General features: G+C 38.5%; 3 protein-coding genes across 4 annotated transcripts; 1 reads left to right on the forward strand and 2 right to left on the reverse strand.

Annotated features, from left to right (window-relative positions):
- The first annotated feature begins 29,843 nt into the window (after window positions 1–29,843).
- On the forward strand, window positions 29,844–46,539 carry LOC122036816 (L-arabinokinase-like). 2 transcript variants are annotated; one of them, XM_042596239.1, is made up of 30 exons: window positions 29,844–29,995; window positions 30,095–30,229; window positions 31,216–31,323; window positions 31,425–31,493; window positions 31,634–31,717; window positions 31,900–31,976; window positions 32,855–32,921; window positions 34,330–34,387; window positions 34,469–34,536; window positions 34,612–34,674; window positions 36,502–36,555; window positions 36,653–36,755; window positions 36,851–36,960; window positions 37,046–37,165; window positions 37,715–37,771; window positions 38,240–38,412; window positions 38,490–38,655; window positions 40,437–40,520; window positions 41,083–41,208; window positions 41,892–42,022; window positions 42,096–42,177; window positions 43,431–43,518; window positions 43,898–43,941; window positions 44,018–44,113; window positions 44,196–44,272; window positions 44,456–44,674; window positions 44,801–44,966; window positions 45,352–45,423; window positions 45,955–46,158; window positions 46,307–46,539. In XM_042596239.1, the coding sequence occupies exons 2-30, from the start codon at window positions 30,113–30,115 to the stop codon at window positions 46,430–46,432; spliced, it is 3,009 nt and encodes a 1,002-aa protein (XP_042452173.1). In that variant the 5' UTR covers window positions 29,844–29,995; window positions 30,095–30,112; the 3' UTR covers window positions 46,433–46,539. The 2 variants fall into 2 exon arrangements, with proteins under 2 accessions (XP_042452173.1, XP_042452174.1); XM_042596240.1 differs by lacking the exons at window positions 29,844–29,995; window positions 30,095–30,229 and adding an exon at window positions 30,317–30,713.
- A 1,662-nt stretch (window positions 46,540–48,201) lies between these two features.
- Window positions 48,202–56,698, reverse strand: LOC122036822 (far upstream element-binding protein 1-like). Its single transcript, XM_042596244.1, has 7 exons — window positions 56,280–56,698; window positions 54,091–54,209; window positions 53,791–53,976; window positions 53,601–53,696; window positions 53,451–53,522; window positions 52,366–52,482; window positions 48,202–49,295 (listed from the first exon to the last, which is right to left on the reverse strand). Exons 1-7 carry the CDS (start codon window positions 56,617–56,619, stop codon window positions 48,348–48,350), a joined length of 1,878 nt encoding a protein of 625 aa, XP_042452178.1. The 5' UTR covers window positions 56,620–56,698; the 3' UTR covers window positions 48,202–48,347.
- Window positions 56,699–57,106: 408 nt separating this feature from the next.
- LOC122036818 (abscisic acid receptor PYL2-like) lies at window positions 57,107–57,868 on the reverse strand. Its single transcript, XM_042596242.1, has one exon. It carries the CDS (start codon window positions 57,817–57,819, stop codon window positions 57,199–57,201), a length of 621 nt encoding a protein of 206 aa, XP_042452176.1. The 5' UTR covers window positions 57,820–57,868; the 3' UTR covers window positions 57,107–57,198.
- Window positions 57,869–62,345: the final 4,477 nt, after the last annotated feature.

Genomic DNA, 62,345 nt, shown 5'->3' on the forward strand with positions numbered 1-62,345 from the left:
ACTAGCTTAGCCTCCGATATTCCTTCATGAAGCTCCAAAAACTTCTCCTAGAATTCTTTGACCAAGTTGTAGCTACTGATGCGGTTGACTTCTTGAGGTGGTAACACGGTTTGCAAATGAAATTCTACTTTTTCGTTGACCACAAAATCAGTTTGCTCCTTTTTACTCCAAAGATGTTCTTATTTTTTCTCTCTGTGTTGATCTCTAGGTGCTACAAAGCCATATTTAATGGTTAACAAAATTTTGAAATCAGTTTTAAATAATACCTCCATTCTCTTTTTCCATATTGTGAAATCTCCCTTAAACTTCGGTGGGTGAATGTTCGATCCGGCCATCTTTCTTTTGCTTTAGTTGGTGGTTAGTCATTCTAAAGTGAACTTAGCTCTAATATCACTTATAGCTAGGATCGATGTAGTTTGCTAGAGGGGGTGAATAGCCTGCAATAAAAATTTAACACTTCTCTTGCTTCTAAACTTAGTAAGGACAAACACATATTAGTTAATTAAAATAAATATAAAAGAAAGTAGGGACTCAAGAGGTTACTTGGTTACAACCTGGGTGGCTGTTAATCCAAGGTCGTGAAATATAGCACTACCAAAGCTCCTTAGGATAAGTGTTGGAGGCGGAGAAGCCCCTTACAGCATTGAGAGTACAAAAGCTTAAAACAGAAAAGAATACAGTGTGCTGTATCAAACTTCGAGCACCAGAGCTCTATTTATAGCCCACTAGTCGAAGTTAGCCATTGGTTGATGTGTCACCTCTCGGGCGCTTGGACTTGGTTAACTCTATTCACTCTGCAATGACTTCTTCCAATCTGATCTTTGCTTCTCGGGAGCCTAGACCCGTCCAGGCACCTGGAGTCAGCTGGCGTAGACTCCAGTGTTGATAGTCTTCATAATGGCTTGCTAACGTGGCCAAAATGATCCGAGTGCCTGGACCTGGTCCGGGCGCTTGGATTCTAGGCACCTAGACCTGGTCCAGACGCTTGGATATGATCAACTCTGAAGTTGACCATTTTCTTGTCTGGTCGCTTGGGTGATTCTCCGGCTGTCCAAAGTTGTGCTCATCCAAACTAACTCTGGTCTTCTTCTCGAGCAGTCTGTTAGGGTCGATTTATGCTAGAGGGGGGTTGAATAGCTCGTCGCACTTCATTGTCTTGCTTCGTGATGATGATTTGTAGCAGAATGAACTCGAAGCAACACTTACAACGCTAACACAAGAATTTACTTGATACCCACTTCAAGAAGAGGTGACTAATTCAAGAATCCACACATGACACTTACTCCATGTAACGCTCGAAAATTCTCAAACTGGCATTAGAATTATCCTTTGATTTTTCTGGAATTTTTAGATATTTTTCCGGAATTTTTCGAGTAGCGAGGGTAGCAAAAATAATTAGAAGAATAAAAAGGCTTAAGCGGGAATCGAACCCGGGACCTCTCGGGTCCGCTAAACCTTTAGTTAGCCTTGGTAACCGGTGAACCCAGCAGGGCCGTGCTGAAAGAAAGAGGAACCAATTATATTTATATTAGAGTTGGGTTCAATAATCCATTTAATATAAATTAAGAACTTAAGTTGGGTTTGGTTTAATTTGGTTCGGCAGCCCTCTCCTCACGAAAACTCACGCCACTTCCTCCTCTCAAACCCTCACGCCGGCGCCCCTCTTTTCCTCCTCCTTCTCACGGCACACCAAGCCCAAGGGCCAAGGGAACTTCTTCCGGCGAGATCTTCGATACGAGGACGTTCCCTTTCGCGAGAAGAACCCGTAGACGCGAGCGGATCGTCGAGAAGATCATCTCCACCGGAGTTCTAGCGAATAGAATCGTAAGAAATTACGAATAGGAGGTAAGAAACCCCTCACCTGCAGTATAATAGCTTTCGTTTGATTGCATACTTTTAGATTTAGCTATATGCAGGTTTCTCGGCACATAGGGTGTGTTTTAACCCTCCTCGAGGATTAGGGATCTAGTTGAGCATCTCTAGACGGGCCGGACACGTTGTTCCCCTTTAGTTGGAGATTTTAGACGTTGTCGGGTGCCTAGAGGTGATCTCCCTATTAGAGGAGAGAGTTTGAGCCCACTAAGTGTTCGGTAAAATGTTAGTGTAGCTAAATGCCACCTCAGTTGTGTTTAATAGCTCAGTTAAATGCATTAGGAGCATTTAAAACAGCACATTAGTTTAGTCCAATTTTATGGGACTACGGTCCAATGGGTGGGCTCCCACAGTCGCCTCTAGGTTCAGATAACCTAGCTCTAGGTTCAGATAACCTAAAAACAGCAAGTTAAACAGTTAGCTATATTCAGTATTTTATTTTCTGTACTGGATCAGATATCCATTGGGTTGGACTCCCACAGTCGTCCCTAGGTTTAGATAACCTAGTTAACCCTACTAAATTCGGGACTTGCAAACCCGGGTCTAGATAGGGATGCGCGCACAGCAAGTACAGTTGTCGGACCCAAACAGCATGATTATGTATTTTCACTTATTATGAACTAGTTTTCAAAACTCAAAATTTGTTATGTTAGTTGAGTTTGAATTCAGTATCAGTTTAGCTTCAGTTTAGCTCATTATATGTTCAGCCAGTTTCTTTCTATGATCGGGTATGATAGCTCTATGTTCAGTTCATGTACACATGCTTTAGATGATAGTATGCCATGACTAGCTTTGATTGTTATGTATTGTATGATGGTACGCCATGTTTTAGTTCAATCAGTACATATTTCAACCAGCATGTTTTAAAAGCATATTGCATCGAATGCATGTTTTTGTGAGGTAGATGGTTTCTTACTAAGCTTTAAGCTTACAGATTCTACTTTTCCTTATACTGCAGATAAAGGTAAAGGAAAGATGGACTAACAGAGGAAGCTGGAGGGCAATGCAAAGATGGTGTGTGTGGTAGGAACTGGAATCAAAGATCTTTAGGGGACTTAAACATTCTAGCTTAGAATTATGAACTTTTAGTATTTTGCTTTTTATGCATTTTAAGTTGTTCAATGTTAGAAATTAAAGAACCATGCACTATAACAAGTTAGATTGCTAGTCATATGTTATTAGAGTGTTTATTATGCATTAGATAGTTGTAGTGTGAGGTTTTGGCACGAACCAGTGCTGAAATCAGAGTTTCAGTGCGAAATCAGACACCCCAATCGATCGGTGGATCGATTGGGGGTCCCAATCGATCAGCTGATCGATCGGGCAACTTGCTCCGCGAACAGTAGGTTTCTAGATCGATCATCCGATCGATCCAGCAATTTCTGTCGCCAACAGAAGGTTCGGGGATCGATCCCTGGATCGATTGGTCAGTCTGGATCGATCAGCCGATTAATCCAGAATATCGTCCCGAGCACAGTAGCGTGCTGGATCGATCACTGGATCGATCCAACTTATGTCCCGCGTATAGTAGCCGGCTGAATCGATCCCTGGATCGATCCGACGTTCCAATCGATCAACGGATCGATTGGGAGGTCTGATAACAGTCGGAGAACGTTTATTTCAGCTCCTTGACTATAGGGGATGTAGTATATGTTAGGTATACTTTAGATTACATACTTCAGTACATGTAGAACCAGGAACAGTTATCAGTTAGCAACTAAAATTTAAATTAGATCAGTTTTCCGCACAGTTAGCTCAGCATAACTGTAGCGATCGGCCTTACAGCTTAGTACCTAGAAGGCGGGTCGTTACACTCCACTAATGAAAACACTCATTCTCGGTAACTACCGGAGGTGGAGAAACCTCATACAATACTCACACAACAAATACAACACACGCAAGAAAGAAAAATACAAGAATGCAAATAAAAACATTCTTCTTGTTCACTTGTTGATATCTCTTGAACCTTGGAAGTGCACCTGCACTTGTCTCCAAGAGCTTCCAAGAACTGGTGGTGAATGTCATGGAAGAACGCGTGAAGATCGGGAAGAAGGATTGCAGCATTTGAACGCTTTGTCACTTTTATATCTGCGCTTCTAGGGCTTTCAATCGATTGGGGCTCCTCCCAATCCATTGCCATGTCTGATCCCAGCAATCTCGACCGTCTAAAACCTACATTTTGCACAACGGTCGTATCCCAATCGATTGGGGAGGTATGAATCAATCGCCTGATCAATTCAGAACGCCTCTGTACTCTCGCTGGAAACGCCTGAATCGATCGACCGATCGATTCAGTGTTTATCGCGACGCGCGTGATTTCCACCACCCCAATCGATCGGCCGATTGATTGGCGGTGCCTAATTAATCGGCTGATCGATTGGGAACCATTTTGTTTGCGCGATACAAGTGATCAATCGATCGACTGATTGATTGGGCCGCTGTTTGTTGCATCACTGTGCCCAATCGATCAGCTGATCGATTGGGCTTGATCCAATTTGATCACTTGATCAAATTGACCAACCCTAGCTCGCCCAAGTCAAGTCTAGGGTGCCCTAACGCAACATCGAGTCAACCATGACATGTTGGAACTCCTCATGCATAGCATCCGGTTAACCTTGACATGCCGGGACTTCTTCGTCAAGTGTCCGGTCAACTCTTTGACTCACTTGGACTTTTCTCCTCGTGTCAAGTGTCCGGTCAATCTTGACCCACTTGTACTTACCGTCTCGTCCCAAGCGTTCGGTCCTCCATGACCCACTTGGACTTCCACCAGATGTCCGGTCAACCTTGATCCATCTGAATTTCCTTGTGCCAAGTATCCGGTCAATCTTTTGACCTACTTGGGCTTCCCAACACCAAGTGTCCGGTCAACCTTGACCCATCTGGATCTTCATGTTCCTGGCTTCACTTACCAAGTCTTTCCTTCTGTCTAGCTTCACTCACTAGGGCTTCCATATGCTTGGTTTCACTCACCAGGACTTTCACCTAGCTTCACTAACTGGGGTTTTCACCTGGCTTCACTCACCAGGATTTTCCCACTGCCCGGCTTCACTCACTCAGGTTTTCACCTGGCTTCACTCATCAGGATTTTTCCACTGCCCGACTTCACTCACCGGGACTTTCCATCTTCCTAGCTTTAATCACTAGGTCTTTCACCTGACTTCACTCACCAGGATTTTTCCACTGCCCGATTTCACTCACCGGGACTTTCCATCTGCCTAGCTTTACTCACTAGGTCTTTCACCTGACTTCACTCACCAGGATTTTCCACTGCCCGGCTTCACTCACCGGGACTTTCCATCTGCCTAGCTTCACTCACTAGGTCTTTCACCTGACTTCACTCATCATGATTTTCCAACTGCCTAGCTTCACTCACTAGGTCTTTCACATGACTTCTCTCACCAGGATTTCCAACTGTCTGGCTTCACTCACCGGGATTTTCACCTGGCTTCACTCACTAGGACTTTCCAGTCATGTATCAGGTCAACCTTGACATACTTGACTCTTCTTCACATCAAACTGGGCATCCCTTGACTGGAGGAGAATTGCTCCAACAATCTCCCCAATCGGACAATTGCACCTGCAATCTCCGTGTATTGTAAAACATCGAAACCCAAAAGACTTAAGTTTGAGTCAACTCAAACTTAGTCAACTTGGTCAACTTGACCTAGGGGATATTGCAGCAACACAATCTTCCTTCTTTGCTTCTCGTTCCTCGGAAGTATCGCACATTTTTTTCTCGTCCGTCGATGTACTCTTTCATGCATATCCTTCTTATCCGCCGATGTACTCTTCCACAACTCCTTATTCTTCAGATGCATCAAGTCAATCAATTTACTTCTCATACTATCATTCTCGCTCACTACAACTTTCACTCAATTTTTATATTCCTAAAGCTGCATACTTAGATAAAAATGGTAAAGTCTAATTTAACTTGATTAATTATATCAAAATACTTGCATCCCCCGACGGATAGTAGAGTGGTAAAATATTTAGAAAAATAAATATAAAGATGAATATTAAAGAAGTCAGCTTTGTATATTATTTATACGATAAATGAATCAAAAAGAAGTTCGTCTAGTTTAATGGAGCAAAGTTTGACATGAATTATCAATTTATTAAGAAATAAATTCACTTTGCTTGTTATTTTTTTTTTTGTTATGTAATACCGGATAAAATAACAATTATTCTATAAGTTAGTTTTAACAGATAAATTCTAAGGAGGACGTCAAAAATTATCAAACTCAAAGAACTCTTCTTTTGATTTAACTGAATAAAATTGATTTAAAATAACGGTAATATGTTAACATCATCTAAATAAATATTTAAATAGTCTTAAAAATCTAACGATGCAAAATAACAAAAATAATCTTAATAAAAAAGATTAAATTATTTATAATATCCAAAAATACTTTAAATGATATTTTTTAGATTTAACACTCAGCTACTATATATTTTTTAGATTTAATATATTGAAAGTCTCGCAAGTCAATCCAAATAAAACATCATGAGCTCTTAAGAATATGACTCCCCTTCGTCATTATGGTAGGAAATGTAATAAATGGCTCAATATCATGGAACTATAAATGTCTGTTTAAACATCGTGAGTTATTTTAAATTTAACTAAAATACCTCTTGAACTAGTTTTATTAAAATAATAAAAAAAAGGAAATCAGAGGTGTCGACAACTTATAATGGAAAAAGGAGGTGATGTTGTTCATCGAAGGATGACATGAGAATATTCGATGGTAAAAGGTGAAATTAAACAGTGAAGTGAAATAGGACATGACAACGTCAAAAAAAAAAAAAAAAAAAAAAAAAAAAAAAAATGAAGTGCATTTAATAAAATACCAAAATAGAATGAAGTGCACGTAGGGACCAACCTTGTTCTTTTATAAAGTCATAAAGATTGAAAGATGATATCTTAAAATGCTATGTATTATTTCTCTAAAAAAACAAATTTTTTCTAAAATGTTCAAGTTTTTTTTTTTATGTCTTTTAAATAATTAGTCGAATACTTAAAAAATGATAGAAAATCATACCCTAGCAGTGGTCCAACAATATGTCAATAAATTTGATATCACAATGCACTTCAAGTGGAATAGCCAGCATACCCAAAAATAATGTAAGATTTATATATAAAAGGAAGAATAATAATTTTCTATATGACTATATTTCAATTATATTTTTGTTTTACTTTAATCTTTCACCATCGCAAAGATACTCCAAGTCTCTCGTAACATCTAGAGCTATATTTACTCCGAAATTCCAGTTTAGCGGCTTGTACTTTTCCTTGAGTCATTATGATTATAAGATTTTGTATATATATATTTTTTTTATTTTTTTATTTATATTATATGATTACATATATGGAACCAAGATCCTAACTCGGCAGAAAGAATAGCTTTTGAATTAAACATGACCATCCAAATATTTTGACAACAAAATTAGTTACTTTAGTCAAAATTTGTAATTTTTTAATATATTAAATAAATAATTGACTTCACTTGCAACACTTTTAAATTTAGAGAATGCAAACGTTGAAGAGTTTTAATTGAAAAGTTTAATTTAGAATTAAAAAACATCATTAGAATATTTTAGTAAAATATCTTAAATATTTTTATGTTACTTCTAATTCTCACGAATTCTCTTGAAAAACAAAACAAAATTAATTTCTCGGACAAAAGAAAGCATTTGAAAAAAATCACGGGAATTGGGACAAAACTAAATTATAAGCCTTTGACTTTGAAGAAGAAAGGAAAATCTAAATTCATCCTTTAGAAAATTCATTTTTTCATAATTATGTATGTATAAAAATATATAATTGATGGTTTAGTTATTAGCTTATACATGATAGGAATTCATTTTAGAAAGTGACTTGTGCTGTGGTGAGCCATCAGGATTTTAATTCTTATTCAATTCTGTAAATTTATCATATATTCAATTCTATAAATTTATCATATATACTAGTATGATCGTGCACATGCGTTGCGTGTGTAATATAATAATATATAAATTATTTGTAACACGCTTCCTTATGAAAAAAATTATTTTAATTTAATATTATACTTGTCTTAGTAAAAAAAAACTAAGAAAAGTATATTTTTTAACATCGTCGGCCTAAAATATTTATAGAAGTTTCTTTGATTATAGTGTTGTCAATTCTAAGATATGGGACTAAAGAGAACTATATTTTTTCATATAAAACAACCAGAGAAAATTAATGATGATAAAAATTCATAATAATACGCTGTAGCTGAGTCTTGAACTCTAGATCACTTATTGTTTCGCTTATGGAATTACTAATAAATTTTGAAATTATTTTTAGTGTGAATAGAAAAAAGGACATTAACGTAAATGTATTTTAGGCTTCACCAAAATTAGTTAGTAAACGAGGAAGATTTTTAATAAAATAGTAAGATAGTAAGATATAGCAGATATAACGACTATAACTGGTATAATGTTTAACAATTATAAGGTAGTTATTAATTATAATGTGAAAAAATAAATTAATTATAGTTGCTATAACATAAATAATAATTATTAATTTAATTAAAAATATTTAAACTTATTAAAATCATTTCAACGCATTAAATTCATCATTAAATGACTACTCTAATAATACAATAATCGAGATTAATGACTGCTATAAGAATATAATAATCAACATAGTAGTGTAGTAATTAACTAATTGGCTGTTATCATTGTAACAACGACAAATTAATGAATCACATGGTTTTAATTTGTATTACCCAAATCATATAAGTAACTTTGAAAAAACCTAAATCACATATCCTTTATCCATTTTTTATCCGCTAGTGAGATTTCGCTCGCTGAATTGATTGTTACAATGTAATAATCAATTCAGTATATTTTTGTGAAAAAAAAAGATTTTAATTGATGATTACAGTATAGCAATAGATTAAAATTTAAAAATAAATAAATAAAAGTCTTCTATGATAAAAAAAAAAAATGATATTATGATGTATTGAATTGATGTTTGAGAGTATAGATATAATCAGGAAAACTAAATGAACATATAAAATTTGATTCTAAATCATTCTGAACGATCTAGGTCCCTAAGTCAATTTCAGTTAACTGAAATCGACTAATGGACTTAAAGAATTTGGAATGACATGAAACAAAATCATATATACTTATCTAGTTCTCTTAATTATATTCGTGCTTCAAACATCAATCTGATACACCAAATTGAGAGCAATGAATTTTTGAATACGAATTAATTTTTTCAAGCACATTCATGTTTAAAAAACTATTGCTTTTAATATAATATATGGAAATGATATTTGAGAGTATGAATATAATCAGTAGAATTTGATGAATACATATAACCTAGTTCCATATCATTTCGAAATCTTAGTTCCATCAACCAGTTTCGGTCAAAATCGGTTAATGAACCTAGAGAGCTCAGAATGATATAAAATCAGGTCCTGTGTTTGTCTAGTTTTTCTGATTACATCCATACTCAAACATTGATTAAAGGTACCATTCATGGTCACATTGTTATTGATCCGGCGGTAAGAATGGGGGATCCACTTCCTGAAGGGTCCCAGCTTGGGGACAGATGGAGGGCTGACTAAGCGGTTAATGGCCGCGCCGAGCAGCTGAGTAGGTCCGAGCGGAATCAAAGATAACTCAGTCATGGGCTGGGGTTTCCGACGCCAAGGCGGGAGGACCGAATGGCCGAGCGGGGCGTTTGCCCGGCTGGGACCGAAGGGCCGAGCGGGTGCTCCGTTCGGCCAGGATAAGGGCGAGGGTACGAAGGTTATCCGAGCGGCCTATTCGTTTGGCTCAGGATATGGGATGTCAACAAAGGCATGTCTGATGATTACGCCGTACACAAGAGTGCACGAGGGAGGATCTCGCCGTCACATCATGGAGAGGTTGATACAGTAGCGGTATGGCCTTATGGACGCCTTTCTGACAGACCCATACCTGGGCATGGTCGAAAGCAGGTGATTGCTTTGATTGGCGCGCCCAGGCTTCTTCGAGAGGTCTATATAAGGTCTTCATTTCTTCACCAGAGGTATGCGAGTCTTCATCCTAAGGCCACCTCTTTGTTATTCTTCGCCTGACTTGAGCGTCGGAGGGCCGTCGCTGGGACACCCCTCCCGGCTTGGTTTTGCTGCAGGTTCGCCGGAGCACTCGAGGATCCAGTAGGGAGCGCCACGTGCCCAGTGTCCGTTGACTCCTGGTTCGGACAGGATCAAATTGGCGCCGTCTGTGGGGCTCCGGTCGGGGAAGCGATGGGCGAGGCTGGGCGACAACACACGGTGGCGCTTTCAGCAGAAGAACTCGACGCTCCGGTCGAGATGAGGGCCGCCAAACTTGTGGAGCAAAAGCGAGCGGCCGGAGCAACAAGCAACATCTGCGTCGGGTGGCCGAGCGGAAGCACCTCAAGCCACCGTCGCATTCCATCGGGCCTTATTTCGCACCCCTGAAGCCGCACCAGCTCGAAGAGATAGAGGATCTTCTTCAGACGAAATGCCAAGGCGGGATGACAGAAAAGGGAAAGCTCCTCGGGCGGACTCATCTCCCGAGCGGATCAATCGCCAATTCTCGGAGGCTATTCTACGCCCCCCTCTACCCAAGCACTACGTGCCTCCGACGATCGGCGAGTACAACGGAACAACGGACCCGGATGATCATCTGGGTAAGTTTGATAACACAGCTACACTCCATCAATATACAGATGGAGTAAAATGCCGCGTCTTCCTTACAACTCTGTCGGGATCGGCTCAACGGTGGTTTCGGATGCTGCCGGACGGATCCATCACTAGCTTCAAGGACTTCCGAACGGCCTTCCTCCACCACTTCGCCAGCAGTCGACGTTATCAGAAGACAAGTGTCAGCTTGTTTGCCATCAAGCAAGAGCCGAGAGAGTCACTGCGAGTCTTCATCCTAAGGCCACCTCTTTGTTATTCTTCGCCTGACTTGAACGTCGGAGGGCCGTCGCCGGGACACCCCTCCCGGCTCGGTTTTGCTGCAGGTTCGCCGGAGCACTCGAGGATCCAGCAGGGAGCGCCACGTGCCCAGTGTCCGTTGACTCCTGGTTCGGACAGGATCAGTTATAATGTAGCAATTGATTAAAAATTTTGATTTATGTTTAAAAAATTATTGCTCTTAATATGATAAATGAAAATGATAGTTGAGAATATAGATATTGATGCGGCGATAAAGGGAGGGTCCACCTGTCACAGGTCAGTTGATAAGGTGTCGGTCAAAGTCAAGACGGTCAAACACCGGAATCATTGGTTGTCTGGTTATCCCGATCGGCGAAGGATTAGGCTGAGCGGATCACTCAGCCAGTCAGGCGAGCAGATCACCCATCCAGTCTGGCGAATAAACAAAACTCGTAGCTGGTCATTGCAGGTAATGGGAAAGAGAGCCGCTCGGACCACCCGACGTAAGGAATGACGTCACAGGAAGGGACGACAAAATAAAAGAGAACTCCATCTATCATTAAATGTGAAGAAGCCAAGACAAAGAAGAACACTCTATCAATCATTAATGTATGAAAGTCCAGACAAAGAAGCCTTCCTCTGGCAATGAATGTCATTAAATAAGGGCAGATGAACAATCAATAGGAAAGGTATAAAAGGAGGCACCAGTTATGAGGAAAGATAAGATTTTCTATTTTCTTGATTACTTCATTCCATCTTCTTGATTTTGACTTGAGCGTCAGAGGGCCAACGCTAGGGACCTCTTCCCTGGTTTTGGTTTTATTTGCAGGATCGAAGTCTTCAGCCCGTCAGCTGTCATCCCATTCCCGGCTTTCCAACTTCCTTCATTCGGGCAGGATCAATTTGGCGCTGTCTGTGGGAATGTTACCTATATCTGAAGAAGAATATGGAAGACGTTGGACGACTCACAACGATGACACTGATGCAAGAAGAACTCGATGCACTCATACAAGCTCTAGCGATGAAAATACTGGAGCAACAACAACAGGTGTTTGACGATCGACCAATACATGAGTCAGCTGCCTCTGTAGCAGGTCGGCAGAGTGAAAGAGAAAGAGAAGATCGAGCATATCAACTTTACGTTGGGGAGCCAAATAGGAAACTGATCGTCTCCTATGGGGATGCTCGTAATGCGTTAATCCCCTTTAACCACGCACTATCATGGGCTCCCGCAATAGAAAGAGACCGAGCGGATAGAGACCGAGGATCTTCCTCAGATGAGGCACCCGTTCGGGATGCACGAAAAGGAAAAGCGCCGAGGGAAGAAGACTCGCCCAAGCGAGTCAATCAATAATTTTCGGAGGGGATCCTAAATGACCCTCTGCCAAAGCATTATATCCCGTTAACGATCGGAGAGTATAATGAAACAACCGATCCCGATAACCATTTGACCAAATTTGACAATGCGGCCACCCTTCACCGGTACACGGACGGGGTGAAATGCCGAGTCTTACTTACTATTCTGTTTGGATCGGCGCAACAGTGGTTCAAGCGGTTGCCGAACAGTTCTATACAACTTTAAGGACTTTCGAGTGGCATTCATACACCACTTTGTTAGTAGTCGCCGCCACCAGAAGACTAGCGCCAACCTATTCTCTAAAGCAAGGGCCCCGAGAGGTCTTGAGGGCCTATATCCAGTGCTTCAATCAGGTGGTGATGGACATTCCAGCAGTTTCCTTAGATGTATTGGTGAACGTCTTCACCCAGGGGCTCACCGAGGGAGAGTTTTTCCGATCACTCATTCGGCGGCCTCTGAAGGACTTTGGTCATCTCCAAAAGAAGGTCAACGAGTATATTAATGTGGAAGAAGCCCAGGCTGCAAGGAAGAAAGAGACGACCGTCGATCCTACAGTGGCATCCGAGTGGCGTCAGTTGAGCAGTCATCAGCCACCTAAAGGGCCCCGGTCGGGAGCTCCTTCACACTAGGAGACTAAGCCACATGTCGTACAGCAGGTGGTGGCCGCTCATCCAGGAGGCAAGAGGTGGGCACTAATGTTTTACAGTTTCCACCAGTCAACGACGCACAACACCAGGGACTGCTACGACCTGACATCTAATAGGTCAATTCCGAGCGGATACCGTTGCCAATCGCCAATTCCAGTTCGGCGTCATCGAAGCCGATCTGCAGAATGAAGGAAGAAGGAAAGGACGACCGAGCCACGCCACTACCATGGGGACCGAATCCTTGCCTGACCTCCTTCCGAACGGACCAGACCATCCACAAGGGAAGAAGAGAAATGGAATAATGCCGCTCGAAGGGAGATAGGAATGATCGTCGGAGGGCCGACCGGAGGAGATTCTAACCGAGCAAAGAAGTTGCATGCTCGGCAGCTCGAGATACATGCTGTTGGCTGCAGCAAGGAAAAAGCTGAGGGATCTGAGATTATCTTCGGCCCTAAGGATTTGGAGGGAGTGGAGGTCCCTCATGACGATGCATTAATCATCCGAGCAGTAATCTCTAACTATACAGTCCATCGAACTTTTATTGATACAGGTAGCTCGATAAATATCATATACAAGAAGGCCTTCGATCAATTACAAATTGACCGAAGTCAACTGCTGCCCATGTTGACACCACTCTATGGCTTCACAGGCAACAAAGTGTTGTTGATCGTCTAGATCAAGTTGGTCATCTCACTCAGAGAAGAACCCCTGAAGCGGACATGGACCACAAATTTCACAGTGGTAGACGCGCCCTCAACCTACAACGTTATTTTGGGTCAACCGACACTCAATGAGTTCTGAGTGGTAGTGCCCACCTATTGCCAGAAGATCAAATTCTCGGTTGACTGTCCGGAAGCAACTACCTTCATTGTTGCCGATCTGGAAGACGAGAAAAAGACGGAATTGGTACCTTGTCTCAGACAGAATCATGATGTGTTTGCTTGGATGACATATGAGGTTTCTGGTATTTTGCCGAGTGTGGCTCAGCATAAGCTACACGTCTGACCGGACGCTTGGCCAGTGAAGTAAAAGAAAATGGACTTTAGCGCGGAACAGAACCTAGTCATCCGAGCGGAGATAGAGAAATTGTTGGAGGCCGGTCATATACAGAAGGTACATTTTCCAAGCTAGCTTGCTAATATCATACTGGTCCCCAAGCCAGACAACAAATAGAGGGTCTGCATAGACTTTCGCGACCTAAATAAAGCATGCCTGAAAGATTTCTATCCACTGTCTCGGATAGACCAGATGGTGGGCTCTACAGCCGACTGCAAATTAATCTGCATGCTTGACGCATATCAAGGTTATCACAAGTGCCGCTCGCCCGAGAGGATCAAGAAAATGTCAGCTTCATCACAGCTGACGGCACATTCTACTACAACATCATGTCGTTCGAACTAAAGAATGTCGGCGCCACCTACTAAAGGCTCATGAACAAGGTGTTTCAGAAGCAGATCGGCCGAAACATAGAGATATATGTTGACGACATACTCATAAAAACTCCAAGAGCTATGGATCTTTGCACAGACATCAAGGAGATTTATCAAACTCTGAGGGCTTATGAAATAAAGATGAACCCAAACAAGTGCTTGTTCGGCGCCAAAAGCGGTCGATTCCTGGGATATATAGTTATCGAGCGAGGGATCGAGGCGAATCGAAGGAAGGTCAAGCGATTGACCGGGCGCATTACTGCTCTGTCTAGATTTATATCCAAGTCATCATACTGGAGTTTACCATTCTTCAAAGTACTGCGTCGGGCGACAAAATTTCAGTGGGATGCGGAGTGCGATCGGGCGTTCGAAGAACTCAAAGATTATCTCAACTCCTTGCCTATATTAGCTAAGCCAAGCGCAGGAGAGTCTCTCTGGATTTATCTGTCGTCCACCGAAAATGCGGTCGGGTCGACATTAGTTAAGAAGAATGGGCAAGAGCAACAACCAGTGTATTTTTTAAATCATATATTGAAAGATGCTGAATCCCGCTACTAGGGATGACAATGGGTCGGGTTCGGATCGGATTCTATATCCTCCGTACTCATGCCCATCGGGTATAGGATATCCAATGGATATACCTATACCCATTAAAGGACCAGATATATTCTATACGTGTAATTTTTCTTCTTTCTATCGAGCTATTATCATTCAACAAAAACATATTAAAATTAACATCCTATTAATATATATATATATATATATATATATATATATATATATATATATATATATATATATATATATATAATTAAAAAAATAGATTAAACATTTATATAGTCTCCTACTAATATCAACAAAAAATAGTAAGTTGGTTTTAAAAAAAGAAAATTTTCTTTAATATATGTATATATATTATTTAATCGAGTATTCGGGTCGGGTATCGGGTATTGATAGTCCCTCCATACCCTCCTCCATTCGGGTCGAATGTCGGATCCTCCATCGGGTTCGGGTGAAATTGTCATCCTTACTCGCTACACTGGTCTGGAAAAATTAGCTTATGCTTTGGTACTGGCCGCTCGGAGACTCTGCCCGTACTTCCTCTCCCATCCAATCATTGTAATGACCAACAGTACATTGGGAAGAGTTCTCCTCAATTCAGAAGCATCAGGTCGGCTAATCAAGTGGACTACTGAATTAAGTGAGTTCGACATCCAATACCAACCCCGAATGACTATAAAAGCTCAGGCCTTGGCTGCTTTCATCACAGAGATCCAGAACGATGAACCAGAAGCAACTTGGAGAATATATGTTGATAGCTCTTCCACCCGACAAGGTAGCGGGATCGGCATCCTGCTCATTTCCCCAAGGGAAGACCGAAAGCAACTTTTTGTTCGGCTGGATTACCGCACCACCAACAATGAGGCTGAGTATGAAGCATTAATTGTCGGTTTACAAGCAGCATGACATGTCGGAGCCACAAAGGTCCTCATTCACTCAGACTCCCAGCTGATCGCCCAGCAGCTGACGAGGGTGTTTGAGATAAGCAACCCCCGACTCAAGTTATATGTAGAAGCCTTCGAGAAGTTAAAGATAAATTTTCAAGAAGTCACTGTACAGAAGATTCCCCGAATAGACAATCAAGCAGTAGATGAACTGGCTAAGTTAACTAGTTCATTATCACCGGTCGTGATCTGCCAGCCGATCGAAGAGGTTTTGTTGGTGGCGCATATTGATCGGATGAAGAGAGTTGTCTTTCTAAGCGACTGGAGAACACCACTAATCGAATTTCTCCGATCGAGAAATACGTCGGCCGACCAGGAAGCGGCGCGTCTATTAAAGAAGAGGGTTAGGCGGTTCACCTTGGTCGGAGATCAACTGTACAAAAGAGCCTTCTCTAGGCCTTTGCTCAAGTGTGTTGGACCATAGGACGCAGCGTACATCTTGCAAGAAGTGTACCAAGGCTCCTGTGGAAGTCATTCGGGCAGTCGTTCTCTAGGTTGAAAGATTTTCCTGGCCAGATACTTCTGGCCAACTCTTCAAGAGGATGTCGCTCGGACAACAACCACATGTCTGTCTTGCCAAAAGTATCACAATATTTCATACCGATCGACCGAAGAGATGAAGTCATCCACGGTATTCTGTCCGTTCGACCAATGGGACATGGACATCGTAGGACCATTTCCTATGGTGACCGGTCAGCGAAGGTTCCTGCTTGTTGTCGTGAACTACTTTTCAAAATGGGTGGAGGTTGAACCTCTAGCGAAGATAAGCGAGCAAATGATCATTAAATTTATTTGGCAGCACATCCTTTGTCGGTTCGGCATCTCTCGCCAGCTCATCTTGGATAATGGGAGGCAGTTCTCGGTTCAGAAGCTCCGGGAGTGGTGCGAAAGCTATGCCATCCAACAGGCCTTCACATTAGTCGCCTACCCCCAGAGCAATGGTCAGGCGGAGGTCATAAACCGAGATATCCTCAGAGGCTTACGAACTCGGCTCGACCACGTAGGAGGTAGCTAGGTCGACCAACTCCCAAGTGTCTTGTGGGCATTTCGCACGACTCCAAAGGAGCCAACCGGCGTAACACCATTCCAGTTGGTGTACGGAGGAGAAGTGATGGTTCCTGTAGAGGTTGGAGTAGAATTCGACCGGATGCGACTCTACGATGAAGGAAATAGCGAGCGAAGGCTAATGGAGCTCGACTTGGTGGATGAAGTGCGGGATAAAGTGGTCGTTTGGCTAATGACTTACGGACAGCAGATAAGGTAGAACTACAACAGGAGGGTGATCCTGAGATTCTTCCAGGTTTGTGATATGGTCTGGAAGAAAATCAAGCTGGCCAGTGACATCACCAAACTCTAGGCACCATGGGTGGGACCTTACAAGGTCGCACAGAAACTCCGCTCGATGGCCTATTACTTGGAAGATGAAAACGGGAAACGACTCGAGCGGTCCTAGAGCGCGAATCATCTTCAATCCTATAGGTCTGGACGAGAGGTGCATGAGCAAATATAAATGTACTTGTGTATATGTCTTCTGAATACAGGGTCAACATGAATATAAACCAAAGTTATTCAGACTCTTAGGCCAATCAGGCCAAGTTAAAAGTCGAGCGCCGACTATAAACCCCTGTCTCCATCAGCGGTCGAGCGGTGACCTTAAACCCTAGTCTTCACTAACGATCGAGCGACGACCTTAAACCCTTGTCTACGTCAGTGGTCGAGTGATGACTTTAAATCCTAGTCTTCATCGACGGTCGAGCGGCGGCCTTAAACCCCTGTCTACGTCAGCGATTGAGCGACATCTTAAACCCTAGTCTTCGTCGACGGTCTAATGGCGACCTTAAACCCCTGTCTACATCAGCGGTCGAGTGGTGACCTTAAACCCTAGTCTTCACCGACGGTCGAGCGGCGACCTTAAACCCCTGTCTATATCAACGATCAAATGGCGACCTTAAACCCTAGTTTTCATTGATGGTCGAGTGGCGACCTTAAACACTAGTCTTCACCGACGGTCGAGCGACGATCTTAAACTCATGTCTCCATCAGCGGTCGAGCGGCGACCTTAAACCCTTGTCTCCATCAACGGTCGAGCGGTGACCTTAAACCCTTGTCACCGTCGGTACTCGAGCGACGACCTTAAACCCATATCTATGCTACAACATTCAAGCAATGACCTTGCAAACAAAAAGGATCCATTGCCAATCGGAAGAAACACGAGGCCACAATTTACGTGACGCTTGAAAAACGAGTCGAAAAAAGATACTAGAAAGAATATAAAGGACTGCCGGGTGGACAAACATTCATTGAAACATAAAAATTTTACAGAGGTCGAATGCTCAAGAAGCTCACTCCAAATAATCTAAGACATCGTCAGACAGCGACTCCGTCAACTTATCCCGACTAATGACCTTGCTTGATAGAGCAACGGGGAGATAGTCGCCTTCCTTGAGTTGGCCGAACGTCCCTTCAATCGCCAAGTCGAACAGACAAAGTGCCCGATCGGCGACTTTATCATTAAAAACTTCCGAGCATATATAGGCTTGCTTCATGACATCAAACCTATTCGACTCGGCTTCTTGATAAGTCTTTAGGACTGCTCAGGAGGCCTCAAGTTCTTCCTTCAACCAGGCTAACTCTTCATCCTTAGCGTCGAGCTGAGTCTTCATTGTAGCCTGCTTGGACATCCGTCCATCCTTCTCGGTCTTCAGCATGGCTTCAGCCTCCTTCAAGTTGTAGGCCAACACTCGAAACTCTTTATTCTTGATCTCCATATCTTCAATGGCCCGGAGTTTCCTGGTGTTGGCCGAATGGATTTTAGATTCAAAAGTGTTGGCATGCTTATTAAGCCGAGCTATTTGTGTCGTCTGCTCGACGTTTTTTCCTTGCTCTACCTCTAGCTGCTCGGCGCTCTTAACCAGATTAGTTCTTAGTTGAGCCAGCGCGGCGTTCATCTGCTCTAGTTGGGCTTGTGAAGCAAATGACTAGCCACTTGAGGCGTGAAGTTGCTGGACTTCGCGCTCCAGGTAAGCGAGCCTATGGCACATGGCCAGGCTTTCCACCCAATACTGTAGAATTTTTAGCGTTAAGTATTATACACACAGAGTGGATGAAGGAGGAGACAAAGTTACATACCCCAGTAGACATCTGGGTGTGGCTATTCCCCAATTCCCCCGGAGATACGACTGCTGCATGGGCTCGTGTGTCAACCCATATCTGTGCAAGCAACCCTTGTATTCTTATTTGATGTTCAGGAGTGAGGGATGCTGGGTCTTCCGGACGGTGATACTTGTCAGCTGGCAAATGAAGAATTGTCGTTATAGATCTCTGGCTGCTTGAGCCAGAAGGTGCAGAAGATGTCGAGCTGGTCGGATACGAGACACCTGCTCCACCGGTGGAGGTATGAAGGCGACAGGCGGCGCACAAATCATCCCTTGAGGTAGCCCGGACAATGATGGCATCCAATCAGAAGACATCAATGTCGGGAGTTCCCCCAGGCCCTGCTCAAGAACCGGAAGAGAGGTCTCACCCCGTGTGGATAGGGGTGGCAAAGTTTCTCCTCGCTCAAATAGAGGGCGCGAGCTGATCGCAGGGGAGGTTTATAGGGTCGAAGTAGCTATGCAAGAAGACCCCTCCGCTCGGCGTCTTTTTTTATGTTGAAGGGGTTGGTCGGAGGTAGCCGATTCTGAAGCGACTGCTATCGGAACCATAAACGGTCGTTCGGGCAGAAGATCCGTTGTGGCAGCCGCCACATCACTCGCAACCGTCCTGCTTCCCCTAGCATCGCTTCCCAGCACTTGAGTTCCTTCCTCCTCGCCGAGCAAATCCTCGTGGGAACCGACCGGCTGCAGCCCGCGACTCTCCAATTCGGCCACAGCCGCGACATTAATCTCAGCATCCGCAAGCTTGGCTTTACTAGCCAGACGTGCACGCAATATGACTTCGACTGCAAAAGAAAGGAAGAAATAAGTTAGATTCAAAATTTGACCAAGAAAGAATGTACCTAGGTTGGACGGAAGCCTTGTGCTAATCGGGCTCAGGCCGAACACATATAAGACACCTTCCAACAGCAACTTATGTATATGATATTTCTTACCGGCCAAGCAGGAAGTTGTGTGAAGGTAGTCCGAGCAGCTCTTATACTTCTTGAGCTCTGGAGGGTTCGGCGCCTCCACCTGCCATCTGGTCGGAAAGTCCGACCGCTCGGGAAATCGAACAAAAAGGTAATATTCCTTCCAATGTTTATTGGAGGAAGACATCTTATCAAAGAACACAAGGCCTACTCGGGCTTGAAAAAGAAAAGTCTTCAGCTGAGACAATTTGTGATAATAGAAATAATGGAAGAGCCGAGGAGTAAGAGGTATGTCATGCAGATGGAATAGAACGACGACCCCGCACAGAAGCCGAAAGGAGTTCAACACTAGTTGGTGTAAAGAGATGCGAAAATATTTACAGATGGTTGAAAAGAAGGGGTAGATTGAGAACTGCAGTCTGCAGACCGACAGTAAATTAGTCCTAAAGAAGCAAATGAAACCCGGAGGTGGATCGTTTGGGCGATCGAAAGTCGAGGGAAGGCCAATTTGGTAATTAGAAGGAATTTTAAAAGCATCTCTCAAATTTTCAGCATCACCTCCGTCAAACCTGGACTCAATGGATGTGTACCATAACCCAGGGACGGAGGCAGGAGGTTGTGAAGAGTTGGCCATCGAAACTAAAACTCGAAAAATAGTGAAGAAATGCGACTCGGAAAAGGGGACACTACGAGCAACGACCAGCTTCGATCGAAGGAAGGCAATGGGTTACTAGAGAGATCGCAGAGATCACTGAAGAAAGATTGGCGAAGAAGCAAAGCGCAGTGTTGCCGAGATGCTCGCAGACGAAGACGACGACGCAAAGTGAAGAAGATGAAGCGGGTGATGTTTATAAACCTCACAGCTGATCGACCTCAGTCGTCTGATTTAAGGTTACGAAAACCTAGACGCGGATCCTACCGTTGATTTTGAAAAGGCGCACGTCTCGTCACGCGCGAATGTTTGCTTATCATCGAGCATGCAGCGGTAGTAGGGAACACGTGTTTTGCAGTCACCAGATAGCATTTAATGCGTTTAGTTAAAAGCGTATGGCTGCGTGCTTGCTCATAATCAGTGAGGATTTACACGGTCTTCAAGAAATTTGGTTGACGTCAGTCTTGGCCTGACTCGCCCTAAGAAATACATAACGGAAGATAATTTGCGAAATGTTATTGCTCATCTTCCTGATCGGCACAAGTAAAGAGTCCGATTGTCACAAGGGGCGCATCACTGGACTGAACTAGACAATGGCAAAATGCGGCTGAGTGGCGTCAGCTTGTGGGTCACCTAGCATAGTTCGATCGAATATTATAGCATTTGGGTAAATCGGGATTCAGAGACAGAAGCACCTAAGACACAGCTTGTCCAATCAATTGGACTTGCAGCCTCCTTCGACTAGACTTGAGGGGAGGGTTGTGATGCGGCGATAAAGGGAGGGCCCACCTATCATGGGTCAGTTGACACAGTGTCGGTCAAAGTCAAGGTGGTCAAACACCAGAATCATTGGATGTTTGGTTATCCCGGTCGGCGAAGGATTAGGCCGAGCGGATCACCCAGCCGGTCAGGCGAGCAGATCACCCGTCCGGTCGGACGAATGAACAAAACTCGTAGCTAGTCACTATGGTCAGCAGGAAAGAGAGCCGCTCGGACCGCTCGGCATAAGGAATGACGTCGCATGAAGGGACGAGAAAACAAAAGAGAACCGTTGGATCGTAAGCGTTCGATAGAGGGGGGTGAATATCGATTAAAACATTATTGAGAATATGCAGCGGAAAATAATAAAGCAAATGAAAGAGCGACACAAGTTGTTTTACTTGGTTCGGAGCCTATGTCGACTCCTATTCCAAGGCCCGCACGTAAGGATGCTTTCGATGGGCAATTTACTAGCAATTCAGAATAGTTGTTTACAAATGAAGTACAAGAATGCTAATAAAAAGAAATAATACTGACAAAAAGAAGGAATTAAAGAAACAACACTTTGTCAGAATATCTTCATAGCGTCGCAGGAGCACAAGAGAGCGAATCGTGAGTTGTTGTTATAGCTTCATCCTTTACCCTCCTTATATAGGAGGTTCGGGGCGCCTGGAACCTCCAGGGCGCCCTGAATATGACGTAGCTGAGTCAACCAGGACGCTCCACGTGGTGAAATGATGTTGCGGATGAAATTTCACCTCCAGGCGCCCGGAACCATCTCGGGCGCCCAGACCCTCATTTTCCAGTAGATTCATTCCTGTAAGAAAACGTTAGTCCAGAGGCAAATATAAGATATATATCCTGCAAAATAGAGTATTAGCACAGTTAAAAATCAAACAGAATATTAATTAGATTCCATCTTCTCGAGACCGGAATCTAGTCACGATCTCGACTTAGATATCCGAAATGGATCTAAGTAGGATCGATGCCTAATGTTCCCTTCCCGGGAACGTGTCCTCACAGTCACTCTCCTCCAATGACTTACCTTCACTTACCTGCCAAATGTCCGGTCAGCCCTTCGACCCGTCTGGACTTCGTGTCAGCTACTTGGTCAGCCCGTCGACCTAGCTGAGCTTCCCTGCAACACTGAGTTAGCACAGTATTAACAGAATTCAAGTATAACCTGGGGTTACCTCCTAGAGTTGCCTAGCTTCACTCACTAGGACTTCCATTGCCTGGCTTCACTCACCAGGACTTCCTTCACTTAGCTTCACTCACTAGGGTCCGACTTCAATCACCGGGACTTCCACCGCCTAGCTTCACTCACTAGGGCCCCCCTTCACTCACCGGGACTTCCACCGCCTAACTTCACTCACTAGAGTCCGACTTCACTCACCGGGACTTTCACTTTGCCTAACCTTTGGTTAGGACTTATCTTTGCTAGTCATCTAGTCCTGAATAGACTTCTCTCTCCCAAACATCAAGTCATGTTTGGGTCAACCCTTGGTCATATTGTCAAACATCGAAACCCTAGAGGTCAATTGCACCAACAAGAACTCCATCTATCATTAAATGTGAAGAAGCAAAGACAAAGAAGAACACTCTATCAATCATTAATGCACGGAAGTCAAGACAAAGAAGCCTTCCTCTGGCAATGAATGTCATTAAATAAGGGCAGATGAACAATCAATAGGAAAGGTATAAAAGGGGACGCCAGGTATGAGGAAAGGTAAGTTTTTTCTATTTTCTTGATTACTTTATTCTCTCTTCCTGATTTTGACTTGAGCGTCGGAGGGTCAATGTCGGGGACCCCTTCCCTGATTTTGGTTTTATTTTCAGGATCAAAGTCTTCAGCCCATCAGCAGTCATTCTATTCCCGACTTTCCAGCTTCCTTCATTCAGGTAGGATCAGATATAATTAGGAAAACTAGACGAACATATTGAATTTGATTCCATGTCATTCCGAGATCACTAAGTCCATCAACCAATTTTGATCAAAATCAACTTGAAACACCGCATTGAGAGCAGCAAATTTTTATCAGGTTTTTATTTTTATTTTTATTTTTTAAAAAAAGGTTTAATCTATTGCTATAGTGTAGCAATCGATTAAAGTTATGGTTCATGGTCATATAAACTTACTGAATCGATTGCTACATTGTAGCAATCGATAAAAAAAACTAATTTGTATAAAATTTGTTGCTCTTAATATGATGTATGAAAATAATGTTTTAGGACATGAATATAATTAGGAGAACTAAATTAGCATATAGAACCTTAATTTATATCATTCTGAGTTATCTAGGTCAATCAGTCAAATATTGGTTAAAATTGATTAATAGACCGAGAGAGCTTGGAATGACATGAAATCAGGTCCTATGTATGCTAGGATACTTCGGGAGCTAGAGGAGGTCGGGGTGATTAGCTCCAATCGTTTCGTCTTATTGATTTGTTGCAATGGAAAAACTCGAAGCAATGCTGACACCTGTAATTTACTTGGTAGATCCCTTCTTGAGGTGACTAATCTAATGATCCACACAATGCACACACTTCACTACGAAAATCACTCCTTGGAAACAAAGGGGCATTGGGTAAGTGATTTGAGTATTTTCAAAGTTGCCTACGCGATTTGGGTAATACTAAATTTAAACTACATGGTTCAATAATTTATGAGTAAAGTAGAGAAAAATCCTCAATCATAACTTGAATTTTACTTGCAATCCTCACTCATAAAAAATTTTGTTTTCACTCCTTGCATGCAAAGTTTTATTTGTTTCAACTCCCTCATGCAAATATTGTTACCTAATTGCCCCTCAGATTTTTTAGGTACAAAAGATCAAAAAATGAGTATAATTCCTCTTAAAGTCATCACTTTTACACTAGAATCGAGTATATTTTCTATTAAATTGAGCATGATTTTTTTCCTATTTTAATATAATTCCTCCTAAATTCAATATTATTTAAAGAAAATCTAATATATTTTCTATCCAATTAAGTATCATTTAAAGAAAATCTAGTATATTTTCTATCCAATTGAGTATCATTTAAAGAAAATCTAGTATATTCGAGTATATTTTCTATTAAAATTACCCTTCATATTTTTTAGGTATAAATAGTCTAAAAATGAGTATAATTTCTATTAAATTCGGCACTTTAAACTAAAATCGAGTATATTTTTTATTAAATTGAGTATGACTTTTTTCCTACTTAATATAATTCCTCCTAAATTCAGTATCATTTAAAGAAAATCTAGTATATTTTCCATTCAATTGAGTATCATTTAAAGAAAATCTAGCATATTTTTCATCCAATTGAGGTAGAAAAAGAATCATGCTCAATTTGATAGAAAATATACTAGATTCTAATTTAATGTACTGAATTTAAGAGAATTATACTCATTTTTAGACTTTTTATACTTAAAATATCAGGGGCAATTATGTAAGTATATTTGACTAGGGAGTTGAAACAAAGATTTGTTCCAATGGGGGTTGCATGCAAAATTGTATTTGTCAATAGGGACTGCATAGAAATTTTTTTCATAATTTATCCTTATAACAATCAATTAATTGGCTGCTATCCTCAGACAATGGTGCAACGATATGACGTTTGATAGGTTAATCAAGTATTTATGGTTCTATTTCTAACTACGATGCATTACATGACATGATTCTTCAATGGAATGAAAAATCTAGAACATTAGCTGTGGAGTGAAAAGTCGCACATGCTTTCAGATTTATTATGATAATCGATGAAAATTTTTTGTGGGACTAACTGATTATTTTGAGACTTCATAAGTTCGAAGAATTGAATACCTAAATTATAAATAAAAAACTAATAAAAAGCTAACTGTTACATTATTGGAATAATCATTAATTATCTATCGTAGCAATCAATTAATAGTTAAAAAATCTTTTTATTTATTTATTTTCAAAATACTCTTTTAATGATTGATAATTAAGGATATTCTTTTAAACTTTACCCAATATATATACAATATATAATTTCCAGCAATGCAATGAGTTAATCCTAATAAATCAGTTTTCCATGTAGTTAAATCTCTACCTTAAATATCTATATATATATATTAAACAATAATTAGTTTTTTTAGCTGTGGCCCAATTCCTTTTTTTTTTTTAACCATTTAAATTATAAGGGCAATAATCAGAAGATTTATCATTTAATTTTTAGATAGAATTAGAAATTGATTTTAATTATTGATAACTTACTATGTTTAGATTGTAATCATAATTATATTTATCATTATTTTTATATTTATTATTACCATAGGTATTGTAATATATTACCATATATATCATAATACTTTTCTATATAATTATATGACTATCTTTATAAATAAGTTTGTTAGTCTATACTAATATCACTAATTTCACTAAGAAAATAATTAATTCTTTTCTCTCGTTTGTTTATTACATATTGACTATGATATCATGACCCTCCATTTGTTTCCCGTTCCACTTGCTGCCGTTATTTTTCCTTGATTTCTCTTTTGCTTCCCACTAGTCACTCTCTCTATTTTGTTTTGCATTTGTTTTCTCTCTCCGCCATTCTCTATTGCTCACGAAGGAAGAAAAACAAGCACCAAGTAGTCCTAACACCTCTTAGCAGCAAGTAACTTTATTATAGGAGATCTTCTCTTCTACAGTCAATTTCTATTTTCCAACAACAATAACAACATCAGAGCATCTCTTTCACGGTGCCAACCAAGTTTATTACAGGAAACTTGTCTCCGAATTTCTTCGAATTAGCAGAGGAGTGAACTTCTCCTATTTATTTTCTAGCAAGTCTATTACAATGCAAGTTGCACCACAAATTTGTTCTAGCATCATTTTTCTTGCAAAATCTTCACCTATGGAATGTTATCTTGATACTAGAGTAACTCATCATGTCATGCTAAACCATCACATCATTACAAAAATCTTACCCTATTGTGGCTCAGATATGATACAGGTAGGCGATGACTCAGGTTTATAAATTGTTAACTATGGAAACACACATTTTCAGTCATGTGCAATATTTATCATGTTTCATCTATTACTAAAATCTTGCTTTCTACATGTCAATTTAGTCTTGACAACAATATTTTCTTTGAATTTCATTATGATCATTATCTTGTAAAAGCTAGAACGACATGTGCAATTTTACTTCATGCCAAGATTAAAAATGATCTCTACTATCATCAATGTCCTTCTTTTAAAGTTTTTATTGGTGAACGCACTAATAAACCAGTTTAGCATGCTCGTTTTGGTCATTCTTCTCTTCGTATTGTTCAACGAATCATAAATCAATTTGATTTACCTACTTCATTTATCTCATCACCTCATTTATGTAAGACATGCTTAGAAACCAAGAGTCACAAGTTACCTTTCTCTCCATCTAATTATATTTCTAATTTTCTACTTGAAATAATTCATTCTAATATTTGAGACCCTATGCCTATCCTATCAAATCAAGATTTTCTATAATTATGTCACTTTTATTGACCATTTTAGCAAGTTTATCTGTCTCTATCCTATGAATCGAAAGTCTGATTTACGTGACATATTTTGTCATTTTTAAAACGAAGTTGACTGTTATTTTGATAGTAAAATACTTGCTTTTCATTCTGATTGGGAGGTGACTATCAAGATCTTTATCGTCGTCTTGATTCTTGTGGAATTGTTCATCAAGTCTCTTGTCCCCACACCCCTAAACAAAATAGTTTTATAAAAAGAAAACATCTACATATAATGGAAACATCCTTAGTTCTTCTTAATCATGCATCTATTTCTCAAAATTTTTGAGATGAAGCAGTTAGCACTGGAATTTACCTCATAAATCATCTTCCCACTCCGTTACTTGATCAAAAGTGTTCCTAGAGAAGTTTTATAATCGAACTCGTGACTATACTTTTCTTCGAGTCTTTGGTTACGTATGTTATCCATGGTTATGTCTATACTCTAAACATAAATTAGACTCTCGTTCACAACAATGTATTTTCATTGGTTATAGCAATTTGCATCATGGTATCGTTGCTTACATATATCGACCGGGCGGATTTATATATCTTATCATGTTATTTTTTATAAGTCTCTATTCCCTTTTTTAGTAGCATGCTCATCTTCTCCTCCCAAGACAAGTAGCACATATTTGGTACCACCTACCCTTACAACAAGCATGTAACATTCATCTCCTCTACCGGAAAATGATATACAAGGTAATGGTATTTTGGGTCCAGCTCCATCTCCGCCACTCTTTGAGGCATCCCCTTTTGATCCTTCTAACACATCATCCAATCATGAGGATAATTTGCTTCCTTCCTTGGATATGCCACATATCGCATCTTCCCATTCCCAGCCTACCCCTTGCCTTCTTCGACAAGTGGTTCTGATGAAGATGTTCCTTGGTGCACACTTCCCTTAAGTGATATCTATGCACGATGTCCACCAGAGGACACTCAATATCTCCTTCCACGGGCTCTAGTGGTCTCTTCAAAATTTATCAAACTACATGCTTTACACATGCTATTAAGAATCCAAATTGGCGTGCTGCGATAACTACAGAATTTAATACTCTCCTTCGTAATAGGACTTGGTGCTTAGTTCCTCGCACTGCCTCCATGAATATTGTAGGCTCCAAATGAGTCTTCAGCCTCAAGTATTGTGCTGATGGCTTTCTTGAGCGATATAAAGCTCGTCTTGTGGCAAAAGAATTTAATCAACAACCAGGTATTGACTTTAATGATACATTCAGTCCGGTTATTAAGATTACAACCGTTTGACTATTACTATCTATAGCTATTAGCGTCAACTAGCCAATACGCCAATTAGACGTTTCCAATGTCTTTCTTTATGGTCGTTTTGAGGAAATTGTATATATGGAGTAGTCACCTGGGTTTATTCATCCACAACTTTCAACACATGTTTGTCAGTTGAAGAAATCATTATACGATCTTCGACAAGCCTTTTGTACATGGTTTTATCGTCTCTCTACTTGACTACACACTCAAGGGTTCTCTGGCTCAAAAACTGACTCATCTTTATTTTATAAGTGCAATGTCGGCTCTATACTTTTTCTCCTTACTTATGTGGATGATATTCTTCTAACTGGTAATTATCAAGAAGGCATCACTTCTCTACTTCATTTTCTTAATCAAGAATTTCCTATTAGAGATCTTGGTATGACCCGTTTCTTTCTTGGTATTGAACTTTTCTCAAATCCGGATGGTTGTCTCCTTTTACAAAGCAAATACATTACTAGAATCCTTTAACGGGCCAAGATGGATGATGCACATCCTGTCTCAACATCGATTGTTGTAGGCAACTTTTTTGCACCTTCATCTTCTCCTGCTTTGGCCAATCCTCAAATATATCGGAGTATTGTTGGAGCCTTACAATATGTCACTATCATACGTCCTGACATATCTTTTACTGTCAATTAAGCTTGTCAATATATGCACTCTCTCACTGAACAACATTGGAAAGGAGTTAAGAGGATCCTTCGTTATCTTGAAGGTTATATTCTTCATGGTCTCTTTTTATATCGACATTCCTTATGAGAGTTGAATGCATTTAGTGATGCAGATTGGGCTGACTCTCCTGAAGACAGATGTTCTACTGGAGGATATCAATATTTCTTGAACAAAATCTTATCTCTTAGCATTCTAAAAAGTAATCTACTATATCTCGATCCAGTATCGAAGCTGAATATAAAGCAGCTGCTAAATGTAACGTCTAAAATCATTTGACTTCAATCCCTTCTCTTAGAATTACATCTTTTTATCGATATTATACCTAAGATATAGTGTGATAAGATTGGAGCAACATATCATACTGCAAATCCAGTTTTTCATACTCGCACAAAACATGTGGAGATGAATTTTCACTTTGTACAGGAACATGTAGTAGCTAAATAACTATCAGTCTCATACATCTCCATAGAGGATCAAATTACTGGCATCTTCACTAAACCATTATCCTGACAACGGTTTCATAGATTGACAACCAAACTCAACGTGTTGAATATCCTGTTGAATTTGTACAAGGATAACAGTCCAGAATAATAATCAGAAGATTTATCATGTTCTAGATAGAATCATAAATTGATTTCAATTATTGATGATTTACTATATTTGGATTGCAATCACAACCATATTTATCATTATTTTTATATTTGTTATTATCATATATATCATATAATATATTACCATATTTGTATAAATAAATTTGTTAGCCAATACTAATATTAATAAGAAAGCAATTACTTCTTTTCCCTGTTTATTACATATTTATCATTAACCTCGTTAGTCAAGAAGATAGGGAATTTAGATCGTCAAATTAATTAAGAGATCATGAAATTTTTTTTACCAATGATATGTGCCCATTTAACAAGTGGGGGCTAGATTTGTGGTCACAACCTTATGAAAGTTATATAAAATTTTGACCCTATCAAATTCCCTTCTAAATTAAGCGAATATATATAATAATAAATTCACAATCTGGAATTCCTTTATATTTCATTCCCAACAGCCAAAATTTAATTTCTATTATTTTACGTATCATCTTTAAGTTTAATTATCTTTCATTAGCATCCATTTGCGCAGATTGCGGATGACATCATCGATTGTTGCTTTTGAAATTTGGATAAGCATAATCTCCTTGATTTCCTATTTTAAGCAAAATATCTCCTATTTTAATGTTCAATTTGTTCATAGGTTCTATCGACGACTCCGAAGCTACTAACATTTCTCCACCTTTTTCCATTTCTTTTGCAATCATCATTCGAATCAGGCAACGACGCTTAATTTGACTTTATTGCTTCTCTCTTTCTCTTTCTCTTTCTCTTTGCGATTTGTTTGTGGATTAACAACCGGTGCTCCATTTATCCAGTCTCCCTCGTCGCCATCGATGGCGCCCGCCGTTTTGCTGGAGACAAAGCTAGGGGTCAGGGACGCTGGCCGCCGTCTCGTCTTCGCCTACTACATCACTGGCCATGGGTTCGGCCACGCCACCCGCGTCGTCGACGTAACGTCTCTACTCCTCGCAAGTCCTCAATGTCGTCATTTCCCTCGTTTGTCTTTTTCCTCCGTTTGTTTACTTTGCTGTTGTATTTATTGAGTTATCTGCTCGAATCGTGGAGACGGTGATTCATCCGAGATCCATCATCTGCACGAATCTTGGAGATGATGGCGAGATCCTTGAAGCTTGCTTTATGACGTGAAGGGATCGAACAAGAATCAAAAAGTGGTGCCAGATGCGGCGTCACTTGGCGGTTGATTGCGTTTATTGCCCGATGAACTCGGGAGACAGCGGAGGAGCTCCTGAAAGCTCGTGCGGTGTTCGGTTTTCTTGTCCTTGGGATAATTTAATATTGATCAAAGATTTCTAAGGTTTCGTTAGTATGGGGATCGAGGATGGACATAGCGTAGCCTCTGCGTCCTTGGAGCACCTTGTCTTCGCTTATTACGTGACTGGACACGGATTTGGCCACGCTACTCGTGTTGTTGAGGTCCGGAGATCCTCGTATTCTCTTACTTCTTTGGTTTTTGATTTTTGTCCTCTGAACTATCGGATTTTTGTAAGTTCTGTTCATTCGGCGGTCGTCCCGGACGGATTGGGAAAAAAAAAGAGAGATTTTTTGACTGGATATGGAGCGGAATGGAGTCAGGATCTTTCTAGCAGGTGCCAAAAATGGAGTTACCGAGTTGGGATGCTGGAAAAAAAAAATAAAACTGAACTGTGGCATTAGATTGGTATTTCAATCTAAAATTAAGCTTCTTCTTTGCTTTGGGGATTAAATGCACATGGAATTTGAAGGTTGTTTAATCTAAGAGGAATTGCATAATATTGAGAGACTTACTGGACTTCATCTTGGTTCAGCCTTAACATGATTTTCTCTTCTGTAGCACCATCTAATTTAGACATATAAATAAATCTTAACAGAAAGAGTTTACGAAGGATTTTCCTCTGCTTTTCCTCTGCATATGCTTATAGAACATCTTGTGTTGCAGGTTGTGCGGCATCTTATAGCTGCTGGGCACGATGTTCATGTAGTAACTGGTGCTCCAGACTTTGTGTTCACGACCGAGATACAGTCGCCCAATCTCCACCTAAGAAAGGTTAGTCTGAGTTAAGATATTATAGAATCTTATCAAGATTAATATGCTTAGCACAATATGGAAACTGCAATAAAAGTATGATGGAAGTTCTTGATTTGCAGGTTTTGTTGGATTGTGGTGCAGTTCAAGCTGATGCTTTAACTGTGGATCGTCTTGCTTCCTTGGAAAAGGTATTAGAGAAATAAGTGGGGCATATGGTTCCTGTACCTTAATTTCATTCCGATTGACTCTGAGACATGCATATATTGTTTTCTCTTTTTAACAATTAGTTATCAGCAACTGTATTCTTGTCATCATTTCCCTCTTGCAGTATCATGAGACAGCAGTGTTACCTCGGGCTTCAATTTTGGCAACGGAAGTGGAATGGCTGAATTTCATCAAAGCTGATCTAGTGGTACACAAATTTATTCATTGACATTAGTGCATAACCATATAAATGTTTTTCTTGATTTTCTATCCGCTTTGTTCACATCTATGAAAGAAAGTCATCTTTTACTTTAACTGTTGTTTTACTTGGAGGGATTTTTGGTCATTTTTTGATCTAGATTATGATTGCCGCTTCTTAATCTAAGGTAGGTCTCAGATGTTGTTCCTGTAGCTTGCCGTGCAGCAGCAGATGCTGGGATTCGTTCTGTTTGTGTCACCAACTTCAGGTTTCTAATACTCTTTTGTGCTTCAATTACGCTTCTTATCTCCAATAAATATTGGCTCTGCAATTGTTATTTCATACTTGTCAATGAGTGCCAGGAATGTTTTCCACATAACAATAGACTAAATTAAAGATGAGAGAAATGATCTGACAAAAAAAATTCAACAATCTTTAGCTTATGGAAAATTGCATATAACTAGCGTTGATACTTTTCACTATTAGTTTGTGAGAGATAGAATCAACCAGTAGAAAAAAGAACACCAAATCATAATGTTGATGCTTCATAGAACAACAGAGCCGCATTGATCGGCTCAAGATCTCCTCCTGCATTGCAATGATATTGCCACTTTGAACATATGAATTGTGTTATTCTGTTTATGTTACTACATTCATCCCTGAGATTTACCTATAGCACTAGAAGAACAGTTCTGTATATACACACTTGTATACTTCCACCTATTTGAATATATATATTGTCAATGTGCATTGTACTGATTTAAACATTGAACTAAGTTGTATACTATATTAATGATCCTTAAAATCTCTCTCTCTTTCAATATATATATATATATATATATATAGAGAGAGAGAGAGAGAGAGAGAGAGAGAGAGAGAGGCAGGGAGGAATGAAATGCTACCCACCTTATTTATGCTACACATCTAGTGTATTTTTATTGTTTTTCACTTCCTTTAGCCTAAATACTATACCATAAACCCTAAGCTCTAAAAAATAAAAAATTACGCTAGGTGTGCACACCGCATAAGGTGGGGAGCATATCAAATCCTTATATATATATATGAAATTGTATCATCTTTTTTATTTATTTGCTTTGGTTATTCATAGTATGTTGTGTCTTCATAACTCTATATTTTATTTTGCAGTTGGGATTTTATATATGCAGAATATGTAATGGAAACTGGTCGTCACCATCGCTCAATTGTTTGGCAGGTGTTTGTTCACTATTATCATCTGAAATTAACTAAAACTTATCTCTAACAATTCAGATGCTTGGTATTATTACTAGTTCTAGAATATTTTTTATTTCTCATTCTGCTACTTTAATTTTTTTAAATAATTTCTAAATTTTTGTTTTCTCTTGTATGGTTTACATAGCTGAAATATGAACTATGTAGTAACAAACTTTTTTCAAGAACCATCTTTGCATTAGTTTAATCTGTTAAACACTTCTTCTCAAACCTACCATTATTTTTTTGCAACCTCCAAGTAAATCATCTTAGAAGTGCCAACGGCCCCCGGGGCAAGGTTGAGTTGGCTAGTGTGGGGTAGAGTTGCTACAATAGGGCAAGGGTTCGAATCTCGTCAAAGCTGAGGAAAAAAAGCCCTCCCCCGCACTAACCAACTATAGCATCCCAATTTACCTCCTCACAAATGGTCGTGGGGCCGACCGTGTGGGGCCTGGGTGGCAGATTCCACCTTTTGCTACAATATTAGAAGTGCCAACTACAGTAATTCTAGTAGTACATGATAAATGAAAATATTTTTTTTGATCATCCTTGTATAAATTTGAACAAATCTCTTTCTAGTGGCTTACAAGATGCTGCTTGAAATTGAGTGTAATTATTTTTACTCTTGACTTTCTTTATCCCTTCTGTTACTTTTTTGCTATATCATTTTTGATGAACTGCTTGGTCTTATCTTTATATACATTAATAATTTATGGGATCCTAATCAAAGAATTAGAATTATGTTTTCTGTTTTATACTCCTTTAAAACCCTTTGCATGGATAATACTCATGAGAATTTGTAATTTTCTTTTCATTTCTTGTGCTTACTTAACCTTCCACTGGATGACATGAATATGCCTCTCAATACTAGAGGGTTGTCAAATGCAAAAAAAGTAATTGTTTGTTGGATGTATCTCTGTCTTTATTGTCTCTGAATGCATGTTTCTCTATATTTGTTGTTCCAGATGCATATAACTTGTAATTTTGGATGGATATATATGATTTTTTACACCCTATTGTCTTGTCTTTGTCCAGAACCATGTCAGTATACATGTTACTGCTTCTATTGCAATTCTAATGATCTTCTATAGTGATATGTTTCTGAAGTTTATGATTCATTAGACTTGTACTAGAGATCACATGACTGTTAACTCTTTGAAATAAATACAATATGTTGGGCCTCAGCCTCTTTGCTCCAAAAAAAAAAAGACTTGAAATTTTTGTCATGTGAATTGTGAACTATATTTTTTTGTCATGAATCTTGATCATATGTATTCAGAATAATTAGATGGAAACGATGAATAGCTGAAGATGTCTCTGAGTTTTTTTGATAGAAGATGGTGTGCAAAAATTTCGGCATGCTAAATGTGGACTTTTGGAATTTATTGCAGATAGCAGAAGATTATTCTCATGGTGAATTGTTGCTCCGACTTCCTGGTTACTGCCCCAGTACGTAATGACCTACCATATGGATAGTGTGCTTTACTTGAATATCATCAGAATAATAGGGAAATTTTTCCTTACCTGCAGTGCCAGCATTTCGAGATGTTATTGATGTTCCTCTAGTTGTTAGGAGGCTGCATAAATCTCGCACACAGGTGCAATATTTCTAAAGAGAATTATTTCAATTGATTATTTTAGTATGTCAATTCCTTGAGATTCTTGTGTATTAGATCAGGGAGCAATTAGGAATTGGAAATGATGTGAAAGTGGTAATCTTCAATTTTGGCGGTCAGGTACAATAGTCATGTTCTTGTTTTCACTGAAAATTTTGATATCTTTTGTTTAAATGGAAGCAGGAATGTAATCTATTTACTTTTAGGCTCCAGAATGACTAACTAATCTAATCTAAGACTAGGTCGATACAGGAGTATGTAATTTACTCCTATTCTATCTAACACTTTGTGAATTGTCCATTTTCTCATTCTAGGTGTGTTTTGGGAGTATTATATTTGAAGGAAAGTGCTTCTGTTTGAAATTTTTGGTTAACTATTTTCCATTTTAATTTAAACTTCATTAGATGTCATATACAAACTGATTGGTTTTCTAATAATTAAGGCCTTCTGTCTATTAATTTCTCTTTTATACTTTCTTCATAGTATCAAGTTTCTAAAATCCTGAAATTTATTTTTGAGTTGGCTTTTGGATTTTGAACGTGTATAGTAAACACCCAATGCTTTTCCTCTATTTCTTTGATGCAGCAGATTGAATTTTGATTGTAGACTTCATAAAAAAATATATATGATTTCCATGCTTATCTTTCATTATCCTTACCGTTATACTTCTTTTTCATAAGGTGGTGGGGCATTGTGGGTTTGAGTACTGGTCAATTTGGAGATAATATATACACAAAGTTTGTGTAATAGAGAACAGAAATATTATCAATTAATAAATAATAATAGTCTTATATCAGAGTAGGTACAGTTACTTGTACCTCTGATTGATCATATATTGATAGACTTAACTAAGATGTGTAACATGCTTAAAAATGACTAACAAATTTTGAAGTGAAGTTGAAACATATAGGATTGAGGATGTAAGGGGTATATCCTTATCTAAAGTTCAATTTCAGGATGTGGTCCGAATAGCCAATCTCATATAGTTGAAACTCACAGTTTCTTGTTGTTGGAAAGAGAGAAATCCATAACTCATCATTCATTTGGCTTCTTTCTCGCTTAATACAGAATCTCAAAGCTCTAGTTTCTTTTGGTTCTCCTCCACTTTTTCTACATCCATGCATATAAGGAAACATTTGAATGTTCTTAAATATGATTTTCATAAATAATGTTAAATGTATATTATCCTCTAGAAATATTTGATATTCTTACCTTGTCTGAGATAATCCTTATCCTCAATTGTTAGTCATATGGTAAAAATTTGATGATTAGTTGCTAGAATTTTATGATTCACAATTAGTATGTAAAATGAAACAATTCTCACATCAATACAAAAATGAGAGTAAGGATAAAGCTAATCATGACTTCGAAGTCATGTCATGCCAAAGTCGTCTTTCATTCCTCTCTTCAATTAGCATGGTCCGCTTGCCTCTCACTCTTCTAAAGCATTGATGATATTAAGTCAACGGTGAGGGTTGAGTTAACAATTATTCTTTAAGACAAATGCTTTTGAGGATGAAACATCTTATTGCCCATTTCATTTTAATTCTTAATGAAGATATACAACAATTTTTACGCTGATACCTGCTTAATTTACAAACATATATTATATTTATATTTGAACCAGTTTCACTTTACTCCATATAATAGTATGGTATGAAATAGAATATAAAAAAAAATTATGAACAGAGTAGAATTCTTTTCAGCATATTTATAATTTTCTATATTCATCTGTTTGGTTATGATTGATAATTCAAAAAATCACCAAAATGATTCAATACAAACCTCAATTTGACAATCACCAAAATGGTTTGCCAAACTTTTTGTTCTTCAAAATTAGATTGTATGGCATACTCCAACTGTAGCTTTTATGTTTATTTGATTTTTCTTTGGATATGTTTAGTGAATCACTATTGAATGCATAATGATTACATCCATTTTTTCCAGCCAGCGGGATGGAATCTCAAGCAAGAGTGGTTACCGGATGGTTGGCTATGTCTGGTATGTTAATTTTGTAGTCTTAGAACTGAGATTTCACTTATTTGTGTATATTTCATATATGGATGATATTATTTCTCCCATGGTAATTCTGTTGCAGGTCTGCGGTGCCTCTGACAAGCAAGAGCTCCCTCCAAATTTTGTAAAACTTGCAAAGGATGCCTACACACCTGATATAATTGCCGCTTCAGATTGCATGCTTGGTAATACATATGTTATCATGTGTTAAATTGCTTCTCTAGGTGATTATAATTTATATATAAGCATGGTATTCATGTTTTCTGTTCTATTGTTGTAGGTAAAATCGGATATGGAACTGTCAGTGAAGCTTTGGCATATAAGCTACCTTTTGTTTTTGTTCGCAGAGACTATTTTAATGAAGAGCCATTTCTGCGCAATATGCTTGAGGTTCTACCACTTGATCATATTTGTTATGTGGAACATGTAATTGTGTTAAATTCCAAAGAGTTGATCTTATGGTCTTCCTAACTAGTATTACCAAGGTGGTGTGGAGATGATTAGAAGGGATTTGCTCACTGGGCACTGGGCTCCTTATCTTGAGCGTGCACTAACTCTGCAGCCATGCTATGATGGAGGAATTAATGGTGGTGAGGTACATCCTGTCTTCAATTTTCACTGTTCGGCATGCATGCTATCCTTTTCCATTCACTACCACACAGTGCATTTAAGTTAGCATGCTGCTTGTTCATTTATAACAAATATTGTGGGAAGTAAACTGTAAGATGTGGTCTAAGATGGAATTGGATATTTTCAGTTTAATGACCGCAGTTCAAATTTTGCCACACAACATACTGGGTATTTTCAACTATTTCAACTATTAGCATGCTGCTTGTTCATTTATAACAAATATTGTGGGTAGAAAATTGTAAGATGTGGTCTAAGATGGAATTGGATATTTTCAGTTTAATGACCGCGGTTCAAATTTTGCCACAGAACATACTGGGTATTTTCAACTATTTCCTAAATGATAATGTAATCTATCATTTACATTTTCTCTTTTTGATAATAAATTTCCATTTCGAAGGAAATACTGATGTCTTATTTATTCCATTTTTTTCCTAGATTACACCATCATCCATCTGTTATCATTAATATTGCACATTGTATGTCAGTTGGGAGCTGACATTTAATCTATATGCAGGTAGTAGCTAGCATACTGCAAGATACTGCTATTGGAAAAAAGTATGCTTCAGAAAAGGTATCTTTGATGAAAGGAGCAACCTATTGAACATATGTGAAGACTAAATTTCTCATTGATGTTCCTTTCTCACAAGCCTTTTAATTAATTTCTCTTAGGAAAATTATATCTTCTTGTTTCCTTTCATTTGGTTCCATTTTTATGTTGTACAACTTTTCCCTGACAATATCTTGAGTTTGTTAATATTAGTATCACTGTATCTTTGAATTTCTGTTTTATCCTTGCCTTAAATATCTTCTGTAGTTGGTAATATTGAAACTTTGTTTTAAAATGAAAACTGTGGGTACATGAGAAAAGTCATTACCTTCGAAATGGTCTTGATTCAGAGAGAAGGATTTTTTTTAAATGCATGTTTTTGAGCATTTTCATTATTTTATGATCTCTCTAATTTGCTTTCATTCATCAGTTCTGTTTTCTTTTAGTTTCATGTTGTGAATCTGTGGTAAGTTTCATCTTCAACAATTCCAGTTAAGTGGAGCTAGGTGGCTCCGTGACGCTATAGTGCTTGGATATCAACTGCAAAGAGCTCCGGGAAGAGACATTAGTATACCTGACTGGTATTCACTGGCTGAAAATGAAGTTGGGCTTCGTTTTGCGTCAGTGGACACTCGGACAAATGGAAAAAGTTCAGTACAAGAATCGTGAGTAACCTTTTACCAGATTTCATATAATTTACTACATTTATGCAAGCTGTAATCAATTGATCGTCCAAATGAAGGCGCTTTGAAGACTTTGAGATACTTCATGGTGAATTGCATGGCTTGCCTGATACAATGGCCTTTCTAAAGAGCTTATCAGGATTAAATTCTGTTACCGAACCAAGGAGTTCAGAAAAGCGTCAAATACGAGAACGAGTTGCTGCTGCAACACTTTTTGACTGGGAGGTCAGTTTTCAATTCTATCTATCTTCTGTGGGTGTTTTCTGGACTGAAATCAGCTACTCTGCCTATGAAAATCTTCTACAATCTCTCATCTTTTTCTGGCTTTTTTCTAAATATCAAACAAGATACATTGTATTTCTTGTTCTGCTCATATGAGAAAAGTGCTCATCTAGCTCTATCTATTATACACTTAAACTGTGTTTACTTTGATGGAAAGTCAGGGAGAGAATGGCTCACAAATTACATATGGACCCTCATCATTATGAACATCTGTTGCGTTATTTTCCTTCCTCCCCTGATTTCTTCCATCTTAAGTAAACTCACCTTTATAGACTTATGGCTATTCATCGTTCTAACTTCCATCCATTATACTATTTTGAATTTTGTTTTGCATCACTCTTTAGTGATAATTAGTAATTGTGTAGTTGCCTGACCTTTCTGTTTTAGTTATTGCTCCTCTGAGGGGGTTTGCCATGTATTCTTGTTTCTCAAGATTACTGTGAAATGCGATATATAATTTCCTTCCATATGTTGTTTCCTTCTGAAAGTTGTCTTCTCTTCCATATTGTGTTTCTTTTCCCTATGCTTTCTCACCGCTGGGAATTTGCTTCCAGACCCCTGTTTATATATGATTTATACATCTGTATCAATGTGATTTACATTGGTTATAGACACTTCAATTTTAAGTGAACTAAACTCTGCATATTAAAATTCTAAAGGTGTAAATGAGATGAGTCAGGCTGAGTGAGCTTGATTATAGCTTGCTTGTTCATTTTCTTATCTAGATTTTGCAAGTCTGATTATTAGAAATCTTATTGAGCTCAAGCTTTTTATTTACAACAACAAAATCTTATCCCACTAAGTGGTGTCCGCTAAACTCAAGCTTTTTATTTAGCTCAACTAAAACATTATTGTCCTAATTTTGTAAAATATTGATCTAATAAATGAAACTTGCATCATTATTAACATACTATAAAATTTAAATAATTTTTTTAGTATATTCTTTTATGTATTTGAATAAAAAATAAAGAATAAATGTAAACAAATTAACGAACAAGTTCATTCATAATTTTTTTACAATCTTTGTTCATAATAGTAATTTACCTAGCTCACTAGTTTCAAGTTTGTTTGTTGTAGGTGATTTATATTATCAAACGGGCATAACTAAGCTCTTGTCAAGATGAGCTCCAAGCTTATTCATGAACATCCTATTCATTTTCAAGTCCACAAAATTTCAGTAGCAGCTGTTTACACAATAAACTTGCCCACATACCACAACTGTCCATGATTAAGCAATGTAGTTTTAGGCTTTCAAGACACAAAACTTCAGAAGTTTGCAATTTTAGTTGCAGAAAATCAATACTTTAGTAATAATTTGATTCTGGTTTAAGAATCTATTGGGCTACCGTTGCTCTGATATTGACCAGTAAACCAAGTAACCAACCTATCCTGGATATTGAAAGAAATGAAGGGTATGCCATACCAAGCCTAGCAATTCTTACACCAAGATTTGGTTGGAGCAGTAAATGCATATCTACCAAAGCAGAATGTTTAGCCATGGAGAATGAAATTGCTTAGTTAGGCGTTTTCAGAAAAAATAGAATAGTTATCCGACACTCAACTCTTTACACATACTTGGGGTTTTATCTAATCTGCATTCTTAATTGGTGTGTTTAAAACTTAGCATAGAGTATTCTCCTCCCAATGTTATATTGGCAAGTAAATTGATCAGTGTTAAACCAAGTTCAGCTGTTCATTTCTGTGTTTTCTTGGTGCAATTTCAGGAAGAAATTTATGTTGCTAGAGCACCTGGAAGATTGGATGTTATGGGAGGAATTGCTGATTATTCTGGGAGCTTTGTTTTGCAGGTAATATATGTAGCCATTGCGGACACATGGATCTAAACACTTTTTGTTGCCCAAATAGAGATAGTTACTTGTGCTTTGTTTACTGGGTGAAGCTGCATAAATTTTCATCTCTAACATTCACATTAATGAAGCAAGAGTTCTGCTGAGGCACATTTGTGTTTTTGCTGAGCTGAATACATGTTTCCTGTGAAAACCCTTCTTCAGCACACAAGTTATTAATATGTTTCTCCACAAAGTGAAAAAGATTGATTCATGCTTTTATGGACTATATAAACTTGATGCTTCTTATCATACCATATGTTGCCGAAATGCAGGTATGTTCTTTTTGAATGAAATTACATGGCTACTATTCATGATTCCTTCATCCCGGCGAGTCATTGAACATTTCAATTATTCTAATTGGTCGAGTAGAAACCAACTTATTGGAAAGATATCAAATGAGATGATTTATCTAACTGCATTATTAGCTTGTTGAGCTAGTTTACTCTATGGATGCAGCTCTGTTCTTGCTTTTTTATTTTCTTCTTATTTCCATTTGTATGTTTGAAAATTCCTTGCACAGATGCCTATTAGAGAGGCCTGCCATGTTGCTGTTCAGAAGAGCAAACCTAACAAGCAAAAGCTCTGGAAACATGCTCAAGCACGACAACGAGCTAAAGGACAAGGACCTATTCCTGTTCTGCAAATTGTATGCCTAGTAACCTGCTCTTTCTTATTTTGTGATTTCATTTAAAAGTTTATAAGCTGTCATGCATAAAATAAATTTGAAAGTACTAAAATAAAAATGTTTAATTCCTTTTTTTATACACCCTGGTCAATAAAATTAGAATAGTTGGTTGGAAATGATCAATCTGGATGGAAAGAAATTGCTACGTCCAATGTAACAAACAGATTACCAGAAAATGTTTTCAACTAGCTGATTTGTTCTGGAAGGAACATTAAGTTACTTTTCATAGATGTGTTTGTTACATCTACGGATAGAGCAGGTTGTCAGCTTACCTTTGTCTAAAAAAGACAGACAAGAAGGTTATTCTAGAACCAGAAAGCCGTTTTGTTGGAACATTTACTAAAATAGTGCTACATAAAAATAAATTGTTTCCATTTTTTCTTGCACCATTTATCTATATTGACTGACTCTTCCAATTGCCTGAATCATCAGCTTGGTATTTCTCAACTTTACTGGCTAATCTAAGAAACTAAATAATGAGATCACAAAGGCCCAGAAAATCTGCCAAATTTCATTAATAATTATAAGCCAGTGCAGGCGATAATTGATATGTAGGAACCTTATCTACTATAGATAAGTTTCATGACTGTAATGTTGATTAACAATATGCGTATGGTAATGTTGTTGCTTCCGATGATATGTAGGTATCTTTTGGGTCTGAATTGAGCAATCGAGCACCAACCTTTGATATGGATCTACCAGATTTAATGGATGGTGAACAACCAATGTCATATGAAAAAGCCAAAAAGTATTTTGCACAAGATCCATCTCAGAAGTGAGACATTTTCTTTACATGAAATTGGTTATTTGATAACTTTTATTGCCCCACTAAAATGTTATCTTCCCAGGTGGGCTGCCTATGTTGCTGGAACTATTCTTGTCCTAATGACTGAGCTTGGATTGCGTTTTACTGAAAGTTTAAGCATACTGGTATAACTTAATACTCTTTGGATATGTGATATTATAATCCCGCATACCAGCACGATTGATATGGTATATATCATGGCTATTGGTGTGAGTTCGTTATTATTGTTATTAATATGGGAAAAAAGTATTTCATAACTATATTATAATGATTGAGTGCATAAAGAAGGTAATTTAGTAAAGGATGCAAATAGTGTACTAATTTGCTATTATCTGTAATTGATGCTTGCATTGGTTACATGACTGTTTAGGAACTTATGATTAAATATCTACTAATTTTTAATTAATATCTTTGAACTAATAAGTAAAATAATCATTTCTTCTACTGTTAAATGTGGACTTGGAAGACAGACAATTTTCCAGTTGATTTATTTTCCTCTGAATTTTCCTAGGTTTAAGTCTTTTTTAATTTTTTTTTCTTAAAATATGATCAAGTGTTCAACAAGATCTGCGGTGTCTAGGGTCTCTTAATGTGTTAATCAATTTGCATAGGTCAATTACACTGGAAATTGGCACAACATTGCAATGAGATTCACATCTATCATTGAGATGATGATTGGGTACTACCAAATTATAATGATGGTCAATGCTTGTTGCTTAAGGATCAGAACTCTTCGCCATTCTACACCAAGGAAAAAATGTTCATTTTAACCTCATAGCTCCCTAAGACGTTTGAGCTCTAGCTAGATTTATTGCTTGACTTTTGCCTTTTCGTATTTCCCATTCCCATCCATTTCTTCTCTCCCCACATGGATTTCTTGTGTATACATTGTTTCTCAACTTTATTGCCTTCTCAATTTCCCCATTCAAAAATCATTCAATTTTCTTATTGTACATACTCCATGTCACCTCATCCTTGGCCTCCTTAATTTTCATTGACAAAAAATAAGAAATAACAAAAAAAAGGTAGTTCAGTGCATGAAGCTCCCGTGGGTCCCGAGGAATGGTCTAGTGTATGCAGTCTTACTCTACATTGCAAGAGGTTGTTTCTGCAATTCGAACCCATGACCACTAGATCACATGACAACAACTTTACCATTGTGATAAGGTTCCCCTTCAAAAAAAAGAAAAAGAAAAATAGCACATTAAAAATATATAAATGAGATGGCTTTCAGCAGGTGTATTGGAAATTGCTTTCAAATTCTTTGCTATATAAAAGATTTCTATTTACGGATCTAAAAGAGAGAGATTTCTCTTTACTCATCCTGAATGTCTTTTTGTCACCCTCTAACTTGTTCTATTTCGTTTGAACTCTGCAGATATCTTCTGCTGTCCCAGAGGGAAAAGGAGTTTCTTCTTCTGCATCAGTGGAAGTGGCCACCATGTCTGGTATTGCTGCTGCTCATGGTCAGTATTTAAACTTGATGCTGAACCATGTTGGTATTAGACTAGAATTCAAATGTCGTATTGCCATTCATATTGGCCGGTCTAATTCCAGTCATGTGTACAACAAACTGATCATACCAATGCATCCATCCTCCAGAAATTTCTTTTGTTTTTTTTCTAACAACAAGGCCACCAAATTTTTCTTTCAATGAAAACGTGAAATACTATATTACAGTAGTATGGTAGCTGATACATACTGGCTCTTAATTCCTTGGTTTATCAGAGCTATATTATTTTCATATGTCCATCACCTCTGTGAATATATAGACCACAAATTTTGTATAAGCATCTCTGTATCCTGTTTGAATTCATCATCAGGAGTTTTATTTACCTTATGTAGGACTAAATCTTGATCCAAGGGAGCTTGCATTGCTTTGTCAAAAGGTATGGTGATATTGACATTTTCTGATGATTTTGGCACATCCTACATTTGTATACTAAGCAAGTTAGTCTCGAGCAGGTAGAGAATCACGTAGTTGGGGCTCCCTGTGGTGTAATGGACCAAATGACATCTGCTTGTGGTGAAACTGACAAACTGCTTGCCATGGTTTGCCAGGTTCATATTCCTAATTTTGGCTAACCAACTGTTTCATATGCTTTGGGTGATACAGTATGATTCTAAATATTTTCTCTTGCAGCCTGCAGAAGTAAAGGAATTGGTCACAATTCCAAGTCACATCCGATTTTGGGGTCTTGATTCTGGAGTCCGACACAGGTATCTACATTTTTGTTTGTTGAACCATATCTAACTATATATATCTTCAATATTCTGGAGACTACAATGTCCATTTGAAAATTTTAGTTATTGTTTTATTCCATTATTTCATGCTTAAATTTTTACTCCTGCATGGCCCTGAGATTAAAACTATTCTTGAACTTCTGTTAATCTTTGCTTTAGTGTTGGTGGGACTGATTATGGATCAGTGAGAATAGGAACTTTTATGGGGCGGAAAATGATCAAATCTGCAGCCTCTTCGTTGTTATCTCACTCTCTGGCTAACTTGAATTCCAACCAGCAAGTTGATGAAATTAATTCAGATGAGTATGAAGAGCATGGAATTGACCTTCTGAAGAAAGAAGCTTCATTAGATTACTTATGTAATATTTCAACTCATAGGTAAGGTGGACACTGCATGTCCTTATTTTCAACTTTTGGAGGATAAATTGACCATCTCTTCAACTTCTTCAAGTATGATATGTTCTGGTTGAATTTTGATCCATGCATATCTTTTTCTATTCACAGATATGAAGCTGTTTATGCAAAGAAACTTCCTGAGCACATAACTGGAGAATCTTTCTTAGAAAAATATACTGACCATAATGATACAGTAACTGTTATTGATCCCAAGCGAACTTATGCTGTTAAAGCTCCTACTAAACATCCAATATATGAAAATTTCCGAGTTGAGGTACTTCTCTTTCTAATTGAAGTACTTATTGCTTCATATGTGTGTGTGTGTGTCACTCTCTTCTTGATTGAGGCTGTTTTCTTAAAGTGTGGCGCTTGTTTCATTTTTTTTGTGATAAAACCTTCTTTCTCTTTCCTCCTTTGTCTTGTTTTAATTTAATTCCAACTAAATTATCGCTAATTAGTGCAAAGTCAGTTTTAACTCTAATAAGTTTTTCTAGTACTAATATTTTTGGTAATTTTCCAAGCTTATCCAAGCTTAGATAGCTGGTCAAATTTTGTAGCATCTTTACCTATTTATGTATTTGCACTTCAATCCTATTTAAATCAACCAATTTGCAAATAACATATTTTTTCTGTTTCTTGATTCTTGTGTCTACACATAGGCCTTCAAAGCACTACTAACTGCCACAAATTCAGATCAACAGCTTTCATCGCTAGGTCAACTTATGTATCAGGTAAACTTAAATTCAGCACTCTTTGCTTTTATGGTACCTGACTGCGTTTAGACCACAAAAAGAACTATTATTCTCTCGCCTCAAAAGTGTTATTCTTTGGGTTCAAGCTGTTTGAATCTTTGTTCTTTTTGAAAGAGAAAACCAGCCCCATAGTTTTTTTAAATGCATGTAGATTTATCTGGCTCAAAATGCTTCCTAGAGTTTTCAAACTCTTATCACTTCACCACCTAGCCATTGATCTCGTCCCCTCGGATGGGTCTAGTGGCTAACGCATGAGGTGTTCCTTATGTGCTAGTCATTATTCCAAAGGCTAGTAGTCGTCCGTGATTTACCTCCTCCGTGTTAGTCTTGGGACAGGTTGACGGGGGCGCTGGGGGCGAGTGTATTCACCTTTTTTGCCACCTTGTTTATTTATCTAACTGAAAAATAGCATGGTGGGTATACAATACCATTATCTAAATTATCTCTGTTTTTAAAATATTGTGATCTGAATGCAGTACTTGTTTCGTTAATTTTCTTTTCTTTTTGCAGTGCCATTACAGTTACAGTGAGTGTGGACTTGGTTCGGACGGCACTGAACGGATTGTGAAGCTAGTGCAAGAGATGCAGCATCGCAGAGCGTCACGTGATGGAGGCATGAGTTTGTTTGGTGCAAAAATCACTGGCGGCGGCTCAGGTGGCTCGGTCTGTGTCATTGGGCGGAACTGCATTAGTAGTAGTGAAGAAATTTTAGAGGTAAGGATTCTTGTGTCGATATCTGTTTGATAAGAAATTAAACAGTTTTCGATTGGAGAGACTCCATGGTAGCAACCAGGCTGTATTGGCCTCCGATTTCCAAAGGAATGAATCAATTTTATTAATTTGGATGTTCTATTCGTTTCAGATTCAGCAGAGATATAAAGCTGAAACTGGTTACCTGCCTATTATCTTCGAAGGCTCATCGCCAGGTGCTGGGAAGTTTGGTTATCTAAAAATCCGCTATCGAGCTTCCAATTTCAGTGATCAGTGAATTAGCTAGCACTTCATGCCTATCCATTTTGGCACTATTTTGAACCTAAAATTAAGATTCAAGACTAGTAATGCTGAAGGTAATAAAAATTCTGTTTTTCGGATGTATATATTTTAGTCCTTGGCTCATATAAAAAAACTGCTCTTCTAATGTGTAAATAGCAATAAGTTTACTCTGTTAAAATTATTTTGAATCTCTAGTTATTAAGCTTAATAACTGTATCTACGAGCCAGTGAGAACCATCTTGTATTAGCGGGCTCGATAATTATCTAGGCGAATAAACGTTGCCTATTTAAAAGGTTTTTATTTTATTTTATTTTAATCTTTATTTGATTTTTAATTGGCACTCAGTATCCCTCGTACGTAAAAGGTTTTTTTTTAATAGCTATTAAGAATTCATTAACGGGCAAATATTTTTTAACATTTCCTTTTTATCATCAAATTTGCATCGATTATTTTTAAAAGAAATGGTGCAATTTGTATCAACGAAGAAATACTCTCATTGATTCTCGATGGCAACTTTTATCATCCTGTCGATTTAACTCTGACCAATTTGAAAGTCAGGCTATCTCACCTCACCCAGGTTTAGGATCCCTCTAACCACTTTCTTCCCTCTCATTATTGAGTGAAAATTTGACCCCGTGGATCATTCGAGATGGCATGGGACAGGAGTTGTTGCAATGAGGCCACCGGGTCGAAACTCAGTACAATGGCCGTGGGTCTGATCGGTGGGTTCCCGGGGGCGAGGATTTCACCTTTTTGCTGCAATTATTGAGCGAAAATTTTATAGGTGAACTCTAATATTGTTCATAAACATCTTATTTATTTACAGCCAAATAAACTCGGAAGCACAAACATTAACGAGTATCAAATATGCTTTGAATCAAGTGTTATGTGAAAAAATTGAGGGAGGTTGCTTGTTTCAAATTCAAATTCGTATCAAAATCAAAATCAAAATCCCATACTAGTTATCTGGGTAATGCATGCTGTTATAGTTCTCCACTCGATCGGAAATCTTCTTTCTAGAATTTGGAGTTTGCATCTTCTCGTTTCCTCTTTCAAGGGTTTGGTCTATTTTTCGAAGTCTAAATGTATCTCGACCTCAAAGCTCCCTCGTACTCCATTGGAACCACGATCATCGAAAAAATATATCATAGCAATTCTTAGTTGGAGTTCTTTTGGATTGATTCGCTCAAGATTTCTTAACAAGTTCGGATTTTTTGTTTAGGCATGCATGTTGCAAATCGGGCAAGATTACCCTGCTAACGGACAAAATAATTTGCCCTTATGTATAATTTTTTTCGGAAAAAAAAAAGTTGAACTTGACCGATAGTTTCTACACGTCGGCGAGGGTATTGCGTGCTACGGACGTCAGCAATGCGGGCTGGGCTTACAGACTTCAATGATAAGTGCATCCAGCGTGCGTGTTAATTTACCAGTAATCTTTTCTACCGTCCAATGCTACCCTCGATTCGCTCTATCTATCACGGCTACCACTGGAAGAATTTTTTTCCCCTTGCTTTTACGAGTGCAATTTACGTATGCCTGAAAGGTAAATTCTTCCTAAATCACCTTATGTCTTCCACCCTCATTGCCTCCATCCTAAATCAGGTTAGCCCACCTGAGCAAACAATAATAACAGTCTGACTCATTCAATTCAATTCCAACCTTAGTAAAGATAATTTCAAAGCCAAGTTGGAAACGAGAACTGGTGCTTCGTATAACATTTCAGAGCGATCACAACAAAAGCAAACGAGAGATTAAAAATATACAAGTTCAAAAAAAACTAGATTGCACAAGTATCGAAGTATCTCCTAAATGCCACAATAAAGTGATAATTTGCAATTATTACAACAGATGCAAATGATTGAAAAGTTGATACAAACTACTATCCCAAGTGACTTACCATACAGCATCAGGGTGCAGGTGCGTTGGTTGAAGGTGTAGCAACAGCAGCAGTATCGTAAGACCCTTGAGCTACATTGTCATTAGAGTATGCATGAGTCTGGGAATTTCCACCACTGGCATACGAGTTATTATATGGTGTCTGCTGTTGATTTCCTGATTGGCTATGTGGTGGTACACCATATGATTGCTGTTGCCCGTAAACAGATTGAGGGAGTGTGGACTGACCATAACTTGGTTGCAGAAGAGCAGATTGCATATAACTGGCTGGAGCAGACGGAGCTTGACCTTGTCTATAAAGAGACTGAGAATTTGGTGGTGCCTGGGCCTGAGGTGGCTGCCCATAACTAGGTGGCGCTACTTGACCATATCCAGATGGAGCCGTTCCTTGTGGAGGATAGCTTGTGTGATTTAGTGGTTGACCCAATGGAGGTTGAGCAGGAGGTGCTTGAGTTGACCCACCCTGAGCACCAGAAGCATTAGCAGATCCATCTTGAGATGAGGCAGCCATTGTGCCATAGTTTAGTGTAGAGCCATAACCCTGCTGATCATAACCACCTTGCGTGTTTGATGTAGTCTGAGAATAACCCGGTTGCTGTGCATTGGCATTATACGCACTCGAATATCCATCCTGCACATAACCTCGTCCTGTCTGAGGGTATGACTGTTGTTGCTGTTGGGATTGTTGATTGTAGTAATCGTATCCAGTGCCTGGTGCAGTTTGTTGAGGTTGACTGGAAGTTTGGTCCCAGCCAGAAGAGGGAGGATAGCCTTCATAAGGTGCCTGGGGCATATTATATGTGGGTGGTGGCCCAGGATAAACTCCAGGTGGCATGTAACCATAACCAGGTTGCTGCACCGGTGGCGCACCAGGTGGCCCCCAGCTAGTGGGAGGACGAGGCACATTGTACCCATGCTGAGAATACCCACCAGTCATAGCTGGGTTTCTGACACGATTCTGCATGTATATTTATTTCATGTGAAGTTGTGCATTTGTTTTACAAGCATATAGAACAGAGAAAACAGTTAGTTGTAGCAGAATTAACTAAAAAATAATAAAAGCTAACAAATAAAAGCAAGGTTATGGTAGATAATGGGATAATAGAAACATTCATTTGATAAAGGTGAACACAACCAACTTACCACAAGCAGAGAATTTGATCGAATGCCCACCTATGCTCTCCTCAGAGACCTAATGGACTAGCAAAAAAGTCCACAATCCAGGCAAATAGTCCGAAGAAAGCAATTTAAAGAGCCAAATATATAAAAAGGTTTCAAGTGATATCAAAGATGTAAAAATTAATACTTGTGTGATCAGTTTTTTTCTTAAAGTCAATCAAATTAAATGGCAATGCGGTGAAAATTTTGAAATATTCACTGTTGTATAAGATAATGTGTGCATATAACTAACGAGACACGACAAACAACAGAGGTTAGTATTTTGAATATGATGAAAGATGAAAAAGTATGGTAGCCAAGGCCCACCATCTCTCAATAGATAAGCTCATTCCCAAAAAGGGGGTGGCCTGAAAATGATAACAGTTTAGGAAACATATGAAGGATGAACAAAGATCATTGAAGTTGAGGAGTCAATTCAGCAAATCTATAAAGTTAGAAAAGATAAAACTTTCCCAAAAAAATTGCAACCTCATTAATGCAATAGAAAGATATCTCAATTTACTCCAATATACACTATCACCTAACAAAGGAAAGAAGATGACTATCGTACTCAAGGACCCATTAGTATATAATATAAGCTTTGCACGGTTATGCAAAAAAACAAAATCAGTTAACAGTAAATATGTCCAGTAACAATTAAGGTGCAGGATTCACCTAATATTCAATTAATCATAAGGAATACCATACCAGTGCCAAGCCAACCTACACCCTCGCCCAACATTGGAGCACCAACGCAAGTAAATCCTACAATTAAAATAGTTCTCAAAAGCAAAGCTCAATTCAAGACATGAGAGCTCATCCTCTTGTCCATCGACCAATTCAATCTCCAGCTAAGATCTAGGATATTTAAGCTGAAATGTCAAACTAAGCAACATGTGTATCTCTTGGAACTATATCAAAGAGAGGTAAATCCACTGGGCAATATAACTCAAATGACTAAAGAGATTCATGAATTAATAGATATAAAACGGAGAAAGACTGCCCTTCAGAACTCCTGCAGAGTTATAATCTCAGAAATATGTGCAGTCTGATATAAATAAACCAGGACAGGAACCCTAGATTGTAGACAGTCTATACATTGATAACCATTTAAATGGAATAATAATTTTCAAGTTAGAAATAAGTATAAATCTAATTTCCATATAAAAAATTAAAAATAAGTCACATATATAGAAATAAACTAAACCAACTGTGCACTCCCCACAAGAAATACAAGGCAAGAAAAAAGGTGTAAATATATATATAGGAATCTTTATTTAATAAGAAATTTCTTTGGATTAATTAATGTTATGAAAGGAAATTGTCAGAATACTAAAGCATCTAAACCAGAAAATTTTTCATGTCGTATAAGAAGATAACAAACAAGATATATTGAAAATGTATAGCACCTAGGTTAGACAAAGATATGGTTTAAGATCCTTGAGCGCACATTAAGTGGTTGAGAAGGAACTGAGGTGATAAATTTCAAGTGTAGACTGTTTTTTGAATCTGTACTGGAACTTAAAGTAGATTTGAAAAAAAAGACCGTAAAAATGTTAGATAACAAATCACTTTGTGGTTTCATTGTCATTTCTGTACTCTTAAAACTACATCTTCAACAGGAATGATCTTGTAGGACCAACTAACTCACGGTGGGGAACAAACATAACAAAATTAAATCAACCATTATTTTGAATGCAGCAAACCTAAGGTGAAAAATAAGCAGCAGAAGAATACACCAAAGGAACATCACATTCAAAAAAAAAAGAACCAACCAAAAAATGGTTTCACAAGAAACAGAAATTAACCGCACTTTCTGAATGATCAATGGTTAATCAAAAAAATAATTTAAATTTAAGAATCTTATATGTAAAAAAAGGGAATAGTGCAATCAAAGCTGTAAGATATATGATCTAGTGACCAACAGAATGACCAACACAGAGCTCCTTGCCAGATATTATGCAAATTAATAACAAAATTCCATCAAAAGTAGAACCCAAAGAAACGTCAGGAATAATCACTAGTTAGAAATATGCATGGCATAGACATCATTAGAACAGCTTGATTTAAGAATTTGAAAAATAACTTCAAGCGTCATATAGAGCTCAAAGTTTGGTGTTTGTTCACATTCAAACAGCTAAACATAGAACATATGATAAAGCAAAATGCATTTAGAAAAAAGCTAATGGTAATTTAGCATCACAGAAAATTCCAACTGTTGATTGCATAAACGTATATATTAATCACTTTCCAAATAGCTCGAGGTTTTTGAGATAAATGAGTTCTTCCTGAAAAATTATAGGAAGAAATATAGTGTTCAAATTCTATCTGCGTAAAGAAAATATATACATATATCTCATCAATTCATATATGAGGTTTAGATCAATCAAGTAATACCACTCACAATAGCAAAAAAGCGATTCACTCGCCCCCTACTCGCCAGCCCGTTGCCAACACTGAAGAGCTAAATCACAGATGCCTATTAGCCTTGCCCAGTTAAATAGCACATGGGCGAAGGGTAGACACCCAGCTACTAGCCGGAATTTAACACGGAGGAGGTAAATCATGGGTGACTACTAGCCTTTGGAATAGTGACTAGCACATAAGGGAGCCATTTACCTCGGTTTTGCCGAGATTCGAACCCCAGACCTCATGGTGGCAACACCTCATACGCTAGCCACCAGACCCATCCGAGGGGACCAAAATAATACCACTCGCATGCATATGAGGAGTTGTCAAACGTACAAATATATAAATTGGTCCAATTCCTAATTGTACAAGCTTTTAAGATAAGTGTCTAAGTAATCAACAAATAATCATCTGCCTGTCTCAGTTGTTTTCTAAAACAAAAACTTAAGGATAAGAAATACCTCACTAGTAACATCATTGACCAACTGTTTTGCTATTTCAATCTGCTCCTGTGTGCCATCAATATATACTGTTCTTTCAGTGGATGTATCACCAGGAGGCAAGTGCAGAGGTATCACCTGCAACCAAATACTCTAAAATTAGCTTATTTCACAAAAGATGGAAAAGTTTTGTGACAACCTAAGCATGTATCAATCAACAAACAATTTCTTCATAAAAAAAAAATCAACAAACATTTAGTTCCTAGATCAAATGCTTCTATACCAGGAAAACAATTGCAGGTAATATTGGACAGATCATTACAAAACAAACCTTCAGAAGATGTCAACTGGCATATCATAAAATTTTCAGAACAAAGGCTATTACACATACAGCACAACAAGGTGACACAAAAAGACCTGTTTAATCAATTTAATATAACTTTTCTGTCATCTCACAGAATATAACAAGATACATTCAGTTTATCTGGTTCAAATATAACCAAACCAAGTGTTGCCTTATGTCACTAGCAGTGAAGTTGAAAAAGGCAACATTTCTTTACCAGATACAAATTCGGTATGATCGTTTCACACAGTTCCACCAGTTTGAGTTGGCAAAATATGTGATTTAGGTGACAGAAGTTCATTTCTTCTAGGTCAATATTTTTAACAATTTCAATGACAGCGACAGCAGTGTTAATAGTTAGAATTCACCATCTTCTGCTTACACTACTTTTAACAACAAGTGCCTTCCTCCCAAAAGCCACTCAAACCTCTTTCTAATCACAACCCAAGATAATATGAAAAACAAACATGAGAAATTGATTCTGAAAACAGCAAAAAGAATATAAAGCAAGTCCTTTAGGAAGACACTGACTCAACAAAGCCTTTTCCTAAAAACTACAAACTAATGGTTAAAATAAGACCCAACCCAAAATGGCAGCTGATGAAGACATAGATATCAAAATCATCATTTTGATAATTAATTTATCTCACAAATAGAAATTTGAACATTTTTGATCGTCTATATAGCAAGATATCAATCAACCATTATCAAAATCTCTAACATGTAAACACTGAAAAGAAACATCAATTAGCAAAATGTGAACCTGTATGCGTGCACCAGACCTTGCTTGCATATTTTTTATGGTCTCGCCACCTTTACCAATCACCATGCCTACCTGAAATAACAACCAAGCTAAAGAGACTCCTGTCCAAGATACCGTTTAATTCATAATCACAATAAATCCTCAAAATACCTTGTTGTTTGGAACCTTCATCTGAAATTGCTCCACGCCTGGTGGAACACAACCAAATTTTCGAGAAGCAATTGTCGCAGAAGCCCCAGAATCAGCCTAGAAAATTAATTTTATACAAAATATTCGATGACAAAATGCATCAACTGATGACTGATGGCTTCTTTTATCTATATTTAATATAAAATATTACCTCAGCAAGCACATCATTAATTAACTGCTCAGCTCTGCTAATCTGTTCAGATGTACCAACAATTTCTACTGACCTGGTCAGTGAATTAGGATCAGCATCCATATCTCTCGTTACTTGAATCTTTGCTCCTGATTGAAGCTGAAGGTATTTTATAGTCTCTCCACTTTTGCCAATAATTACACCAACCTATGGCAACATACAATAGTAAATGAAGGATGACAATAACCTGTTAAGTTAATTAAACAAGTATATTGCATGGTCAGGTGAGTAGAGTAAACACAAGAGCAAAGGAGATCATACCCTTCCATTTGGAATCTCAATCTTTTTGTTTGAACCCTGATAGCCATAAGAGGATAATGGGTGGGAAGTGGGTCCAATTTGAGAAGATAATGTTTGGCTCATGGGCTTCAGTGTATTGTCTATCAATCATGGAAAAACCAATTACCAATTTATCTAGAGGATCATTAACGATATCATAGAAGATATTCACTAATGAAAGAAGCTTCAATAGATACAGTACCAGCACATGATGAAAATAGGAGGAAAATTATAGTAACAATATGACCAGTGATCAAATTATTACGATTGCATTTGAAATACATTTATCTAAAGTTATAATGCATTACAAAGGATGGAAACAAAGATTTATTTCTTTTATGATACAAATGGTTTCCAAAATGAATTCGTAATAGATAGAATAGTTAGTCAAAGGAAAGAGAATAGAGGAGTTGAACATCATGTGTATTCCACAGATTGAATGAATAATAATGCATGAGAATAAGGTAATGTTTGGTTTAAAGGTTTGGGAATGAGGGAATGGATTCATTCTCAAATCTTGTGTTTGGTTGATGGGAATGGAATCAAAATTTTAAAATGAAATTCAAAAATTTAGATATGGATGAAACTCACCGCCTCCCTTGGATTTTGATGGAATGAGAATGAAAATTAAGTTTTGGACGAAAATACCCTTAGTATCACTCTCTCTCCTCATTCTATCATCATACTTTCTCTCTCAATATACTTTCTCTCTCCTCATTCTCACTCATCACACATTCTCTACCATTTTCTCTCTATATTTTCTCTGATCACACACTCCCTCTAATCATTTTCTCTCTCTTCATTCTCTCATTTTCTCATCATACTTTCTCTCTCCTCATTCTATCATCATATTTTTTCTCTCAATATACTTTCTCTCTCCTCATTCTCTCTCATCACATATTTTTTACCATTTTCTTTTTGTATTCTCTCTCATCACACTTTCCCTCTCTTCATTTTTTCCCATCACACTTTTTCTCTCATCACATTTTCTCATCATACTTTCTCTCTTCAATCTCTTATTTTTTTCTCATCACACTTTCTCTCTCTTCATTTCTTTCCCATTACTCTTTTTCTCTCAGTATACTTTCTCTCTCATCATACGCTTTCTCTTTTCAATGTCTCCCATCACATTCTCTCTCCTCATTTTCTCTCATCACACTTTCCCTTTCTTCATTTTTTTTCTCATCACACTTTCTCTCTCATCATATGTTTCTCTCACATTTAACTTTCTCTTTCATCTAATTTTTTCTCTTATTTTCCCCTAAGGGTAAAAGAGGAAATTTAGGTTCATTCCAATTGAAAACATTCAATTAACCAAATATTATTTTTAAAAATGATACCCAAGCTCATACCTATTCTCATTCCACAATACTATGATACTCATTCTTATTCCGATTCCTAGGAGAGAATCAAACACCACCTAAGTATTAATTATAGGGCATCTCATAAGATGGTGACAAAGATCTATTTCTCTTCAAGGTTGTCAAATCAAGGATCTAATCATGAATCATTTTGGTCATTTTAAAAATGTAGAAACACGAGTCACAAAGTTCATTTTGAAAAGAGAAATGGGATAAAAAAAACTTACAAAAATCTATAACGATATCCTTTTTAACACCTGGTACAGTTAATAAAGCATATTGTCACAAATAACAAAATGTATTATATGAATAATAAGTCTAAAAACCACACTTCTGTATGTTATCCTTGAAATTTGCATCTATCTTTTATGGCGCGAATTTATTTTTTAAAAAACTTGTCTAAAAAGAACTGTACTATATCACAATCACTCCATATCCTCTCTACTCGAGATGGCATCATGATTAGGCAAAAACAATTTTTTTTCACATTCTTTTTGCTCTTCAGTAACTTCCTTGATAAATGCCCTCGCTTAGAGGGAAGAAGCCTCTAACATCTTGGTTAACAGGTTAGAAAGTCATCCACATCGGTTTCGGTTCCGGAGGACTAGGGCTAAAATATTCGCGTATTTTGGTAGAATAAGCCTGGGGAATAAACAAAGGTTAGAGAGAATACAGAAATGTATATTAATCGAGGCGCTCAAGGAATACATAGATGAGGGTTGCTGAGGAAATAGCCAACGGATCAATAACGTAGCGGCGACATCTTAAAGAACGGAAACAGAAAACCGTTCCGAAAGACCCCACACTTACCACTGGCAGCAGATCCAAAACCGGCGTCCCTCGAATCGCCTGATCCTCCGCCGTTCTCGACCCTAGGGCGCTTGGCCTCGGCGTCACTGAATAACCTCGCAGCGATCTCCTGGGCACGCTGCTTGGCGAGCTGGATTCCGTCGAGGGGCGCGGGGACGATGTTGTAAGATTGCTCAAGGGGAGCAGCTCCACCGGAACCTCCGTCAGGAGACAACGACGCGATCGGAGCCGAGAAGCCAGAAGGCTTCCTCGAGGGCGGCGAAGCGACGCCGCCATCTTCCGTCTCGTCGAACTTTCGCTTGTTATCGGGTCGAGAAGAGTAGTGAAAGTCGTCCGCCATAACAACAGATAACGCCGGAAGCGATGACGGTAAGCTCTTCGGGAAGAATGAGGTGCCGCTGGGTGGTATGAAACCCTAATCAGGGGAGCTGCGAGCCTGCGACGCCTGTATTTATATAGCGGCCTCCAGCTAGGGGAACGCAAGGATTAGTGGCGGGACCCACGAGCGAACCGAACCATAGGATTCCCAGATTTTATCTGTTTCAATTGATTATTATAAACAAAAGAATCGCAACTAAAATAAAATTAATTTAATTAATTGTTTAAACTATAATATATGTTTTCTTCAAGAGATAAACCGACTGGTCTGATTCACATGTCTCCCAGGGTCCCTTCACATGATTCCTCTGCTTCACTTCCACCTTTCTCCTTTGACATTTCATTGCTCCACCAACAGGGACCGTGCATATTAAACAAGAAAAAGAAAAGAGAAGAAGAAGAAGAAAATATATTGATTCATCACCCGCGAGTTTGGAAAATCTAGTGCAACATTAATTAGATCGACATGTATAAATAATGTAAGTGGTACAGGGAGTATTATAAAAAAAAATAATCACAGCAGGGGGCAGAATGAAATTGTCTATATACTTAAGGGGGGCGCTGCCATGGCGACGGCGGCGAGCTTTTGGAGGTTGAGCTTGACGACGGTGTCGGTGAACATCTTGGTGTCCTCGTCGGAGTTTCCGTCGGGGATGTCGACAACGTAGGACTCGAGGACGACGGAGTAGGCCTTGGCGTGGTCGTCGGGATCGAAGAACTCGGTGACGGAGGTGACGGAGCAGTAGTTATTGAGCCGGTGCTCGCCGCCGATGACGCGGAAGCTGAGGATGTGGCGGTCGTCGTCGAGGATCTCGAGGCGCTCGACGCTGGTGGAGGCCGGGAGGCCCGAGACGACGGTGACCTCGCGGACGCTGCCGATGGAGTCGCCGTCGCCGGAAACCAGGCGGCAGCTCTTGACGAAGTGCTTGTAGCGCTGCGGGCGGGCGAAGCAGCGGACCACCGGCCACACGGCGCGAAGCGGCGCCTCGATGCGCTGCGTGATCAGGGAGGTGCACGTGCCTGCCGCGCGCGGGAACGTGTGGTGCGCGCGGATCAGCGGCTCTAGCGCCGACAGCTCCGTCTCGCTGAGGCCCTGCGGCGGCGCAGCCGGCGGTGTCTGGTGGAGGTGGCGGTGAGGTGGTGGCGGAGGCTCCATGTCCATGAGATGTCGAGAGATGGTCGATGGATCCTCCCGGTTCCCTGTTTCCTAGCTGATTAAAGAAATGGGCTACCTTCTAGCTATCTTTTATAAAAAAATCCTTCATATTAAAATTTTTTAGAAAATTTCTTTTAATACCGTAAAATACTTTTGTTTTTTAATTGACATTTAATATCCCATTTAAGACGGTTAATTATAGGATAATCGGTCTGATTTTATAGAAAATTTTCATCCATAATTAAGTAAATTACATCCAGTATTTTAAAATTAGATTAAAAAATTATTTATTAATTTATCGCAGCTGAAACTGATTCTTATATCAAAATCAGAAATCGCTCAGCCATTCTACCATTCCAGACAAAATTATTTTAAAAATCATCAACATCTACGATTGTTTTCTTATGTTTACTTGGATAGAAATAATAAAAAATAGAAGAAAAGATAGGAAGGATGCTTTTGCCACTTGCCTAATATAAAGTGATATGACCAATAGAATGAAAGGAGGTGGGGCTTAGTTAAGGTGTCATGATAGCGATGTTTAGGAAAATAAGATAATATAATGAATTCGGTTCGTATTTAATTTTAGGCGATAAGGTTATTAGTTATATAGATGATCTCATTATGACAATGATAATTAAGTGTTTATTCTTTTAATTATTTTCTAAAATGTACCTTCGTTCTTTGCCTAGCTCCGCCTATACCTAAAACCTATAACCCAGTTACCGTTTGAACAAGGAACCCAAAATCTTACTTTTAATATGATGTATCACCGTTTTTTTTAATAAAAACATATTTTTAAACTTAATAATTTTGAAGAAGGCAGTGCTTCTCAGAATATCCCTTCCTATATCCCTTCCTTATCTAAAATTTAAAATAGAAGAACTAATTTATTAAAGTTAGAAAATTAATTTTTACTATATAATATATTAATTTCCTATAATTTATCATATCTTTATTTTTTTATTATTTTTTTCTCTTCTCTACATTTTTTATTATTATCTATAAAATGACAAATATAGAAATAGAAAGTGAGAATTAGAGAATTATACCATGAGTATGAAAAACTGCTATAGATATAATCAAAGTTATGTAAGATTGAAAACTTTAGAGAGAGGGGGGAATAGCATTCGTAGTTAATCCGTTCATTAGAGTAAAACATGCAACGGAAAAATAAAACAATACACACGCAAACACTAAGATTTATTTGGTTCAGACTCTGTGGCGACTCCTACTCTGAGACTCGCACATAAGAGTGCTTTCAATGGACAATCACTATAAATTTGAAATATTACAAAAGAGTACAGTTGATTAGATGCAGTAATCGAAATTATACCGACAATAAAATATCTTAAATTCAAGCACTTAGTTGTCGGAGCAATGTTAGAACTTCACCGGATTTTCTTTTGAGCAGCACACAGAAGGAAGAATTGTGATTTCATGTATTCTATAAGCTACTACTCGAACCAAGCTTAAATAGCCTGTTAAGGGTGCCTCCAACTGCATGGAGGGCGTCTCCAACCCCGTCGAAACCGCAGCGTCGATAAGCTCCTCCATCTTCACTACTTATCCACCTGAAAGCGCCTCCAAGCTCCATGAAGGATGCCCTCCATCCAGCGTCCAGAGCGCCTCCAAGCTCCATGGAGGCCGCCTCGGGACTCTTCATCCGAAACTTTCTTGTGCAATTTCCGTACTGCAAGGCATGTTAGTCTACAAACAAGGTATACCTTACAAAACAAAGTTAGTATAACAAAATAAGATAAATAGAAACTTATTTTGATAATCTCCGGACTGCCCGGTTCTGACTTCAGATTTCACCTCCGGAAACTCTAGGTCGAACCGACGTCTACTGTTCCCTCACCGGGGAACGCGCTCTCACCTACTCCACTCAGGAGAGTGTTACATGTTTGCCAGATTGATCCTCCAGACCAACTGGACATTTGCTCAGCGTCCGAATCTCCAAGACTTTCTGTTGGACGTTCGTTCCACGACCCATCCAGACTTCCACCCGGTTCGCGACACCAGAATTTCAACCTAGAGTCCCCGACTCTAGGATTTTTGCCCGAAGCCTTCGACCAGCCAAGACTTTCTGCCTAGGGTTACCGCCCCCTAGGGTTTTCCACCTGTCTAACCTCAGATAGGACTTCTCCTCACCTAGGGTTACCACCTCCTAGGACCTAGGATTAACACCCCCTAGGATTTTTCACCTGCCTAACCGCAGTTAGGACTTTTACCTAAGTACACTTAGGACATTCTTGCAAGCTCAATAAACCTTGTTAGATAACAAGACAACTGGCTCGGTGCATGTGAGGGACGAAAGGGTTGCGAAAGAGTACACCGGTGGACGAGAAGAACGTACGCGACGTTCGAGAGACGAGAAGCCGAAGCGGAAGCCTGCTCAAGGAGAATGTCGAAAATTGAGTTCAGATAAGTCCTATTTTAGTTGACCGCAATCACCCAAGCGAACGGAGCAATGGATATCCAAAGGAAGGTTGAAGCTATTTATACGCTGCAGGTGGAGGGCGCCCTCCATGATGTATAGGAGACGCCCTCCATAAGGTATAGGAGGCACCCTCCATAAGGTATGGGAGGCACCCTCCATGCTTATGGAGGACGCCCTCGAACCATTCTTTGTAGCCGTTTGGTAGCGGATAAAGCTTTATCCGTTGCCTCGTTGGAGGTTCCCTCAAGTAGTAGATAAGATTTTCCAGGGGCTATAAAAGGACCCCTGTGTTGGTGCGGTTAGCACTGACGATCTAACTCAGATTTTAATGAATGATAAAATAGGTTAAATTAGTTTTATTGTGATCTAACACTTTGACAAAATATGTAGGAGAAGCCCAGGTAGGTCGACAAACTGACCTGATAGTTGACATGAAATCCAGACTGGTCGACGGGGCTGACCATGTAGCACTGACGATCTAACTCAGATTTTAATGAATGATAAAATAGGTTAAATTAGTTTTATTGTGATCTAACACTTTGACAAAATATGTAGGAGAAGCCCAGGTAGGTCGACAAACTGACCTGATAGTTGACATGAAATCCAGACTGGTCGACGGGGCTGACCAGGTAGCACTGACGATCTAACTCAGATTTTAATGAATGATAAAATAGGTTAAATTAGTTTTATTGTGATCTAACACTTTGACAAAATATGTAGGAGAAGCCCAGGTAGGTCGACAAACTGACCTGATAGTTGACATGAAATCCAGACTGGTCGACGGGGCTGACCAGATGTTTGGCACGAAGCCCAGCTAGGTCGACAGACTGACCTGATAGCTGGCACGAAGTCCAGACTGGTCGATGGGTTGGCCGGATGTCTAACATAAAGTCTAGCTAGGTCAACGGGCAGACCGGGTAGCTGGCACGAAATTCAGACGGATCGACGGGCTGACCGGACGTCTAGCAGGTAAGTCACTAGAGGAAAGTGACTTGGTGAGGACGCGTTCCTCGTTCACCTTTTTTGAATTTTTTTTTAATCCTATCTCACTTTTGAAAAAAAAAATTACTTTGAAAATCGTACTTTAATTATTTTTTTTTTCAAAAAATTTTGTAAATCTTATTTAAAAAATAATGTCATATTTAAGGGAGGATTAATTCAAATTTGTTTCATACTTAGTAAAACTATTTATAACAAAATTATTTTATTTTCTTTGAAAATATTTTATAAAATTATTTTTGAAAAGTATTTTTCATTTCCTTGAAAATACTTTAGTAAAATTGTTTTGAAAATTGATTTACTTTCACAAACTCATTTTTAAAAAAAAAATTAAAACTTACTTTAATTTTGTAAACTTATTTTTAAAAATTATTTTTATTTTGCAAACTTATTTTTAAAAATTGTTTTACTTTTACAAACTCATTACTGAAAATTGTTTTTAACTTACTTTAATTTTACAAACTTATTTAAACATACAAAGTTAGTAGATTTTTACCTTAATATTTATGATAAAAAAGTTAGCTATTTTTAAAAACCTTAGCTATTTTGAAAAAGTTAAAGGATGTTAAAAATTATTTCTGATATCAAAGATCATATTTTTGCCTTAAACGACCTACCCACTCGACCTCATCATCGCGATGACGGTGGCTAACTGACGTCAGGGTGATCATGTCATTTGCACCATATGCATGGATTGCATTTATTTTGTGTGTGATTGCTGCATTTTGGATACTGCATTTTGGTGACTGCATATGATTGACAAACATACAGGAAATATTATGTATTTAGCCTAACTATCCTGCATCTGTTTGTATGGTTCGCGCCCTTATGTCAGGATAGGAGGTTCTGGTAAGTACAGTTTATTCCGTTGTCTAGTCTTGCATTACCTATTAATGTTCAAGAGACTGTATTGTATGATTATTTCTGATAGTTATATTTTACTATGCATGTCTGCTCGATACCCACTGAGTTCATTAAACTCACTCCATTGATTTATTTCTATTTGAGGTTGAAACTGTCAGGATGTTCCAACTGCTAGTCTCCTCTCCATGTCGCGACGGTTTCTATGTTTGATCTTTTGTTTCCTCGA

Source organism: Zingiber officinale, unplaced genomic scaffold, assembly GCF_018446385.1.
Source record: "Zingiber officinale cultivar Zhangliang unplaced genomic scaffold, Zo_v1.1 ctg219, whole genome shotgun sequence".
Lineage (NCBI taxonomy): Eukaryota > Viridiplantae > Streptophyta > Magnoliopsida > Zingiberales > Zingiberaceae > Zingiber > Zingiber officinale.

What these genes read in the sequence shown, in the direction of transcription:
- LOC122036818 (XM_042596242.1), bottom strand. Translation starts at nt 57,819, where the DNA reads ATGGACATGGAGCCTCCGCCACCACCTCACCGCCACCTCCACCAGACA.
- LOC122036822 (XM_042596244.1), bottom strand. Translation starts at nt 56,619, where the DNA reads ATGGCGGACGACTTTCACTACTCTTCTCGACCCGATAACAAGCGAAAG. An exon ending in TTGAGATTCCAAATGGAAGG is followed by an intron (nt 53,977 to 54,090) that starts GTATGATCTCCT and finishes ATGTTGCCATAG; the next exon opens with GTTGGTGTAATTATTGGCAA. An exon ending in GGTCTGGTGCACGCATACAG is followed by an intron (nt 52,483 to 53,450) that starts GTTCACATTTTG and finishes ATTTGGTTGCAG; the next exon opens with GTGATACCTCTGCACTTGCC.
- LOC122036816 (XM_042596239.1), top strand. Translation starts at nt 30,113, where the DNA reads ATGGCGCCCGCCGTTTTGCTGGAGACAAAGCTAGGGGTCAGGGACGCT. An exon ending in ACTTCCTGGTTACTGCCCCA is followed by an intron (nt 34,388 to 34,468) that starts GTACGTAATGAC and finishes CCTTACCTGCAG; the next exon opens with TGCCAGCATTTCGAGATGTT. An exon ending in AAAAGTTCAGTACAAGAATC is followed by an intron (nt 38,413 to 38,489) that starts GTGAGTAACCTT and finishes GTCCAAATGAAG; the next exon opens with GCGCTTTGAAGACTTTGAGA.